The sequence below is a fragment of the Colius striatus genome, chromosome 30 (assembly GCF_028858725.1).
Source record: "Colius striatus isolate bColStr4 chromosome 30, bColStr4.1.hap1, whole genome shotgun sequence".
In the NCBI taxonomy this organism is placed as follows: Eukaryota; Metazoa; Chordata; class Aves; order Coliiformes; family Coliidae; genus Colius; species Colius striatus.
This window is the reverse complement of record NC_084788.1, coordinates 32,728-104,440: the sequence shown is the minus strand read 5'-3', so window position 1 is coordinate 104,440 and position 71,713 is coordinate 32,728. Positions and strand designations below refer to the sequence as shown.

The window sequence follows — 71,713 nt, the reverse complement described above, 5'->3', positions numbered from 1 at the left end:
AGTAGTGTCACATTCCTTTTATGGAGTATTTATAACTGCTGTCTTGCCAAAATACTTAGAACTGAGAGTAAGAGAATGCTGAGTACACTTTTGTGAAATTTCTTACAGAACCTATCTGACAGTATCTAGCACCACAAATCAACATCTCAGTATCTTTCTTCTGAAGGTTACAAGTTGAGCAAGTTCTTTGGCTTCTTCAATTTTTGATGCAGTTGCAGGTTTGTATGCACCAAATTTAGCCCAAGGAGTATAGAGCAGATAAATGCCTGAGTGCTACAGCTGCACAGCTTCAATAATCTTTGCACTTTTCATAATGACTGAATGAAAAGAAGAGGGTGTCAAGCTTTAATAATCTTTGCACTTTTCGTAATGACTGAATGAAAAGAAGAGGGTGTCAAGCAAGTAGGAAAACAGGGGGCCGTAGGATTCCCCATCCTGTGTAGTTGAGTCCTGCAGACTGAATAAAAAAATAAGTTACTTCCTTATTCCTTCTTTGTTGTTACTTTACACTATATTTCTCAAGAGTATCATTCTTAGATACTGGTATACAGAAGAGGAGGTGATATTTTGCGGTGGCCTATTAAGTGGGTATCAGAGGAAAGAAAAATAAGCTACATCCTGAAAAGGAAGGCAGAGGAGAAGGAAACAGATTTTGTTGCTTTAGCTCTCCAGCCCAGAACTTTGGAGATGATATCTTGCAGGTTCACTGTTGTCCAGTTGTATGCATATTTTCAGAACTAAGTCATCTCTGCAAGATGTTGAAGCAATTTTTGGCACAAGGCCTGAAAGAATTATTCAGATGTATTTGATCTTTTTGAACCAACTGAACAACTATCTGAGCCTCCATGAAGGCTGGAAAGTTGAACAGATTCTTAGAGTTTGTAAATGTAGTTCTAGGAAGGCATAGGAGTTTTCTTTTGCAGCCAGCACATCAATATCTTAGTGTCGTGGTTTAGGTCCATCAGGGAACAAAGGCCACGATTAGCCTCGAGTACCGAAGAGGCTGAGGATTGCTCGAGGGCAGGGAGGGCTTAAGGCTCAGGACAAAACAGACCAGGCCACTCGGTTTGGGGAAGAAAACAGAAAATAATTTAATGCAAAATCAACTAAAACATAACCCCAAAAACCCAAAACATAACCAAAATGAAACAACCCAGAGTAATACGTCAATGAAGAGTCCAACCAGCCTTTTTAAGAACACCTTCTTGCCACACCTCCCCTCTTCCCGGGTTCAGAGCCCTGATCCCGGTGTTTTTACCTTGCCCCCACCCGAACGGTTCAGGGGGGCAGGCAGTTGGGGTTTCAGTTAGTCGGCTTCCGAGAGCTTCTGCCGTTTGTCCCTCCTCAGGACGGGTGAACTCCACACCAGTCCTCCCTGCAAGTCCGTGGGGTAACTCACACGCATGGCAGCCCTGCCCGGGCTGCTCCGACGCGCACTTATTCCAAAGGCTGCAGCTCCTCTCTGCCTCTCGTGTGAGGCTGCTCTGCGACGTGCAGGCTCTCCAACACGGCCTGCGCCATGGCCGTCTCCCCACACAGTCCCTCGCCCGTCCGGGCTCACCCACACGGAGCTGTTGGTGGCTCTCGGTCTTGCCACGGATCTCCATAGGTTTCAGGGGCACAGCTTGCATTCTCACCACAGCTTGCAGAAGGGTCTCCGGTCTACTGCTTCTCTTTCCTTCCTCCTTCTCTGGCTGAAGGGTCCGCGTGGTCGCCTCCACCTTGTATCACTCTCACACCTCCCGACTCACATTTCAAATTCTCGTCCCCTAAATAGTGATCGCAGAGGCGCCAGATTGGCCCAGCCGGGCCAGAGGTGGGCTGAACCTAGGAGCTGGGGGAGGGTCTTCACTGTAACCTGCTCCCCCTGTTACTAAGCCAAAAGCTGCTCCTTGCTAAACCAGAACACTTAGCAATTACTTTATTCCCATTACACTACTTTCTGAATAAGAACTTATAGGAAGTATAGGCTCTTTATCAAAACTTGTTTTTCCAACTCAGAGGAAAAGCACAGCACCTTTTATCCCCACTGTAAGAACTCTGTCTATGAATTTTCAGTTTTATTTTAATCAGTAAGAATATTAACTCATGTTCTTTCACAGTGCTCTTCTCCACTTTGGAATGCTTAACATTGTTTGCACATTCAATAACGCTTCAGGAGAAGTACCTAGTATCTACTTTTGCAGATGGATGCAGAAACAAATAAGAGCCTTTTAAAGAGTAGAGCAGACCCCATGAAAGTTGGTGTGGATGAGCAGTCATTTATCCCTTGGATGGAATTTGGCCCGTTGTGAGATGCCATTTAGAATTAACCAAATCTCTTGAACTCCAAAGATTCTTCATATGCAAAGCAGCCAATGATGAGTGTAAAACAGTTTTACAATGAGACAAATAAAAGTATTGCCCAGGAGAAAATTAACAGAGTATCTGAAACTTAGGAATCACAGAAAGGAAGTTGTGACTTTAAAAAAAAAAAAAAAGAAAAAAGGAAGCTGTGACTTAAAAACATCGATTACCTCCCTGTTCTGCTTAGAGAAATTTCTAAAGCTAATGTAATTCCAAGTGCAATTTCCAGTGATTAAGCATGAATCACAGTAGTGCTATATGTAGGGTTTTTACATGCTACTAAGATTCACATGTATACACAGTGTACTTTGTGCAAAAATGAAACCGATTTGGGGAAATTAGTACAAAGGTCGAAATTCTCAATGAGACAACCACATAAATTCAGAGTCTTATTTGACAAGTAACAAATACCAGAGCATACATGTGGGGAGTTTTGTGGAGACTTGGCTAGAGAAATGAGGACATGATAGAATACAGCTGGTTAGGCAGTGAGCACTAAGTGATAAGCTACTGGACTCCTGCTCAAGGCCGTGAGAGCAAGAGAGTGGTATGATAACAGGATGAGAAAATCAGGAGCCTGGTTTGGGCTGCGCAGCCACAAGCATCCGAAGTATGTTGAAATGGGGGGGGGGTCGTACGTAATTGGGAACCAATGATGAGCTTAGCTTTTGCAATATGTATGAGCCTGATTATTGTATCTATAAAAGAGCTGTGTCTTTGCAAATATAGTTGAGACTTGTTGCACTACAGGGTGGGCTTGTCTCCCGTCGTCTTCAGCAAATGGTGACCCCGACGTGATACACGAAGGACGTGATATACCGACTGGGCGCCACGGCGGAGCGACGAAGGGGTTCGGGTCCTATGCAGCAAGGACGGCAATAAGCGTGAAAATTGGGAACACGCCGTGCCCTGGGTGACCGTATAGACGAGCCTGGCCGATACGTGCCGCCGGACCTTGAAGGGCTGCAACAGCGCGCTGACAAATAGGTATGGAAAGGCAAGCGGCATATAATTTATTTACTGCATTCTTGCAGAAGCAGCAGATAAAGGGTATAGATCTGCAAAAAGACCTACCAGGGTTGTTATCTTATGGGTATGCTAAGGGAGTGTTTCTGAATCCACATACAGTGCATGAATTGAGCGAATGGCGTAAATTTGGGGATTTGCTGTGGGAAGCTACCCTGGAGGACGATGAGATAGCTAAAAAGTTAGGGAAGCTTTGGAAGATAGTGTATAATGATTTATTGCAACATCAGGCAGAAAAGAAGGCTGCTGAGCACGCATCAGCAGCACAGAGTAAGAATAAAAACTATGAGCATGACCGGTTCCAATCCACCTCGCTGGCTCCTACTGTTTCAAAAGTAGTTCTCCCCCGCCCGCGTGTAGAAAATGACCCTGAAGGCACGGATGGGGTACGGGAACCATATGAGCCATCAGCCCCTCCTGGGGAACGAGAGTGCCGGCCTAAAGAGCCCCCGCCTCTCCCCCCGCCACTTAGTGAGCCTGTCCCTGGGGCAGAGAGTGAACTGGCAGAGGCACCGAGAGTAGCGCCGGGAGAAGCGCCGGGAGAGGGGTTGAGAGCAGCGCCGGGAGCGGCGCTGAGGCGGATGATACCGAGAAAAAAGAAAAAGGTTCTTCTCTACACAAGAGTTTTTGCAAAGTCAGGGAGGCGAAGGGTCTTCGGAGCAGAGCCCCCGCGGGAGAGCTGCTTCCCATTCGAGCCCAACCCACCGAGTTACCCCTGGGACGACTCGCAGGGGAATGCCAAGTGGGCGGAGTCGGGTGGGGGTGCAGCGCAGGACGATCAGAGGAGTGGGGGGGCGCGACCCCGTGTTAGACTGGGCACCTTCGGGCACGCGGGGGAAGAAAAAGAAAACACGGGAGAGCGTAATACCGACTGCGCCGCCGGCGCCGGGGCCGGCACGGAGTGAGCCAGACCCGCCCCGCCCCTTCCATCCGCAGCCGCCGCCGCGCAGCCGCTTCCCGCGCCCGGTCAGTGACTCCGGAGCCCCCCCACACACCGCGCCGAGACCGTCGGCCCCAGCCCTCGCGGAACGCTGGGCTCATCCTTTCAATCCTCAATCCGTTGCCTCAAAGAGTGTGGAAACTGTTGGTCGTGATGTTATGCCTTTTGCTGTAAATGTGATGATGAATAGTGGTTTTCTTACAGTGGAGGCTTTCTAAGGCGTTTTGGGTGTCGGGAATGGAACTTGGAAGAACAGAACATTTTGGCATTGAGAAGCTAAAAGGTGGTTTATGTTGATGCTTCAAATGATTGTGGTAAATGGTTTTAGACAATTTCAACAACCCAAGCAAAACATGTGGCTTACACTGGCCAAAGCAATCAATCAGTCTACAATATGTTTATCAATGGCCACTCCAGATAATCCTTTTTCTACCTGTTTGGTGGGCACAATGGCCTGTACCAAATGCAATAAAAACAAATCCCTTAGTTAAGGGTAATGGCAAAGTTGACAGCTGGGATTTGATCATTTCATGGTTGCCAATAATGACAACAGAGCCACAGGAGTTAGAATTATTGGGATCTATAAAGATGGATTTTTGTGTTATGTTTAATTTTACCAGCAATACTAAAACATTTGGGACAGAATGTGGATCCCATCCTGGGCGTGTATAAGAACACAACATCTTGGTGCAATTATACTTCACCAAAAAGATCCAGGTCTTCTGCCTGTACAGTTACCAAAGGGAATTTTTCTGATCTGTGGGGACCAGGCATGGCCTGGGATAACCCTCGAGATTACAAAGGGGACCGTGCAGTTTGGGACAACTGACGATCTTGATGCCTAATCACACAATGATTTAGAAACATCATTGTCCAAAACAATTTGTGCATGCATTTACTGGCGAATGTGATGACCATGTTACCTTTGGTCTCCCTCAGCAATAATAGCAACTAGTATATTTGCTCCAGGTGTAAGAGTATCTGCTTTATTAACTCAGCTATGCAAATTAGGATACTGGCCTAGCAAACAAAGTAACCAAACCTCAATGACATTAGAAGACTTGATTAGTAATGTAAGTAGTATTAGCCATACAACTTTGCAACATAGACCTGCTAGAGATTTTACCTTTAGCACAAGTATAATAACTTTCTTTGTCAGCTGTGGTTTTTTTTATAGTGTATGAGAAGAAGCTTACCAGGCATGAGTTGCTAAAACTAATGTGCAGATTGTCCTTGAGCTGCTCTCTACTGTGAGAAACGAAGAAGCAAAAATACCTACGAGATAACAACTTGGAGCAAGGAGGAGGCTGAGGCAGCGTGTGAAACTGCAAGGCTTCTCGCAGAAAACTACAGCTGGTTTTTAGAGAAAGGACCAATTAGAAGTACTATAAACACGCTGGCTTTGCTGCTGATTATGGAGGTCTGATGCTTGTTAGTAAAATTTGAGTTATAGGCTGCCTGCAGGGGTCATGGACATACCAGTTATCCCCATGCATTGAGCCACGGTATCCCTCACACTAGTCTTAGGGAGGGGGAGAGCATGGGGTGTAGAAGATATGAGTATAATGGTCTACTGAGTCTCTCTTGCAGATTGATGTGTTTCTCGGAGTGCTTGCCGTGATGCAGATCAAGATGGAGTCGCTCAACTATTGGCAAGATTGAATAGTGAAGTGGAACACGACCAGCACCTGATCATATCTTCCTGCAATTGGCTCAGCTAAGCATATGTGCTGGGCAGACACGTTATATATCAGCCCGTGCCACAGGATACTGGAGTCATCGAGCATAGGGAACGGGAGATGTGGTAGGCGTCCGGAAGATCTCGGGTTGTAACGTGAGAGGTGAAAGGTACAGAAGAGGTGGGCACGGGGTGGAGTGAGAGGAGGTGCTGGTGGTGGCAGGTGTGAGCACATGGTGTAAACAAGGGGTTGAAGTTTGGCAGATGGATGTCACTCGTGGCAGAGTTTGGAAGACTAAAATATGTGCATGTAACCATAGACACATGGAGCAAATTCATTTGGGCAACAGCACAGACAGGGGAGAGGGCCATACATGTGGAACGTCATTTATATAGTTGTTTTGCAACAATGGGAATTCCTCAGAAAATAAAGACAGACAATGGACCGGCCTATATAAGCAGAAGCATAGAACAGTTTATGGGGCAATGGGGAGTTAAACATGTAGCAGGGATTCCCCATTCCCCCACAGGACAGGCCATAATAGAAAGAGCTAATGGGACTCTAAAAAGATATCTTGGTAAATATGGGGATGTTAAAGACCCACATATGAAATTGTTAAAGGCCTTATTTGTTATGAACCACCTGTGTGTGTTTGGGGAACAGAAGCTACCACCTGCAATAATACATCATAATCCAAAGGCACAAAAGGAGAGAAAGAAAGAAATACGGGTTAAATATCGTGACCCTAAAACAGGGATATAGCAGCCTCTGGCCAAAGTATTATACTGGGGACGTGGGTATTTGTGTGTTGATTCTCATACAGGATCCATTTGGGTGCCAGCCAAGTGGACAAGAGCTGTCCTTGAAGCTGCAAAGATCAAATCATCTGATGAAAAAGGACAAGAAGAGATTGAAGAATAAATACACCCTCGTCTTGTGGTCATTGGAGGACTGGCTAACAATCAAAAGACTGAAGGTTATATAACAAAAATATAGTGATTTTTAATGAATAATAATGTAATGTTTTGTTATAACCATAGCTTTTAGTGTAACTATCATTGCTAACAGCTTGATGCATTTTAATCAGCCTAGAGATAATATTTGGATAACCTTTGCTAATCGAACTGGTCAATCATCTCTTTGTCTTAGTTTGGGAGGGGTTACTAATCCTTTTAAAACATATTTGATAGAATTGCCCGTGTGGAATTTGGAGGAACTTTGTGGATTAATAGATAATAACACCTTGTGTAATAGAATGGGACTAAGCACAATTAGGATGAGATACATCAATGTAAGATAATTAAGTCCTTTAATACCACATTAGCCTCACCCCCTGAGGAAATAGACCTGTTTGGAAGTGCCAATGCAAGCTTTGGTATTAATGGAACCGGGGGAAAATTGGGTGAGTTTTATGTCATGGGATATCCACAATTTTAATAGAAATTGAAAATATTGGGCCACCTTAGACTCTTCTTTGAAGCCAGAAATGGTATTTAAGCAATTGTATTCCAGCTGTAATGGCTCTAGTATCACATCACTGAAGAAATTACCCACGGTTATATTTTTAACCTGTGGAGAAAGGGCCTGGAATGGAATACCAGTAAATCCCCCAGGTGGACCCTGTTATTTGGGGAAACTCTCTTTATTCCACCCTTACTTAACCGCGCTAATGCAGCTTGCTAACCATAATAACAGCTCTCGCAAAAAACATAGTTAAACTGAGTTTGATTGTGCTGATATTGGTCCCCCACGATTTTGGAGTGAACTGAAGCAAGTTATAGTTGCCACCCTTTTTGCCAGAAGCAGCAGCCAATAAGGCCATGAATTTGGCTAAACAGTTAGGATGTTGGATTAAGGACGAGGTCAATTAAACTTCAGAAATTATTGGTATGTTAACAGCTGATGTTCGAAGTGTAAATCATGCGGTGTTAAAAAATAGAGCTGCCATAGACTTTTATTAGCCCACAGACAATAGAAAGAACATTTGAGAGGATGTGGCAGGCTAATACCATTTTCCAAAAAGAAAATGGGGGAAATGTGGGGAGTTTTGTGGAGACTTGGCTAGAGAAATGAGGACATGATAGAATACAGCTGGTTAGGCAGTGAGCACTAAGCGATAAGCTACTGGACTCCTGCTCAAGGCCGTGAGAGCAAGAGAGTGGTATGATAACAGGATGAGAAAATCAGGAGCCTGGTTTGGGCTGCGCAGCCACAAGCATCCGAAGTATGTTGAAATGGGGGGGGGGGGTCGTACGTAATTGGGAACGAATGATGAGCTTAGCTTTTGCAATATGTATGAGCCTGATTATTGTATCTATAAAAGAGCTGTGTCTTTGCAAATATAGTTGAGACTTGTTGCACTACAGGGTGGGCTTGTCTCCCGTCGTCTTCAGCACATACATCTACAAGCATACATATAGAGCACCTTGGAAACGCTTGCTGGTTAAAGAAATTGTTTCCCATGATAGAAAAATAACTTCATCTTAGCTAATCCTTTGTTAATTTAGCACCTGAAGAGACTGGTAGATGGCGGGTTCTCCTGGAAAAAAAAAAATGAAAGTTCCACAGAGGCATTACCTTGGAAGTCCCATGTGGAGAAAAAATGAGGGACCATGGACATGGATCCAGGGGTATAATGTTAGGCCCGTTGGGGCAAGGCAGCCTGGGCTCTAGTTATATGGATTTGATGCACAATCAAGACCAGAGTCAGAGCCATGGTTAAAGCAGTTGCTGTCACATAGACAGCAGGCCGCTTTCTGCTCCCTCAAGGTTGGACTGTTTTCAGCTAAAAGTGGTAAACAACTCAGGGAAAAACAAGATGGGAAAATGTGAGGGAGCTTGCTTATCGCAGAAACCGCAAGTAGGATGAGCAAGAAAATGTAATCTATTAGCTGCTGTTGCTGAGCTAGCTTTGAAGCTGCTGTGTATATAAGTTAGAGCCTGCTTTCAATAAAGAAGAAGATTTCTGCGGTCACTCACACTGAGTAGGACTGATTTCTTCCCACCCAGCTGAGAATCGGACCCTGGGTTGATTGCCGCATGAAGTAGGCTTAGAGCTGGTTTTTCAGGCTTCGAGCCTGGGTTTTCAGACTTTGAGTCTGGTTTTTAGGCCAAGAGCCGAAAACTTTGTGGCAGTCCTACCCAGAGTACAATTATCAAGAGCTAACACTTTCAAGAGACAACATCTCTTCCTAGTTCTCTATCTAGGTACTCTGACTTGTCCATAGAAGGGACTGACCAACTAGGAAGCAGAACTGCATGCTCAGAAAATATGGAAGAGACGCTTTGCTGAGCAGGTGACTCATGGTGCCAGATACAGTTAGATATTTCTCCCATGACTTTTCCAGGTGTTTATTCTCTCAAAGAAAAGAGCTCTGACAGGTGAGAGAACAGCATATGTGAGAAACAGGGTGTTAAATCGAGTTTTCTGAAATTCTGTGCTAAACTTGCTTAGGGACATGGAGCACACCAACTCCACAAGCACTCACTTTAATGCAGAGCGACCAGGAAACTCACTTTGCCAAGTATTACCTGCCAGATACTAGATTCAATTTAGAGCAGATGTTTAATTTTATTTAAGATGTTTAATTCTGCACTGATTCACACTTTCGGCAAACTTTTTTCTCCACCTCTAAAGGGGTAGGAATCTTTCAACTAAAAGATGTGATTAAAGAGAGGAATTAATATAATTAGTCATTGGGAAAACAAAAGAAAACACCCAAACCTGAACAACCACAGTTTTATAAAACTAATGACAAAGTCATAGAAGCTAGCAATGATTGATGTGGTCTCTAACCACAACCTTACAAAATGAATCAGAGTTGTTCTGCCAATAGTTACAGCAAAGCACTGTCATATACTAGTAGGATTAACACCTCTCTGTTTTCTTGGCAAAAAAGTGTTTCACAAAAACTAGTACATATGTACAAAAGTTTTTCGGAAAAACTAGTACTTCTGTATAAACACGAGGTGCTAACAATTGTATTCTTAGCCAGGAGATTCTGTATTCGTAATCTGGTTTATAGTCTGTTCTGTAGAAAGGCAAAGTTTCTAATTTTGCACAGTCCTTTTTGAAGTGAGCTTAATCAGATATTCATGGGGAGCCGTGTAATTATCAGCTCTTGCTTTTCTATTACCATCTGCAGTTTCTTTCTCCTTTGGGGTTTTGTAATCACTGTGGGAAGTGACTTCAAGTCCTATCAGTACATCTTCCCTCAGCAGTGAGAGTCAGGTCAACTCTCCCTAAAGTCATCCACTCACCCCCATGTCTGCATTCCTTTAAAAACCCATCCCTGCATAGTTTAGCATCTGCTTATGAAAGGCAAACTGCAGAGGGGTGGTTGATGAATACCAAGGAGCACTGCCATTGTTGTGGTTCTTCTTGCTTCTATCTTTCCTGTGCTGCTTGTCCAGCTTGCCTCTTCATTCCCCTTGCTTTCATCAACCTTGCAGCACGCGGATCACAGGCATGCACATACAGCACAACTACATGCCACATACGTTTATTCATTCTTCACCTGGAGGAAGAGATCCCACAGAGCACTGAATAATTTTTTCTAGGAAAATTTTCAGTGTGAAAGACTCAACAGAAGTGAAAAAGTAAGATTCTGTTGTACCTTAAGCAGTGAACAGATTAAACAGATTTTTTTTTAAATTGCAGAATTTTACTTGCATGTAGTCAATATGGATAGCTCTGTTTGAATCCCTGTGACATACAGTGTAACATTAGTATTGTTAAAATGTTTTTTTGGCAAGGCTTCAAGTTACACATGAGGGGAGCTATTAGCAGTAATGTAGTCATACAAGAGTTCTTATTATACAGCGCAGCAATCAGAAACAGACGGACCATGCAGCACTCAGCGATTTCTAACTGGCACGATTTTTTGCCTTACTGAAGCCAAAAAACAGGCATGAGTATCACTATTGTCCCATCTGCTCATATGAGGAGTCTACAGATTTTTGCACCTTTACAAGCAGCCGCAGGCACCCCCATGCTCCCTGCTGCTGCTGTGCAACATCTCAAGGGAAAAGTAAAATCAAATTCTGTTTCCTAGCCCCTTTGTCCCTAGGGTGGTCTGTAGTCAGCACTAGATACAGCAATGTCGTGGTTTAGGCCCATCAGGGAACAAAGACCACGATTAGCCTCGAGTACCGAAGTGGCTGAGAATTGCTCAAGGGCAGGGAGAGCTTAATTGCCGCTTAAGGTTCACGACAAAACAGACCAGGCCACTCGGGTTGGGGAAGAAAACAGAGAAACAATTTAATGTAACATCAACTAAAACACACCCCAAAAACCCAAAACATAACCAAAATGAAACAACACAGAGTAATACATCAATGAAGAGTCCAATCAGCCTTTTTAAGAACATCTTCTTGCCACACCTTCCCTCTTCCCGGGCTCAGAGCCCTGATCCCGGGGTTTTTTACCCTGTCCCCTCCCGAACGGTTCGGGGGGGCAGGCAGTGGGGGTTTCAGTTAGTCTGTTCCCGATAGCTTCTGCCGTTTGTCCCTCCTCAGGACGAGTGAATTCCACACCAGTCCTCCCTGCAAGTCCGTGGGGTAACTCACACGCATGGCAGCCCTGCACGGGCTGCTCCGACGCGCACTTATTCCAAAGGCTGCAGCTCCTCTCTGCCTCTCGTGTGGGGCTGCTCTGCGGCCCACAGGCGCTCCAGCACGGCCTGGGCCATGGCCGTCTCCCCACACAGTCCCTCGCCCGTCCGGGCTCACTCACACAGAGCTGCTGGTAACTCTCGGTCCTGCCACGGATCTCCACAGGTTGCAGGGGCACAGCTTGCATTCTTGCCACGGCTTGCAGAGGAGTCTCTGGTCTATTGCTTCTCCTTCCTTCCTCCTTCTCTGGCTGAAGGGTCCATGTGATCACCTCCGTCTTGTATCACTCATACACCTCCTGACTCCCATTCCAATTCCCGTCCCCTAAATAGTGATGGCAGAGGCGCCAGATTGGCCCAGCCGGGCTGGAGGTGGGTGTGAACCCAGGAGCCGGGGGAGGGTCCGCAAACTCTTTACCGGGTCTTCACTGCAACCTGCTCCCCCTGTTACTAAGCCAAAAGCTGCTCCTTGCTAAACCAGAACAAGCAAGACAATTAACATTTCGGTTTACTTGCCAGAATTACATACTGTAGAATTTACTATGTATATGTGATAACACAGGGCAGGGGGGAGAAGAGAATCTCCTGAAAGGAAGTTTTCTCAGCACTGAAGTGCAAACTTCATCAGACTTTGGGTCAGGCCATGGTACTGTGTCATGTGTGTACAATATTGTTTAGGGCTTTGACATTATGAAAATCCTGAGCCAAATTTCAGTTACGTAGTATCGAATGTAGCTGACAGGAACAACCACCCTGTTAGACTCCAACTATTTTCATAGAATCATAGAATTATCATTCTATGATTTTTCCTGTAATTCTTGTTGTTAAGGAAAAACATTCTTTCTTTTGTTGTTGTTGTTGCATTTTGTTGCATTCTTTTTTTGTTGTTTTGTTCTGCTTCTTGAAAGCACAGATGGCAGCATTTATTCCCTTTGACTCTGCTTTAGCAGACATTGCCCAAGTAGAAAGAAATAGACAGTATTTTCTGATAAATTCTCAGGCGAGGTAACATAAAGTATTTGCCTGTTTCTTCTTTAGAAGAGTCAATATTTAAATCCCTGATATAATCCTCAGAGTACTGACACATTTCCAGAATGTATTTCAGAATGAATTCTTATCCACTTTAAAAGTAAATATGGTATAAATACTAAAGATTGTATAAATATATTTTTAAAACTTAATTTAGCAACATGAAGTTGGTAACAGAAAAAACAGCTCATTTACTAGGAATTACAGAATGTATGCTGATTTCCCACAGACTTCCAGAAGTGTGTTTATTTAAATCAGTGTGCAAAGAAAACCTTTGCTATGAAATGATGTGCTTTGGAACACTTTTTTTAAAACATGTCTCAGTCAGTGAAATACCTTCCACGTTTAGGGGAGGCAAGTCTAAACTGTAGTGTAGCCTGCTGTGTCTGTGAGATGAGCGCGTGCCAGATGCACACAATTTCTGCAGACAGTAAAGGTGTCACATTGTAGCTGTGGTGGTGTTTTGAAGCAGTGTTGAGGTACCCAGGAAGTGTTTCAGAGGTGAGCTCTAAGAGTGCTTTTTCGGGTGTACCAGAGACACACGTAACAAGCTGAAAACGTTTCGAGTCAAGTTTTCAGCTGCACAGGTAAACATCACATTCTTTCGTTTTGTGGTAGGGAAAATAGAGACTGGTTCCCTTGGGAAGCAATCTGGAGGCATGGGAGTGTTAGCTCTCAGTCCTTTGGGGCTGCTTTGTGCCTCTGAGCAGTAGCTGCTCTGGCTGGTGTAATTATGGCACTTGGAGGCTTTGTTACACAAAGGAGGTACGTCACACATATGCACTGTACCAGGCCCGAGCTGCCAAGAGCAGAGGAACGACATTGATACTATTTCACAAGTAAAATATGTGAAATCAGCTGAGGCATGGTTTTGAGGCCAATTGTTTTCTCACTTTCTTTCTCAGTCTTGTAGAGCTAGACAAATTCAATCACATCAGTAGCAGTGAGAGCGCACAGGTATATGCAGGTGGCTGAGAAACTTGATGGCACAATTACTGAAGATCAGCTTGCTTCAATATGGAAGCTAATCTTGCCATTGAAACCACTCAAAAGATCGCACTTTTTAATAATGAGGGTTTAATAGATTCTTTTTTTTTTATGTATACAGGAAATGCTATGTAAATATTTAATTTTTAATTAGATGAAAGCAACAACCTAAAAACACAGACTGGTGGAAAGCAAACATGGAATTGGGAAGATAAAAATTTTCTTCTTCACTGGGTAATTACAATAATAAGAAAACTGACCTGGCCAGCCCCCACTACTGCAATATTTGCTTCCATCTGACTTTTACAGAATTAGCCAATCAAGTATTCTAAGTAAAACTGATCTAATTTCACCTCATGTCGTAGGCTGTAGAGCTACAATGCAATAGTTTCAGCAGCAAAAAGTTAAAACTTGAGGCTTCTGGAGAGAAAGAAAGGTCTCCTTACAGTTTTGATTTTACATACATCCTCTAATTTGGAAGGTGAAATGAAACACATCCCACCCATAAGTCTTTTCAAGAAGAAAGAAAAAAATCTTTGCTTTGGGCACATTTACTGTAAAACAAATACTTGATGGTAGAGAGAATAATAATATATATATATGTATTTATTATTAAACAAAAACTCTGTGGTTTAAAACCCAGCACTAAATTAAATTCTGGAACCAGACAGAACCAAAGTCAGCACTAAACATTTACAGAAGGCTCAGTTTGTACAAAAGTAAAATTTTCCAAACTTCATTTGTCTCTTATATTGCCCGTGAATGCAAATTCTTTCACTCTAGTGCCAGCTGCAGTGTAAAACTACCTTGGGCTATAATCCTACTTTGTTGACAATTTTATGTTGCAGCAGGTGCTATGGAGATTCCTCTCCATACACCCACCCCCCACCCCCATCTGCTATCACTCTTCTTAGCCAGCTTTGCTATTTTCCCAAAGGGCTGGAAGAGAGCAAATTGTAACAACACGCAGAGAAGAAAAGGAAAAAGGGAGAAACAGATATCAGTGTGTGTCAACAAAGGCATCATGTGGGAAAAAGCAGGAGCTCCTCACTGAATTACCATGTTATATATACCACTTTGACTGGCACATTGTTTTGTTGGTTCAAGTTTTGTCCCTTCCAACCCCTACCATTCCATGATTCCTTTGAGGGGATGTTAGTGGAAATTAGCAAAAAAATGTTTTGCTGGGCTAGCTGAACCAAAAATTAATGTGTCAAGGAACTGAGAAGGGGGGAACCAGCTCCCACTGTGTTTCCAGAACCTTGTCATGGCTTGTTCTGAAGGGAACATTCCTAAAAGGTTTCAAGGAAATCTAAGTAGGGGAAAGTATTAGTGTTTTCCAGCTGACAAGACTTCTCTATAGGAATTTCTGTGAGAAGGACAGTTGGGTTTACAAACAAGACTTCGAACTGTTTACTATGTTCTTTCCAGTTTCTGCTTTCTGTCATCCATTTGACACTTAGGACTGTGATCCAGAAGATGCAGCCTACTTAACGGGACTTGTAAAGGGATCATGTTGGTTTAAAAGTCACAAACTTCAGTTCCACAACGAATGTGGCTTTTTCATCAATTGCATTCACAGCACTGAAGGATTCATGCTTTTTCTGAAGAGTTCATCTTCAACTTTTAATTACAGACGCTACATCGGATATGGGACATTCAAATGCTAACACCAAACCCTGCGTTGGGCTGAATCTGAATAATTGCACTGTGAATATTGCAATGACGGCACTCTCCTGAGCCGACTGAAAGCCACCCACTCAGTCACCCACTTGCAGGATCAGGAGTCGAGCAGTATTCTCGTGCAGCGGTGTGCAGCCTTCACCCGAGGGATGTGTAAATCTGGGATGAGGAATGTCAGGCACAGCAGAATCATTTCTTTTGTCATGGGCAGAAGCTCTACTGCCAAACGAGACCCCCTCCCCCGGCCGAGCTGCCCTGCCGACGGCGAGGCGGCAAAGCAAGGGGCGCAGGCCGTGGGAGTCGTCTCGTACTGTGAAGGCTGTGGAGGGGCCTCCGAAGGGGCAGGGCGACGGCTGTCACACCCCCACCCTGCGGCGCGGCAGGGAGGGCCGAAGACGCCCGCCGCCAGCCCGCGTTCAGCTCTTTTGTCCAGAGACGGAGGCGGCAACAAAAGAGCGGGCGGCCGCGGCCGTGCCGCCTCAGCTGCGCGGCGGCGGCGCGGGGGCGGCGCGGGGCGGGCCGGGGGGCTCCCTACCTCGCGCCCGTCGACAGCTGCGGGCGCCGGCGGCGTTTGAATTTAGTCTAGGGCCAGCGACGGAGCGCGGTGCTCGGCCCGCCGGGCGTCGCGATTGGCCGGCGGCCGCTCACGTGGGCCCACCCCGGCCATATTGGGTCACGGCGCGGAGCCCGGCGGTGCAGTGGTGTCCGTGGCTCGGCTTCCCTCCACCGCAGCTCGACGCATACTCGTTCCTCCGGAGTCCCGCCAAGTGTAAGGCGCGGTTCTCCCATTACTGCCCTCCTGTCGATCCCACCATGGCGAGTCGTTCGCGTATCTCCCGGCTGCAGGAGAAGGAAATGCTGCGGGAGCTGAACGACCGCCTCGCTGTTTACATCGACAAGGTGCGGAGCCTGGAGAAGGAGAACAGTGCCCTGCAGTTGCAGGTCACCGAGCGGGAGGAGGTGCGCGGCCGCGAGGTCACTGGCCTGAAGGCGGTCTACGAGTCCGAGCTGGCTGACGCCCGGCAGGCGCTGAACAACACGGCGCGGGAGCGGGCTAGGCTGCAGCTGGAACTGAGCGAGGTTCGCGCGGAACACGAGAAGCTGCAGAACAAGTGAGCGGGGATGCGTCTGGGAGTGGGCGGGAAACGCGCGCAAGGCCCCCGGGAGGCGCGGATGGGCCGGGGCCGGCGGCCGGGCTGAGCGATGCCCGCTGCCTCGGTCACTCCTGCCTGTCGGCGGCCGCCTCGGCTTTGAATGAATGAGCGAGCGAGGCAGCGATGTCCGCTCCGCTCTGGAGCGCCGCCGCCGCGCCTCCTTGGCCGCCCCCTGGGGAAGGCGGCGGCTGGTGCCCGGCTGCCGGAGAGCCTCCGCCGTGTGCCCATCTCCCTGGGGGGGATGCCCTTTTTTCTGAGCCTCGAAACTGAGCCCTCAGATAACTGAGATCAAAGGGCTCCGCGATTTGAGCCAGGGTGATCCTTCGCATCACTGCTGCCCCCTTCCCCGAGACAAGTGAGTCCGTAAGACTTAAGGTGCTTCAGGGTGAAAAATAAAGCGTGATGAGAGTCCATCTAGTGTCTATTGCCCTTTCCGGAAGATGTTAAGTTAGTAATACAAGAATATACGAGTGGATAGTAAGTAGGGTAAAAACTGTCTGTAACTTCTGATCATTTTGCTGCATACTCAGATGTCACAAAATAATAGAATCATAGAATGGTAGGGTCGGAAGGGACCCCTAGAGATCATCTAGTCCAACCCTGGTGCAGAAGCAGGTTCACCGAGATCGGGTCGCGTAGGAACATGTCCAGGCAGGTAACTCTCAGTAAATTTTTTTTTTCTTATATTTAAGTGGAACTTAAGGCAGACTTGTGACCAGATGTCCTCCAGATTGCAAACTCTAAAGCACAGTACCAAGATCTCCACTTTTGCAATGATCTGATTTTTGCCACTAAATTTTGCTTTTTACACATTTAATTCAGTTGTTTATTTGGTTATTTGTTTTTGCTTACCTTAAATTTGATTTCTATTGATGAGCAAAAGCAGACATACAGAAGGGAAAGGCCTGAGAAAGTTAGAAAGTACAGTGAAAGTTAGAAAGATTTACTGTAAACTAACACCAAAATGACTTGGTTTGAAAGTCACGATATGAATTTCCATCTCTTTGACTTCATGGAGGAAGCCACACTTTTCTGTCAGCTTCCCAAAAGACTGTATGTGAAGGATTGTGCTCAAGATACCATCTATAGTAGACTCCCTTTCTGTGTCTGTAATTGGGGTACTTAATGTGAACATGGAAGTTCTTTGTATTATTAACATTTTCCTATGATGTGATACTTATCAAAAACCTGGTTATTTGTGCTGGAGTGTGTAGGCAGGGAACTGCTTTTGTGCTGCAACTATGCCTCTCATAAAGGGTAAAATCTTATTACTTGACAGTCTGGAAATGCCCATCTCAAGAAATGCCCACAGAATACAGATTATAGCTCAGGATAAGAGCTTCTGAATAGCTTATTAAAGCAAACACTTAATGATATTCAGGGATACTAGATTCTACATAAACTTGTTGTCCTGATTTTGGCTGGGGTAGTTAATTTTATTCCTGATAGACAGATGTGTTTTGGGTTTAGTGTTAGAATTATGTTGATGGCACTGTCTTGGTTGTCGCCAAGTAGCACTTAGCCTAAGTTGAGGATTTTTCAGTTTGTCATACTCTGCCAGTGAGGAGGCTGGGGATGCACAAGAAGCTGGGAGGGAGCATGACCTGGACAGCTGACCCAAACTAGCCCATAAGAAGAGCTTCAAGCCCAGTGTATAATGGGAGGGAATTCTCTAGAGTGGGCGATGGGGGAGTGGCAGACTATTGCATGGCATTGCGTTGCCCATCACTGCCTTTTCGTGAGTGAAGTTAAACCATGACAGAAGTACTTTATCCATTTATTCTATTCCAGTGATAGATCACCTTTCAGTCACTTGGCTAATTAGTGCATGAAATTCAAGCTGTGGGACTTCTCTTATTCTTCCTTCAGCAAAACTAGTTTTAAGACACAGGTCATCTACTTGTTGAACTCTATTTTTTCTGACTTGAGTTTCATATATATATTTAGGTGCCAGAAGCTTATTCTGTTTACTTTTTTTAATCTCTTGAGAATAACTGCATATTTCTATAGTTGATACCGCTATATGTAGTGTCTTTGTAGCATATTCCACTTCTAGAGTGCCTGCCATGCAGTGGGAACTGCTGTAGCTAAATAAATATGAAGTCTTCTCTTGAAATTTTGAAACTTAGAACTAGGGAAAAAAAGTGATGTGGAAAAAAACCCCCTATCTCCCCATTTCTATTCTGAGGAAGGAATGAGGAAAATATATGTATGACTTAAAGTAAAAGGAGGCTTGTGACAGGGAGAATGAGGACAAGCCAAAATAAATCTCTTATCTCAGGACTGTATTGTGGAAAAAAAATCCGTATGTGTTTGACTTTAGCTGTGTAGAACTCTTGGCTAGCTACTAGGAAGTGAAGGTCTCCTTTCTTCCCTGATTTACGAAAGAATTGGGAGAACTTAGTGAATTTAATGGTATTTCCAGTTCATCTTATTTTTGTGATTATGCAAGACTTCACTGTATGTGTTTTGGAGAGGTACCTCTGCTTTCTTAAATAATATACTCAATTGTGAGTACTGTGTTTCTGCATTCAGGGGCTGTGGAGGACATGACAATGTAAGGTCAAACTGCTGATTGAAACTGATGTGCAGAGTCCTTGCTCTTGCTGCCATAACCACCCATTTTCTGTGTTGTGTGACTGCACAGTGAACTGATAACAGAAATTGATCTGTCTGGAAAACCAGCAGTGATCCTGTTCCCTGTGCACTACAGGCACAGATCCCGTCCCTACAGGCACAGTTGGCCTGAGAAGTGTGTAATAACAGCCAAGATTCACAGGAGTATAGCGTGCCTTCATCCTTTTTTGTAGCAGGGTAGCCATGGCCAGTAGCTGCTCTACTGTGGAGATGATCCTTTCAAAAATGGGTATCAGGTTATCATTAGAGTCAAACTGATGATGGCAAGGAGAGGAATTGGAGCTCCAATGAAGATCTGTGTGAATGGAAGACTAAAGGCATGCAAGGCTTTAATGTTACATAGAAAAAAATGCAAATGCATTTTCCAAATGGATTTACAACTACTGGGCTTGCTCATGAGGGTGAAATCAGTGAGCCTAAGTCTCAAAGTATGTAATGATGCAATTAGTACCGAACTCATAGCTGTTAATTTTAAGTAGGGTGCCCTTGCTAGAGTAGAACAGTGTGGTCTTGGCTGGGAGTTGGGATGACTGCAGATTTCATGTGCCTTAAGAGCTAAATAGACAATACAAAGTAATGAAAGACTTAATCCTTGGACACTTCATAATGTCATTTAAGTAGCAGATGCAAGAGCAGACCTTTGAATTGCTCCATCACTAGCATCCTACAGACAGGAATAAGTTTCTGCTTCTGGATGTCAGTGGTTTGAAGCTACTGCAAATGATGAAAGTGTGATACAGAGAATTGTAGGCTCAAGATGGTGGAGGAACAATTGTGATGTGTAACTTGAGCAATCAGTGCAACAAGGGTTTACATTGTGGAGTTTGGCACAGCTGTATTACCTAGCAAAGTTGAACAGGGGCAGTTTTGTGAGTCAGCTCTGCTTCTGGGTCAAGTTTCAGGGTAGAGTTCCAGTGGTGAAATGAATTTTCATTATGGGGACTTTTTAAAGTGTATGGTATGTCAGAATCTATACGCCTGGACTTGTGTATATTCAGGTTTGTCATGTAAGGTAATCTTGCTGTTTAGGAGGCATGAGCTTGTGTTAATGCTAATTCATTTAGGAAACTCCTTGTCAACATTTGTCTTTGGCAGACAGATTTCACTGTCAGTTTTCCAGTGGCGAAATATGTCTGCTCTCCTGTAAGAGGAGACAATGTAATTAACGTAGTTTTGAAGGAAATTATGTAGTTTGCTGAAGATATTGATGAAGGATCTGATAGTCATGGATTATATTAAGTGTATTATAGAATGCAGGCACTTAATTCCTTAGGAGCCACAATTACATTTACCATAGTTTTATACATTTAAGAATACTTAAGAGATTATTTCTGTCTCTCTTGCTTTGTACCCTCAGTTGATCTTCCTTCTGTATTGACATGAATTTCTGCAGTGAGATTATGCTGTAAAAGAAATGTCAGTAATATCTTAGTGTCAGGCTGTGGCTTAAATCACTGTGCGAGTGTGTGACTTTGCACATGATACCCTGAGCAACAAACTATTCATAAGGACCATGCTGTGTTAATGCAAGCAAACTCGTAACAGCTGTTTCAGGGTTTCCTGTGGTGCATATGTTCTGTGCTATAATGGGTTAGAGGAACTGTTTTTGAGGGAGCTGACTTGAAACTTTTCAGAGCATATTTTCATTATTATACGTGATCTGAGGAAGTGAGGTAAAGATTGGTGCTGGGGAACTGCTGAAATATGTCACTGCTCTGCTGTGTATTGTAGAGAGCACCTGGGGAAGTAAGGGAGTGTTTAACTTGATGCACAATAACTTAAGCAATTGAAATGTGAGAACGTAACTTATGTTTTCCATGCAGTGTAGGACATAATGTAAGGAATGATTTACTGTAGGTTTCGAGGTGGTCTCAAATATATGGATGTGTAATGGGCAGTCACTTGATATTTGTGCACTGCTTGTGTAAACATTCTGCCTAGACTGATGGCTAGAGTGGTGGGATCACATAGTTGACTGGGCCCTTCAAGAAAGGTCACTGACCAGTGAATGGCTAGAGATGATGTATGTTTAATGTTGACTTCAAGCACTTAATAACTTGATCTCCAGTTAAATAATGTGTGATAGGACATGTTGAAACCAAGTTATGTATTTTTATTTACAAGAAAGATGATCATCTTGTTACTTTTACTGTAATGTTGATCTGTGTACAAAAACTTCAATGCTTTTAGACAGAGATTATTGTTATGTTGTTGTAAATGTTCCTTGAAGACAAGTAGTCTTACTGTTTTGTTTACTGTAGGGGAAGAAAACATGGGAAACTGACTGCAAGCTAAACAAAACATAAAGCATTAATGACTATTTTGGGTTTTGATTTTCATATTTCCCTACAGCTGTAGTGGAAGACCAGCTCAATATGCAGGGCCATGTAATTTCACATGGATTTAAGTATAGGCTGCATGGTCATGAATTGCAACACTTGTGTACCTGTGTCATGAATTGTCTGAAAACCAATGTTTTTCCAGGAGGGTTTGGTTGATGTTGGTAATGCTTTTTAGCTTTGTGATCTGACTCTCCAAGTACTGACAGAAATGAGTGGGTGAGTGTGTGAGGTGAGAATTTTTAGGTAGGGTGATGGTATCTTGCACTTGGTCAGTTTCAAAGGAACTCTGAATTACATGCCAGTTCTAGCTGCTGACTTAAAGGAGCAATATTCATGCTTACCTTGCATTGAGTGTGTGGTTTGTCTGGCTTTAGAAGGCCAGTTCAACTTAAATTGGCAGAAAATTGTTTCTTTTTTCCTGTGTAGCCCAAAATGTAAGGAGATAACAGGAAATTCTAGGTTATTTCATGAACTTTGTTGAGGGAATAAGGATGATTGTGCAAGGCTGAAAAGGAAGTCTGCCTGGACAGTGTACTGAACTGCCAACCAGGCTCGTCTAGGTAATTGCATCTCTATATCTGTATTTTGAATTAGCTCTAAATGAGCTAGTGCCTGTAACCAGACACAATGTAACCATAGTACCTAATAGTTGTGAGCTGATTTGCTCTGCATTACAGGCTAAGTTTTGGGATTGGTGAGCAAACTAACCTGATTAGCAATCTACCTCAGCTGTGCTGATGTACTGCAGCTGTCAGGGTTGAACTCCCGAGAGTGTGGCAGTGTGGAATGCTTACTGACCTCAGGTTGCATGAGTGGCAGGAGTGTATAGGGGAAAACAGATTGTTCAGCACACACCACAAAACAATACAGTTTCTAAAGTATGTGTGACTGCAACTCCATGCATGAGAACGGTGATGGTAGTGGTAGGTAGAAGTAAGACTGAGTTCTTTACCTCTGTAGTGTTTGAGTTAAATGTGCGTTACATTTCTAAAGTGCAAGTTTTCTCTGAAGTACAGTGAAAATAACTGGGAACTTGCCTCTTTCTTGGCCACATCTGGGTTCTACACTACTTAAAAATCAATTACAATTCTATGGAAATGAAAATCCATAGACTTTGAAGGCAAAGGAGAAAAACAAGGTACTGCTTTGAAGAAGTTGCAAGTTAGCAATTATTTCTTTGCTTTTATTTTTCTTTCATGAGCTGAACTACTTGAAGGAGCACAGCTCTGGCTGGTTTTTTGAACACTACAAGTGTTGGAGGGTTTTTTTGATTTTGTTTTTGAGATGTAGATTTGGCTTTCTGTGGAGGCAAAACCTAGCAATTGTATAGAGTCTGAAGTTCTTCCTGGTAAAAATTACTAGGCGTAAAGGTGAAGTGTATGTTGTACATATTTGGGAATTCATTTTGGCTTTTCAGAGGCTTTTGAGATCACGTTTCACTTTCTCATATTTTTTTAGGGCTGGGATGACACTGAATTTGTGGTTTCATCTGGCTTTTGGTGTTTGAAGTGTTGAGCTTAGATTTGTTTTCTTTCTGTGTGTGTGTTTAGATGAGCTGTCTCACAGTCAACTCAACACTAACAACTAACAGTACTTAATTTGAATTAATTTTTTCTCTGATGTAAGTTATGTTAAACTAAAAGATCTTCATAGCCAATCTTAGTGCAAAGAAGGTGGCTGAGGTAGTTGCTAATAACTAGTTTGGTCATACAGCTAGTGTGTTTTAATTATGTTGTTGCTAGTCCATATTACACTTTTTTCTATGCTGCCCTGATGACAAGAGCTCTCTTCTCACCTGCCTACTGTCCTGTAGGTGGTGGAGGTATTTGTGATTAAAAAAAAAAAATGACCAAAACCATTAAACCAAAGTAACTTTTAAGGAAAATGGAGAGTCTTGCTCTTTCAGAGTCTAGAATAAATTGGGGCAGAGATGAGGGAATGGCACTTTGTCCCCATTTAGATAAGACTTTCTAGTTTCAGGATCCAACTTGAGAGGCATGGTTTCCAGCATGAAGTCTTGTAAGAGCCTATGTAAAACAGTTTCTCGGTGTTCTGAATAAAGCTTTCTTCATCAGTGATCAAACAACAAAGGTCTGATGTGGGCCCTCACATTTACCAATTGATGAAGATTCTTTTTCAAATGTACTGCAGCAAGACACCTCTCCTTTCACCTTTTTCTGCCTCTGCTGTACAGCTTCCTTGTGTGCTGAAGTTCCTACAGGCCTGAGTTAGCAGGGAGGGACAGGACAGTGGCCTCCAGGGAATAATGCAGAGATCTGGAAGTGTAAGCTCACATGGCCAATACTTAAATTCTCTTTCTGTCTAAGCTGTGGACCCAAATGCTCTGAACTCTTTGCTCTAAGAAATGTTAAGTAAAATGCCATGGAGGGACTTGGATAGTGTTGAGCAGCAGAAATGGGAAAAGTAGTTGTGCAGAGGAGTCTGTGCGTACCTGGTGCTGGTATGAGTGGGTTGTTACTCAATGGGAGCAGGATTAGCTGTTGTGAGGTCTGTTGTATAAATCCTGCCATCCTGTGACTTCAGTGTTGATGTCTTTGTCCCCACGGCTCTCAAGCATGATGTTACTTGCATGTGCTTGCATCTTGGGAAAATAACCTTTTAAATTTGAGAGTCTCTTCATAAAATTGTGTGTTGATTTTTACTTTCATCTCATTTTTCTGAGAAGCTTTGCTATTGTTCCTTCTGAGCAGTACAGTCATTGAAAAAGTAGTGACTGAATACTTTAATAGTTTTGAATCTTAAGAATCTCTTATCAAATTTTCTGTCTCAGTTTAGCACTGTGAATTCTGATTTATTTTCACTTATGCAGGGAGCAGTGGAAGACTGAAGAAGGTGCTAGCTTTTGTTGTACTTAGTCTGAATCTACCCATTCATAGAAATGTTTGTACTTTGATTAAAAGTACATGGAACTTCTATTGATAATGCTCTTACTAGAGAAATGTGTATATCCCAAAGAGGAAAAGAATCAACTTCAAGGTGTAGGAAATTGTGCTACATTTAAACACAGCTGCTTGTGTGACTCAAAGGTCAATGGTCATTTTGATTCCTGAGTATGATTTTCCTTTCCCCTATCATCGTAGAATCATAGAATGGTAGGGATTGGAAGGGACCTTAGAGATAATCCAGTCCAACCCCCCTGCAGAAGCAGGTTCACCTAGATCAGGTTGCATAGGAACGTGTCCAGGCGGGTCTTGAAGACCTCCAAGGAAGGAGACTCCACAATCCCTCTGGGCAGCCTGTGCCAGGGCTCCATCACCTGAACAGTAACATAATTTTTTCATATGTTTAAGTGGAACTTTTTGTGTTCCAGCTTCATCCCATTACCCCTTGTCCTGTTGCTATCTACTATAGAAGAGGGATGTCCCAACCTCCTGACACTCAACCTTTAAATGTTAATAAGATCACCCCTCAATCTCCTCTTCTCCAAACTAAACAGCCCAAGTTTCCACAGTCTTTCCTCATATGAAAGATGTTCTATACCCTTGATCATCTTGGTGGCCCTGTGCTGGACTCTGTCCAGCACTTCCCTGTCCCTCTTGAGCTGAGGAGCCCAGAACTGGACACAGGACTCCAGAGGATGCCTCACTGGGGCAGAGTAGAGAGGGAGAAGAACCTCCCTTGACCTGCTGGCCACATTCTTCTTGATGCATCCCAGGATGCCATTGGCCCTATTTTTGATAGTAGCTCATTGCAGCATTATTTGTGAATAATTACACTAAGGACCATTGTCACGGTTTAGCAAGGAGCTGTTTCCCCTTGGTAACAGGGGGAGGGGGTTGCAGTGAAGACCTGGTAAATACTTCTTGGACTCTCCCCCGGCTCCTGGGTTCACACCCACCTCTGGCCTGGCTGGGCCAGTCTGGCATCTTGGCCATCAGAATTTAGGGATGGGAATTTGAAGTGCTTGAGAGGAGGTGTAGGAGTGGTACAAGATGGAGGTGACCATGCGGACCCCACAGTCAGAGATGGAGGAAGGCTGAGGAGAGCACCCAACATATGGATGGAACCAGATGTCCAGATCCAGACCTGTTTGGGCATCCCTCCTTTTCTGGCATCCCTCCTTTTCTGCCATCCCTCACCCACCTATAGACTGGTCATGATGTTAGGATGGTATTAAATACCTGCTGGCCAGCCTGGGTCAGCTGCTCAAAGCTGTACTCCATCCTGGTTTCTCATGGAAGTTAACTCTATCCTAGCTCAAACCAGGACAAGCATGGATTTGTATTTCTGTGGTATTACTTTTATCATTTGACTTTTTTGCATATGGAGTCATAAGAAATAAACCTCTAGAAACTGTTTGATTGCTTGTGTAGATGTGAAACCTATTTTGAATGGTAATTTGGAATTTGCTTTTGTAAAGAAAGACAACTGAACCTCTGCACCAGTGATGGATTTGGATATCTTTCCTCAGATCTGTGGAATGTTGCCATTATGTATGGTTGGAAAGGTACTTCAAAGCAGTTCAATGTGCTACAGTTTCTGCTTATGGACAACTGGTGTATAGACAGGAAACATCAATTTTTGTTGAAGTTGGTCTTTTAATTGGAATTGTTATTTACAGCCCAGGCAGTGGATTTGCCCAAGTTCCTGTGTGCATATAAGACAATGAAAGTAACTTGTTTCCATCTTATGGAATCAGCCTTATGATATGAGAACTTATTTTTTTCTGTTGAGATTCTGGTCAAGGTGGGACAGTTTTACAGTGGCTAGCTAGAGAGGAAACAAGAAATGCCTTTAATGAACACACTTTCCCTTTTAGGAGTGTGTATCTGTCAGACTTGTTTGACACACTGAATTTCTCCTTTATTTAGGTTTATATAGCTGAATCAAATAGAGCTAATGTTATATGGGATGAGAAAACAGACTTAAGTAGTTTATTTAAATTACAGTAAATTAACCCAAGACAAAATGTATTTTGGTGTCTCAAGTTTAAGATTCGGACAACACCTTGTTTTATTAGTCAGTAGTCTACTTTGAGGGCATTTCTAGACTTTCTTACCACTTTGATTTATTCCAGCTATGCGAAAAAAGATTTGGATTTTAGTGGAACCCAAATCAAACTTCGAGAACTTGAAGCAGCCCTCAGTTCCAAAGAAGCTGCACTGGCAATAGCCATTAGTGATAAGGAAGGCCTGGAGGGAGGACTTGAGAACTTAAAATATCAAATTCGACAGGTAAGAAGAAATATTTAACCATCAAGTAGCTGTCAACAAACAATGTTTTTTTTATGCATAATGCATTCATAACAAGTGCTGTAATTCTGGTAAAATCAAACTTTGTACCAAAAAAAATTAGATGCAAGCCTGTCATCTAGTCACAACTGGAACAAACTCTTTCACTGTCAGCATTGGAAGCAGTATTGACTTTTGTGTCTGTGTCCAGTACTAGTCAGTTTATTAATAAAAGGAGTGGTGGAATAGAGTACTTGTCAAACTGCAGACTGAAATTGCAGTGGATGGTACTTCAGCTGAAGAGAACGGCTCAGAAGTCAGAATGAGCTTGTACAATTGGTCAGCGATTTTTGGGTGAGAGACTGACTTCATGTAACTGTGATTCACTCTGCCCTCATTTTGGTGTTTTGCCTGTGGTTCTCCATTCTGTAGAAATCTGATAGAACAAAGATAACAACAAAGCCTTGTGCTAATTTTGTTATCCCCTTGAAACACATGCTTTGTGACCTTAAGCAGCACCACCTCAAGAATGAGTGCTGAGATGGGGAAACTAGTATTTTTTTTGTGTGGAAAAATTGAACTTTTGTAAGGAAAATGCTAAGTAGCACTTTAATACTAGTTACCAATGTGAAATATATATCACTCACTTGTGCAAGTAATTGCAAAAGGCAGGGAAAAGACATTATTGGTGTAAATATGTGATTTGACTGTTAAGTTCAACCATAATATGTAGTTAGCTGTAATTCAAGGTAGCTGAAATCATTGTGTTATGTGAGTTCTGCTGTCTAATTATTTATTTTATTTCTTCTTTAAAGCTTGAAACTGCTTTAGCTGCTGCCAATGAACAGCTTACAATTGAGACTCTGAGGAAGGTAGATCTAGAAAACCGATGTCAGACTCTCATCGAGGATCTCGAATTCCGCAAAAATGTACATGAGAAGGTAAATGCTTTAGTCTCAAGAATTCAGTTTTTTAAAGGGAAGACAATAAGGACGTCATTCCAGAATATGAAAATAATTTAGGTTAGGAAGTGATCTGGTTTGAACTACTACTCAGTGGGAAGACTTCCTTATATTCCATCTGGAAGACTTCCAGCTCTTTCTCTTGGAAAAATTGTTAGCTCTGTAGCTCACTTTAAGCAACACAATACATGAAGGAATTTAATATTAAAATCTACCCCTAGTATTGCCATGGATATGTGTTTTCATAGTAATGAGAAAGTAGGTTGCTTCTTGCATAATCCCTTTGAGAAACAGAAGGACACAAACAGATACTATGGAGTTGTACTGGTTCTTTTAATTTCAGAACTTTCTAATGAGGTGCTTTTGAATAATAGAAACAGAAGTTGATGAATATTTGTCTTTAAGAGCTTTTTCTTGATATCTTTGACCCCCCAGTACAGGCTAGGGGTTGAAATGCTGAAGAGCAGTTCTGCAGAGAGAGAGACCTAGGAGTCCTGATTGATAATAAGCTAAACATGAGCCAGCAATGTGCCCTCGTGGCCAAGAAGGGCAATGGCATCCTGGGATGCATCAAGAAGAGTGTGGGCAGCAGGTCAAGGGAGGTTCTACTCTCCCTCTACTCTGCCCTGGTGAGGCCTCCTCTGGAGTCCTGTGTCCAGTTCTGGGCTCCTCAGCTCAAGAGGGACAGGGAAGTGCTGGAGGGAGTCCAGCACAGGGCCACCAAGATGATCAGGGGAATGGAATGTCTTTCATATGAGGAAAGGCTGTGGGAACTGGGGCTGTTTAGTTTGGAGAAGAGGAGATTGAGGGATGATCTTATTAACATTTACAAATATCTGAGGGGTGGATGTCAGGAGGTTGGGACATCCCTTTTTTCTATAATAGCTAGCAACAGGACAAGGGGTAATGGGATGATGCTGGAACACATCATCTAATGGGATGATGTGGAACAGGCTGCCCAGAGGGGTTGTGGAGTCTCCTTCCTTGGAGGTCTTCAAGACCCACCTGAACATGTTCCTATGTGACCTGTTCTCAGTGAACCTGCTTCTACAGGGGAGTTGGTCTAGATGATCTGTAAAGGTCCCTTCCAACCCCTACCATTCTATGATTCCTTTTTAACTTGTAGTAGTTGGCTTTCCAGGAGGAACCTAACAGCAGTAACAAATGTAACTAGCCGTATTGTCTTTTCCTCGTTAGTTGTATTTTCAGCTTTGTTCATGTTGTTGGCATCCTTTTTTTCCCAGAGGCTAGGCAAGAACACAAATAAATGGTGAAAATGCTGATTAGTGAAAGTGCCTGATTAATTTCACAGTACTTTAATTTAGTGCAAGCATAGAAGATACCTAAAGAAAAGAGGAATGTGTATCTCTAATCTTTTTATATTGAAGTGTATTTGTTGAAATTGCAGACAGAAGGAAATGTGACTGTAGATGCTAATGGTATCCTTTCTCTTATTCCAGTGCCTGCCTGGCTATTGCAAAATAAGGTATTACACAGATCAGACTGGGGAAATTGCCCTGTGTTTCTACTGAAAGTTTCAATGTCAAAATAGTGCTTATCCGCAAGGAGGACCAAAACCTGTATTGCTATCTACTTAGTAGATAGTCTTCCAGAACTTGTTTTATCTCACTTACTGAATGTTATTTTACTTTTGTCTGTTGTAGGAAATCAATCAAGTAAGAAAGAGACATGAAACTCACTTAGTTGAGGCTACTTCTGGGCATAAAATTGCATATGAACATAAACTGGCCCAAGCTCTTTGTGACTTAAGAGAGCAGCATGAAGCACAAGTGAATCTGTACAAAGCAGAGCTTGAACAGACTTACCATGACAGGGTGAGAACATATTTTCATACAGTTGTCTGTTGTACTTTATTTGTATTTTACTTAAAGATACCTTAACTTGCTTACATTTCAGAGGATTTTATTGTGGGGTTTGTTTAAAATAACCATGCTTTTGATTGTGAATTTGCTTTTTTCAGGTGTCACTTTGGGAGCAAGTTTAAACCTCAGGAAGTACAATAATATATGAAGGTGAACTACAGAGAAAAAAGTGATTAGTACTGAGGTTACTCTGAAAAGTTCATGTGTTTTCACATATCAACTGTAACAGTCTTGATAAGATTTACCATATTTTGTGTAAAACTTGCTTCATAATGGGTTTTGCTGAGAACACAGCATCCTGAGTCCTCAGACTCTCTACAAAACACATGGAAGTTTTACCACACCCAACAATTTCTACTTGTCATACCCAAGCTGAAATCGGTTCTGCTTCACAATTTCCTCCCTTAGCTATGGTTCAGCACTTCTATTAGGAGAGTTCCTGATATCTCAACAGAATCTGGTTATTGTGGCTATCCTTGTTGCAGTTAATATTTTTAAAATACAATCTTTAACAGTGTGCAGTTGTTTATCTTCAGGACTCCAATCTGACTTGGAAAAACTTACTTAAAAGTTAAGACCAAGCAAAACTATTTTAGTCTAAATCTTTTTAGAACAGGATTTCTTGTTACCTCTGTTCAGGTACACAGTTTCTGATGGCTTGGACTCTTCATTTAAGTTTTTTTACATTCTGTTTGCAACTACAAATCCAATAATAAGTCTGATGCTGCTGAAGTGGGTGGGTAATGATGTAGCAGTGGCACAGGCTGCCCAGAGGGGTTGTGGAGTCCCCTTCTTTGGAGGTCTTCAAGACCCGCCTGGACGTGTTCCTATGTGACCTGATCTAGGTGAACCTGCTTCTGCAGAGGAGTTGGACTAACTGATCTCAAAAGGTCCCTTCCAATCCCTACCATTCTGTGATTGTGGCTTCAGACAGCATGATCCAGCGTGGTAGTTAAACAATAATATTTAACCCCTAAAAAGAGATGTTTTGTTGTGTTAGCTTGAGAGAGGAGCTTTGTGATTCAGTATGGTGTGCAGTTTTTAGTTACTCAACTTTTATTAAAAGTTACTTTGAAACTGATGTCGTATCTTTATTTACTGCAGCTTGAGCATGCTAGGCTGTCATCTGAGATGAGCAATTCTACAGTCAACTCAGTAAAAGAAGAACTGCGTCAAAGTCACATGCGAATTGATAATTTGTCTTCCCATCTCAACAGCCTTCTGAATGAGGTAACAAAAGATGTTTGATTCTTTAGTCTTGCTAATTACAGATGTTGATTTTTATATTGAAGGTCTTTCCCTTAACTTGTATGTTCAACATCATGATTTGAATTTGTCTTCTGTTCTACTGTTTGTACTCTTTTCAAATTTCTTAATGTCACCTTTTGACAAAGCTGAATTTTTCATGCAGTATCCTGCTACAGAGTGAGTATTTGAAAGGTGGTACAGGTAACTGGCCTTTGCAGAAACTTGTGTGATTAAATGGGATAATTTTAGACAAAGGCTCTGCAGGAAAAGTTCTTGACATTCTAAGTAATTTAGTTCTGTGGTATTTGGATAGCGTAGCATAAGATTCCATAAAGCAACATTCAAAGCTAGAGTTGGAATGGGCAGTCTATTTTCATCCTAGATCCAGTCTGCATCTAGAATCCAAAAAAGTGGTATTACCAGGAATAGAGTAAAACATGAGACTTAGAAAACAGATCAAATAACTCTACTTGAGCATTTGTAGAGCAAAGTCTTGGACAGAAACTTAGAGCACATTGTGTCATCTTCTTCAGATATGATTTGTCTGTGACCAGTGATATGTTCAGTACAGACTTATTGATGGGAGTAATGTAATACACTGCAGTGGAAAATGTAGAGGGGGGAAAAATGAGAAGTGTTGAGTGAGTTCTGAAGTGGGCTTTTGTAACTAATCAGTCAAAAATGCAACAGAATGTCTTTGAAAAATATTTTATATTTGTAATATTTGTCTTTGATTCTTTCTGTGATATATTTTTATTGTGTTTCTCCTGTATAATGGGCTCTTGTAGGACTCATTCTATGTATTTCCAGTGAAGAATATAAATTCAGGGAACATTATTTCACAATTTTACAAATAATCTGGCAGATACCAGTATGAGTCTTCTCAGTTTTTACTGTTCTAGGTAAATTTGTGTCTGGATCAGGTCAGATGATGTAATGTACATGAAGTTACAAAATAAGTAACTCGAGAGTGTTGTATTGGATCTTAGTTCTGCCTTTAGATTGCCATCTTTCTCTTGGTGGTTCAGTCAACAAGTATTTCTGAGGTTGTTTTCCTTTAATTACCCATGTTCTGTTGCATATTTAGGAGTGATAGGCAGGTACAGGGAACTGTCTTCTGGATTTGCAGAGGTGTTGGCTAACTTCATGGCTATCCAAATCAACTTCTGGCAGTTTGACTGTAGTTGGCCACTAAAACCCCCATTTTGCAGTTCCAGATTTTTTTTTTTTTTAGTGCTAATGATGTCAACCGGTAGTTTTATTTTCCATTTATTAGCACTAACTCACTAACTTTCTGCCTTCTCTTGGAAGAAGACGATTCTGTTACCGCTGCTGATCTGACTTAACAACACTCAACTCTGTAGTAGCTGCCATGTGACACTAAAATTTTCTTAAATGCCTTGTCTAACTCTTAACATTGACAGCCAGTTACACTGGTCTTCTGTATCAGCCTCTTAGGCTACCTGTTTTCGTTTTATTTGGACTATGATGAGTGCACAGCAAACTTGATGACTTGAGCTAGGAAATGTGATAGTGAGGAATTGATTCCCATGTCTGTCCTTTAAATTAAAAAAATTATAAGAGACTGTCAAACAGAAGAAAGCATGCTCAGGGAAAGAAACTTAAAAGCTGTCATCATTTGGCCTTTCTTTGAGCATTCCGTTCTGTAGGTACAGTATTTGTAGCTCCAGTATTAAGTTCTACTGGCTTGTTCTTTTAAAGTACGTGACATATTAGCTTTTTCATGGAACGCTTACAACTGTACTTTCAGCAAGCCTTGAAGGCTTTGATAACAGGCAAAGCAGTGTTCAGTTCGGCATTCAGTTCAGAACACCTCTTCCTTCAGAGGATTTTCTTTCCAGAATTCAGAATTGTCAGCAGCAAGCTGAAGCAGGAAGTAGACATTCCAAAGCTAAAGGGCAATTACTGACCACAGGTCAGAGGCACACTGAGCTGCGCTTCGATTGTGTCCTGTCCAGCACATCTCAAATGCTTTGACTCTTAAAGCTTAATTTTTTTTTTTTTTTGACTGAGTAAATTCAGATGTAGTAAATATCCTCAGATCTCAGAAAAACAGAGCAAGTATTTATCTAAGTATGTTTTAAGTTTCATTGCAACTTAAGGTGTTGTATTTGTAGTAGAAGAGGTGGAGAACAAGAAGTTGAATATGGGCAAGTTTGGATTCAAAGATTGTAGGATGCTTCATGTTTTGAATTCCATATTGCCTGAATAGCAAAGTGCAAGAGGTTTTGATGAGCTTGTCTTTGCACTATTGATGTTTTCAATGCTTTCTAGTGTAGAGCCTGGCAAGATAGAGTGCAAGAACTTGAGGACAACTTGGGTGAGGAACGGGAAAGCTTTCGCAAAATACTTTCTGAGAAAGAGAAGGAGTTGTCAGAGACAAGGAATCAGATGCAGGAGCAGCTGAACAACTATGAACAACTTCTGGGTGTTAAATTGGCGCTTGATGTGGAAATCAATGCATACCGGAAATTGTTGGAGGGTGAAGAGGAGAGGTATGAAAATGTAGCAACAAGTGCTAGTGTCTATGTGCTGCCCTTGTCTCACTGTGTTAAAAAGCAGTTCGTACTGCAATGCTTTCATTAAACGCTTTACTACAGTTTCCAAGGTATTGTTTGTTTTTGTCCTCTCCTGCCTGATGTGTGCTTCTAAGTCTCTGTGAGACCAAGCTGCTTGCGTATCAGACCAATAGCTCTCAAGGTACTTTTCTTCTGTTAAGATTGAGAATGTAATTAATAAGGATATAATTAATTTGGTACTGTGGCTAATGTTTTTTCTGTGTTAATTAGTGTTATTTCATGTAGCCAAAATCCTTGAAGTATAATTTTCATAAATTTTAGCAATATTGCCAATTTTTACCTGGTCACAGCTGTCACTTGAAGTTGTTTGGTACTTCACTTGTATCAGAATGACATCCTACTGGTCCAGGCTTATTTCTCTCAAGTGTGGGGGTGAAACAGCAAAAGCTCTTGTGCTGTTGAGGTTTAAGACACATTTCCTACAGTGGCTTAAGCCCTCCTAGGATTTTTTTCTTTATTCTATGTAGCTGGCAATGCAGTCTCTAACAAATGCATAGAGATGGCTTTATGGTCTTAATGTAGTAGTCTTATGAGTATTGTATGTTCCAAAAGCATTAATGAGCTGTTTAACACTTCTTATTCGATCCTTCAAAAAGTACCTAAGGCGTCACTTTTCCATGTAGCGTGCTTTGTTTACTGTGCTCCTGTACCTTTTTGCTGTATAAATCTACAGGAAGAGGAGGAGAGGGAAAGAAAGATTACTAAATAAATCGTGAAAAAAGTAAAGTCAAAGTGTGATGTGTGCATATTTCTTCCTTTCTTCAATATAGGTTGAAAATTTCTTCAATCCCGTCCTCCCGAGTGACAGTTTCACGAGCTGCATCCAGCCGTAGCGTGCGTACAACCAAAGCAAAGAGGAGGAGAATTTGTGTGGAGGAGTCTGAGGCCAGCAGTAGTGTGAGCATTTCCCACTCAGCTTCTGCCACTGGAAATGTTTCTATTGAGGAGATAGACATAGATGGAAAATTCATCTGCTTGAAGAACAACTCTGAACAGGTTTGCAAATGCACAAATACTACAACTTCACAATGGGCCAGTTAGAGGCAGAGAAGACATCCTCAGCACCCTTTTATCCCTCCAGAGGCAGCTCATCTTTGTTTTAGATTACACAGATTGATCTGGTTCCAAGTGTCTGTCCCCTCTAATCAATGAAGAGACAGATGCCTCCAGATGGCAATAGACATGTATCTTAATTACCTGTGTCCCTCACATGGGATGCAGTCCTTGGTGGATTCTCAGGCATGGATTCTTTGCCATGGTTGCAGTTTCTTGCAGTTATAGGGTCCCTCTCTTGGGACAAGGCCTCTTCTGGGCATAAGTTTAATGAGCCTCTTTGGCTTAGGTTCTTCCCCACAGTTACAGCTTCTATGAGTATTGGGTCCTTCTCAGGGGACACAGCCTGCTCAGGTCATAGTGATGAAGGGTCCCTCCTTCAGGACACAGCCTGCCCCGACCTTAGTTTTAAAGAAGAAAATTACTGCCCCTGGCTCAGGATCTGCAGTGTAGTGATTGGGTCCCTCCCATGGGACATGGCCTCCTTCAGCCATAGCCACTGTCCCTGGCACGGGGCCTTTAATGAAGTGAATCGCTGCCCGTGGTCCGGGGCCAGCTTTAGCAACATGAGTCTCTGCCCCTGATACAGGGTCATTATCAAAATGAGTCTCTACCATTGTGGTAGTTTGAGCCTGGCTGGATGCCAGGTGCCCACCACACCGCTTTACCCCCCACCTCCTCAGCAAGCCAGGGAAGGGGAGAAAATAAGATGGGAATCTCGTGGGTTGAGATAAAAGCAGTTTAATAAATAAGCAGCAAAGCCGCATGCGCGGGAAGCAAAGCAGAAGCAGATAAGCTGTTACTCTCTACTTCCCATCAGCAGCGATGTCCGGCCACCTCCCGAGAAGCAGGGCTTCAGTACGCGTAGCGGTTGCTTTGGGAAGGCCAGAAATGAATCTCGCCTCCTCTTCCTGCTCCTTTCCCCCAGTTTATATTCCTGAGCTGACGTCATATGGTATGGAATATCTCCTTGGTCAGCCTGGGTCAGCTGTCCTGGTCATAGTCCCTCCCAAGATCATGCCCACTCACAGCTATTGGTGAAGGTGGGGGAAGGAATGCTGGAGGGACAGCCCCGATGTTGTGCAAGCGGTAGTCATAATATTGATATCAACAGTAAGCACAGCACTGCAGGAGCTGCTGTGGAAAATCACTACCGTCCCAGACCCACTACAGTCTCCACCCCTTATTCCATACCATTTATGTCATGCTCAGACAAACCATCTTAACAATCCATATACATTCTTATATACTCTCATTAACCAGTACCCCCACTCTTCAACAGACAAACATCATTCTTGTATTCGCTCTTGCATCTTGCATCAAACAAACAAACAACATTCTTATATCTTTCATCCTCTGTAGATGTTCACTGGAGCAGGTCATAACTTCTGTCTCATCCATCAAGATGAATATCCAGGCCAGGGGAAACAGTATGTTCAGTGTTGGGCACCAGCACCGGCTTGGTTTGTCCACTTGTTCGGTTTTTCTTGCAAAGTTCATCTACAACAGATAACTCACATAACAGGTTATTTTTCCCCCAAGGTTAAGTCTCCTTGAGGTACACATCGAGTTTCCCCATCCTTTCTCATCACCCACCAAGTACAGCCAGGCCCTTGAGCAAAGACAATCCCACGAATGGGTTTGCCTTTTCCCATGGCAGGTGCAACCCATACTGCCTTCCCCAGCCATTTCCCTGGGTGCACTACGGGGACCTTATCTCCTCCCACAGTATGTAGTGGTTTTGTTTGGGCAGGACCAGGACGGTTAGTTGAACCTCTGCTATTGACCAGCCAAGTGGCTTCTGCTAAATTTTTATCCCACTGCTTCCATGCCCCATTGCCCAGTGCTCTCAACATGGTCTTTAGTAACCCATTATATCTCTCAATCTTTCCAGAGGCTTGTGGGTGATAGGGGATGTGGTATATCCACTCAATGCCATGTTTCTTTGCCCAGGAGTTTATGAGATTATTTCGAAAATGAGTTCCATTATCTGATTCAATTCTTTCTGGAGTGCCGTGTCGCCACAAAACTTGCCTTTCAAGACCCAAGACAGTATTTCGGGCAGTGGCGTGGTTGACAGAGTATGTTTCCAACCAACCAGTAGTTGCTTCCACCATGGTGAGTATATACCGCTTGCCTTGATGTGTTCGTGGTAGTGGTCCAACATAGTCAATTTGCCAGGCCTCACCATACTGAAAACCCAGCCATCGGCCTCTGTTCCAGGGAGACTTGATTCGTGTGGCTCGCTTGATTGCGGCACACGTTTCACATTCATGGGTGACCTGTGTGATGGCTTCCATGGTCAAGTCCACCCCTCGATCACGAGCCCATCTATATGTTGCATCTCTTCCCAGATGTCCTGATGTTTCATGGGCCCATCGAGCTATAAATAGCTCACCTTTACGCTCCCAGTCTAGATCTACCTGAGCTAGTTCAATTTTAGCAGCTTTATCTACCTGTTGGTTATTCCATTGTTCTTCATTGGCACGGCTTTTTGGCACATGAGCATCTACATGACGTACCTTCAGAGTCATATTTTCCACCCGAGCAGCAATGTCTTGCCATAATGCAGCAGCCCAGATGGGTTTACCCTTGCGCTGCCAGTTGGTCTTCTTCCATTGCTGTAGCCATCCCCATAGAGCATTAGCCACCATCCAGGAGTCAGTGTAAAGATAGAGTACTGGCCACTTCTCTCGTTCTGCAATCTTTAGAGCTAGTTGGATAGCCTTCACTTCAGCAAACTGACTTGACTCACCTTCTCCTTCAGTGGCCTCAACAACTCGTCGTGTGGGACTCCACACAGCAGCTTTCCACTTACGATGATTTCCTACCACGCGGCAGGATCCATCAGTAAACAAAGCATAATGCCTCTCATCTTCTGACAGTTCATTATATGGTGGTGCCTCTTGGGCGCGAGCTACTTCCTCAGGCAATGCTCCAAAATCTCTGCCTTCTGGCCAGTCCATGATTTCTTCCAGGATTCCTGGGCGATTAGATTTCCCCAGCCGAGATCGTTGTGTAATCAACGCCATCCACTTACTCCATGTAGCGCTGGTTGCATGATGTATAGAAGGGGTTTTCCCTTTGAACATCCAGTGTAACACAGGCAGACGTGGTGCCAAGAGGAGATGAGCTTCTGTGCCAATGACTTCTGAAGCAGCTCGAAGTCCCTCATATGCTGCTAGTATTTCTTTTTCAGTTGGGGTGTAGTGGGCTTCCGATCCTCGATATCCTCGGCTCCAAAACCCTAATGGTCGACCTCGGGTTTCTCCAGATGTTTTCTGCCAGAGGCTCCAGGTGAGACCATGCTCTCCAGCGGCAGTGTAGAGGATATTCTGCACATCTGGTCCTGTACAGGTGGGCCCAAGGGCGACTGCACGAGCTATTTCCTGTTTAATTTGTTGAAAAGCTTGTTGTTGCTCAAGGCCCCACTCAAAACAGTTCTTCTTTCTGGTGACTCTAAAGAGAGGGCTCACAAGCTGACTATAACCTGGGATATGCATCCTCCAGAATCCCACAAGGCCCAGGAAAGCTTGTGTTTCTTTCTTATTAGTCGGTTGAGACATAGTAGCTATTTTATTCACAATATCCATAGGCACATGCCGACGCCCATCTTGCCATTTTATGCCCAAAAACTGTATCTCTTGTGCAGGTCCCTTTACTTTGTTTCTTTTTATAGCAAAACCAGCTTTCAGGAGAATCTGTATTATTCTTTTCCCTTTCTCAAACACTTCTGCCTTGTTGCCCCATACAATTATGTCATCAATGTACTGTAAATGTTCAGGGGCATCACCCGTTTCCAGCACAGTTTGGATTAGACCATGGCAAATAGTAGGACTATGTTTCCACCCCTGGGGCAATCGATTCCAGGTATATTGGACACCTCTCCATGTGAAGGCAAATTGTGGCCTGCACTCTGCTGCCAATGGAATTGAGAAGAATGCATTAGCGATGTCAATCGTAGCATACCACTTGGCTGCTTTTGACTCCAGTTCATACTGGAGCTCTAACATGTCTGGTACAGCAGCACTCAGTGGTGGTGTCACTTCGTTCAGGCCACGATAGTCTACTGTTAGCCTCCACCCTCCATCAGATTTTTTCACAGGCCATATGGGACTATTAAATGGAGAATGAGTTTTGCTAATTACTCCTTGAGCCTCCAGTTGATGAATCAACTCACGGATGGGAGCCAGGGAATCTCGGTTAGTGCGATATTGCCTCTGGTGCACTGTCCTGGTAGCAATTGGTACCTGTTGCTCTTGAACTTGCAGCAATCCCACAACAAAAGGGTCTTCTGAGAGGCCAGGTAAATTAGAGAGTTGTTTGATTTTCTCTGTATCTACAGTGGCTATACCAAAAGCCCATCGATACCCCTTGGGGTCTTTGAAGTACCCTCTCCTGAGGTAATCTATGCCAAGAATACAAGGGGCCTCTGGACCAGTCACAATGGGGTGTTTTTTCCATTTGTCCCCTGTTAAGCTCACTTCAGCCTCTAATACAGATAATTCTTCACATCCCCCTGTCACTCCAGAGATCCAGACAGAATCTGTGCCTCTATACCTTGATGGCATCAATGTACACTGTGCCCCTGTGTCTACTAAGGCTTTATACCTTTGTGGGTTTGATGTGCCAGGCCATCGAACCCACACAGTCCAGTAGATTCGGTCATCCCTTTCCTCCTCCTGGCTGGAGGCAGGGACCCTCTATTTCTGTTCTTCATCAGAGTATTCGCTATCTGATCCTTGCAATTGCAGACCTGAAGTCTCCTCATTGGCTTCGAAGGAAGTAGTTGCAGTTCTTCTATGTCTTGGAGATTGTTGATTGTCCTCTTTTGTTTTGGCAGCCACTCTGCTGACAGCCCTCTTGGGCGGTCCTTTTCTAACAGCTGCCTTCCCCCTTAGTTCACGTACACGCGCTTCTAGCTTAAAAGTGGGTTCACCATCCCACTTCCTCATATCCTCTCCTTGGCCACGCAAAAAGAGCCAGAGTTCATTTCGCGGTGTACTCCTGCGTCTGGGACTTCCCTTTCCCCTGGTCGGGACAGTGGATGACTGAATTCTTGAGGCAGATCTAACAATCAGGCCATCATCCCACACTGATGAGGAGGTGCAGAGGCTCTCTTCATAGTTCTGTAACCAAGAAGATACCCTCTCCACTGTTGGTATATCCATGTCTGGATGATACACCATTGCCAGGATATTAGAATATGTAGCTGGGGCACTCTGGATCACTTTTCTCAACATGGCCCGTGTACACTGGACATCGTCTGGATCTGTGGAGGCCTCGACATTATCCAGATCACCATAGATGACTTCCAACACAGCTAATTCCCTTAGATATTGGATCCCTTCATCAGCTCTAGTCCACTTTCCTCGGGCATTTACAAGGTCTTCCTTGAATGGGTATCTTGCCCGTACACTTGAGAGGAGTCGTTTCCAGAGACTACAAACTGAGGTTTTCTTTCCAATGCCTTTATCAATTCCCCGGTCCCTAGCAAGAGATCCTAGCTGTTGGGCTTCTCTGCCTTCCAATTGTTGACTGTCAGCCCCGTTATCCCAGCATCGGAGCAGCCAGGCACCAATCCGCTCACCTGGCTGGCGACTGTAATCTTTTCGCATATCTCTAAGTTCTGTTGAGGTGAGGGACCGAGTAGTTTCCATTTCCTTTTCGATTTCTCTCACTTCTCCTGATCTCCTTACCGAAGGACCAGTTTCTTCTTCTAGCCTTTCCTCTTCCTCCTCGTCTGCCCTTACTAATCGATGATATGGACTTGACCTCCTTATCCACTGCTTCTTTTTCACTACTAGGGCAACCACTGTGGTTGTTGTTTGGTTCCCTGACTCAACCATGGTAGTCTCAGGTATAGTTTGAATTTCCACCTCGGCCATAGTTCTCTGAGAGGGCTGGACTGCGACTGACTCAACTATGTTGGCCTCAGGTATAGTTTGAATTTCCACCTCGGCCATAGTTCTCTGAGAGGGCTGGACTGCGACTGACTCAACTATGTTGGTCTCAGGTACCGTTTGAGTTTCCATTTCAATCACAGTTCTCTGAGAGGACTGGAATGCAGCTCGGTAGGCAGAGGCTAGGCCCCAGTATAATGCCTGAACCTGATGGGCCTCATTAGGGTAGGTAAGACACCCTTCTATCAGGTAGCGTGCCAGTAAAGCAGGGTTTTTTATCTGTTCAGGTGTAAAATCCCAGGTTACAGGAGGTGATAACCGTCCTAGGAATTTGCCCAAACTCATCCACACACCCTGCCACCCAGGGACTGGCCGCTTCAGGGGGCATTTTAACATGTTTCCATCGCAAATTTGTACTCTCTGATACCCAGATGACTCCAGATTCCACAAGATATATAATATACCAACCATGTTAATTAGTAATATTAAAACTCTCGTATAAGGGTGACTAAGGACCTGGGAAGTCTGTGTAACAGAATTGTCTAGATCAGTCCGAGCTGAGGAGAAAGAGGTGCTTTGCCCCATGGCCTCCACAAGATAGCTCCCACAGCACACTAAATTCATCAGTAACAGAATGAGACTTGCTATTATTATTTGGGCCATCATGTTCCCAGGCCCTTTCATCCTCTTCACAAAATTATATAGCCAGCTTAGCAAAGCTATTAAGGTTAAAGCACAGCAGAGAGTCAATGTTAGGAGCATCATGTTCCCAAACATTAGAAAGTGTAAGATAAGCTGCATAACAGCAAGGCTCCGTGACCAGCACAGGAACTTTGCTCTCATTGGTTTACTGTAATTGCAATGCAGTTAATGTAAATCTGCTATTATCTCGCCCCACGTTGGGCGCCAAAAGGGCTGTGGTAGCTTGAGCCTGGCTGGACGCCAGGTGCCCACCACACCGCTTTATCCCCCACCTCCTCAGCAAGCCAGGGAAGGGGAGAAAATAAGATGGGAATCTCGTGGGTTGAGATAAAAGCAGTTTAATAAATAAGCAGCAAAGCCGCGCGCGCGGGAAGCAAAGCAGAAGCAGATAAGCTGTTACTCTCTACTTCCCATCAGCAGCGATGTCCGGCCACCTCCCGAGAAGCAGGGCTTCAGTACGCGTAGCGGTTGCTTTGGGAAGGCCAGAAATGAATCTCGCCTCCCCTTCCTGCTCCTCTCCCCCAGTTTATGTTACTGAGCTGACGTCATATGGTATGGAATATCTCCTTGGTCAGCCTGGGTCAGCTGTCCTGGTCATAGTCCCTCCCAAGATCATGCCCACCCACAGCTATTGGTGAAGGTGGGGGAAGGAATGCTGGAGGGACAGCCCCGATGTTGTGCAAGCGGTAGTCATAATATTGATATCAACAGTAAGCACAGCACTGCAGGAGCTGCTGTGGAAAATCACTACCGTCCCAGACCCACTACAACCATTGATGTAGGGGTCTTTAAAAAAATGAAAATAAATCTCAGCTTCCCCAGTTCTCTCCATAGAATGCAGGGGAGCCTCTGCTCCAGCACACCACCTCCTCTCCTTTCTCATGGACCTTGGAGTCCGCATGGTTGTTTCTCTCACCGTTCCTACTCCTTGCACCACCACCAGCCAGAAGAAAAAGGGACGGAAGAAGGAAGAAAGCTCATCTTCCAGCTTCTTCTTAAAAAGTGATTGTGGAGGTGTCTAACTGGCTCAGCCCCAGCAGTGGGTCTGGCTCAGAGCTGGGGAAAGTTGAGAGCAACTACTGCCAGGAGCCATCTTTACAGCCCCTTCCCCCTTACCAGAAAAGGCTGTCATGTCAAACTATGACAGCTGTGTACCACATGGATTCTCCCCTTTTTAATTTAACTACATATCTCTTGTTCCATGGAAGGACCATCAATTCTGTTACCATTAACTATGGATGGTTCAGAGTTACAGCACTTTACCAGAAGTCTAGATTTGTATAACTGTCTGTAGTGTGGTGTAATTATCTGTTTGACTGTGTGTATATATACATACATAAACAGATACAAAATACATAAAATCCTCTAAATGTATGTTTTGTTTTTATAACTGAGCGTCAGCAGATTAAGATCAATAAGATGGTTTCTTGTAGGTGATTTTAACTGTTTTCAGGCTCTAGTGACAACTGTTTAATAACTCTGTTTAGGGGAGTTTTAAACACCTGCTTTTGTTTTGAAGTAGTCATTCTGTAATGACCATAGAATCATAGAAGTTGGAAGGGACCTTTTAGAGATCATGTAGTCCAATCCTCTGCTGAAGCAGATCCACCTAGATCATGTCACACAGGAAAGTGTCCAGGTGAGTCTTGAAGACCTCCAGAGAACACCCTCCCTGGGCAGTCTGTTTCAGTGCTCAGTCACCTGCACAGTAAAATAATAGTTTTTTCTTATGTTTAAGTGGAACTTTTTTGTTCCAGTTTCATCACATTATCCCTTGTCCTGTTGCTAGAAACCATAGAAAAAAGGGATTGTCCCAACCTTCTGACACCCACCATTTATATACTTATAAATATTAAATTAATATTATTATAATATTAATATAATATAATATTATTAATATAATTAATATAAATATTAAAGATGTCCCCCCTTAGTCTCCTCCAGACTAAACAACTCCTGTTGCTGCCGCCTTTCCTCATAAGGAAGATGCTCCAGTCCCCTGATCATCTTGGTGAGTCTTGTGCTGGTCTCTCTCCAGCAGTTCCCTGTCTCTCTAGAACTGGGGAGCCCAGACCTAGACACAGTACTCCAGAGGAGGCCTCAATGGGGCAGAGGAGAGGGGGAGAAGAACCTCCCTCGACCTGCTGGCCACACTCTTCTTGATGCATCCCAGGATGCCATTGGCCTTCTTGGCCACGAGTGCAGGTTGCTGGCCTGTACTGGTGCATGGGGTTGTTCCTTCCCAGATGCAGGACTCTGCACTTGTCCTTGTTGAACCTCATGAGGTTCCTCTCTGCCCAACTCTCAAGCTGGTCAAGATCCCGCTGAATGGCAGCACAGCCTCTGGGGAATCAGCCAGTCCTCCCAGTTTGGTGTCATCAGCCAACTTGCTGAGGATACATTCTGTCCCCTCATCCAAGTCCTTGATGAAGATGTTGACCAAGACTGGCCCCAGAACCTATCCCTGTGCAACTCCACTGGCCACAGGCCTCCAACTCGACTCTGTGCCATTGATCACCACCCTCTGGGCTCTGTCATTCAGCCAGCTCTCCATCCACCTCTCTGTCCACTCATCCAAGCCACACTGCCTGAGCTTTCTGATGAGGATGTTATGGGAGACAGTGTCAAAAGCCTTGCTGAAGTCAAGGTAGATGACGTCAGCTGCTCTCCTCTCATCTAGCCAGTCGGTTATGCACTCATAGAAAGGTCTCAGGTTGGTCAGACAGGATTTCCCCTTGGTGAATCTATATTGACTCCCCCTGATAGCCATCTTTCCCTTCATATGTTCAGTGATACCATTCAGGATGAGTTGTTGCATCACTTTTACAGGGATGGAGGTGAAGCTGGCCAGCCTGTAGTTTCCCAGGTCGTCCTTCCTGCCCTTTTTGAAGACTGGTGTGACATGTGCCTCAGGACTGGAGAAAGGCCACTCACCTGTCCTCCATGATTGTTCAAAAATGATGGAGAGAGGCTTAGCAGTCACATCAGCAGCTCTTTCAGTATCCCATCAAATCCCACTTACTTAGAAGTATTAAGCTTGCCAACAAGTCTTTAACCTCTTTCTCATCCACCTAGGGCAAGTTGTCCAGGCCATCCTATTATCCTTGCTGGACTGGACTTCTCAAGGGCTGACCTTGACTGCAGAGACTGAAGCAAAGAAGGCATTCAGTGGTTTGGCTTTCTCTGCATCCTCAGTCACCAAGAAACTCTCTGTGTTCAGCAGTGGGCCCACATTCCCCCTCATCTTCCTTTTGCTGCTGATGTACCTGAGAAACACCTTATTTTCCTTAACTTTCTTGGCTAGGTTTAATTCTAGAAGGGCTTTAGCCTTCCTCTTTGCACCCCTGTATCCTCTGGCAATGTTCCTGTACCCTTCCCAAGAAGCCAGCCCCCATTTCCACCTCTCATAGATGACTGCTTTCTCCCTGAGTTGTCCTAGCAGATCTTTACTCATCCATGGAGGCCTCCTACCTCCTTTTCCTGCTTTCCTACACGCGGGGGCACACTGATCCTGGGCTTGGAGGAAGTGGCACTTGAAGATCAACCAGCTATCTTGGGCATTTCTGCCATCTAGAGTCATATCCCATGAGATCCATCCAAGTAGATCTTTGAAGAGGCCAAAGTCGTCTGGCCTGAAATCCAGGGTCACAGTTTTGCTTTGTGTTCTGCCTCTTCCACACAGGATCTTGAACTCTACCATCTCATGGTCACTGCAGCCGAAGTTGCCTCCAACCTTCCCATCCCCAACCAGGCCCTCCTTATTTGTCAGTACCAGGTCCAGCAGCACAACCCTCCTTGTTGGTTCATCAATCATCTGCGATAGGAAGTTGTCATCAACAATCTGTAGGAACCTCCTGGACTGTGTGTGCTTGGCTGTGTGGCTATCCCAGCAAATATCAGGATGGTTGAAGTGTCAAACCAGCATGTTTGAAGCTTTAACTTGAGATGAGAAGGCAAATATACTGAAGTTATTCTAATTGTGTGATGAAGATCAAGTAGCAAACTTATTTACAGAAAATTTCTGCCTTGTGGCCTTATTGTAAAATACCCTATGGAAAGCGAGTGCTGATGGAATTTTTTCTCACTTTTATTTTTTCTAGGATCAACCTATGGGAGGTTGGGAGATGATCCAAAATATAGGAGACACTACTGCTACTTACAAATACACCTCAAGATATATACTAAAGGCAGGCCAGGCTGTTACAGTAAGTTGTCAAGCTTCAGCTGTTCAGTTGAAATGGGCTTGAGACCAACTGTGAAAATAAGATGCAGGGATTTTAGCTTTGTCCTTTCTATGGTCATGTTCAGAAAATAATCATGTATATTTCTGTGGGACGTTAGTTATGTTGATTGTTGTGAAGAAATTGGACAGACACATTTTTCAGAAACATACTTTTTGTATAGAGCAAGAATTTTGACCATAAACAGATGCATTTACACATTCAACAGCCTCTGCATTAAAGAAATAGGATGTTTTGTTGTAAGAAACACTGGATGTAGGTAGGCAGAGCTGCATTTTCTTAACTGGAGGATATTAACCACCATCACTTAAATGGAGTATGTTAACTCAATAAGAAACATGCAGATGGGTAAAACTAGCAGATTATGCATGTATGTGACTTCTTACAACAGATCTGGGCTGCAAATGCTGGAATAACTGCTAGACCTCCAACTGACCTCATCTGGAAGAACCAGAATTCTTGGGACACTGGTAAAGATGTGAAAGTTGTACTGAAAAATTCACAAGGAGAGGTAAAGTAACTCAAATGTGCTTAAACTTGTCTGGTGGTGCCATCCCCTACAAAGATGCAGGTGGAACCATTGCTAGATCTTTCCAAAATGTTCATGTGCATTCACATGGTGAAGTTTTCTCCTTTTTTCTTTCTAGCCAAGCATACTGTACCCCTGTCTGTCTGTGGTGGTTTAGGCAGGTGTCCACCAAGTCATAATATCACTCCCCCTCCCCAACTGGACAGGACTCCCAGTTTGTGTGTTAAGGATGGAGAGATCACTCAGCAATTGGCATCACAGGCGAAACAGACTCAACTTGGGGAGAAAAAGGTTTGATTTATTAAAAGAACAATAAGAGCAGGGAGATAAGAAATAAAACTGAATCTTAAAATGCCTCCCCCCACCCCTCCCTCTTCCCAGGACTCACCTTCCTTCTCCCCAGCAGTACAGGGGATGGGGGTTGCGATCAGTTCATTACAGAAGGACTTTGCTGCTGCTGCTTCTCAGTGGGAGGCCTCCTCACACTTCCCACTGCTACACTGTGGGGTCTCTCCCACGGGAAACAGTCCCTCATGAACTTCAACAGTGTGAGTTCTTCTCATGGACTACAGTTCCTCATGAACTGCTCCAGCATGGGGCCTCCCATGAGGGCAGCTCTTCACACCCTGCCCCAACGTGGTTCACCCACTGCGAGAACAGTCCTTCAGGTACTGATTGCTCTAGCCTTGAGTCCCTCAAAGGATCACAAGTCCTGACAGCAAACCTCCTCTGGCACGGCCTACTCTCTTCCCAGAGAGCCCCCAGATCCTGCCAGAAACTTGCTCCAGGGTGAGCCTCCCATGGAGTTAGAGCCTCCTTCAGGCATCCACCTCCTCCAGCATGGGGTCCTCCATGGGTTGCAAGTGTATCTCTGCTCCCCGGTGGCCTCCACGGACTGCAGGGGCACAGCTTCCTCACCATGGGCTGCACCACAGGTCACAGGGGAGTCTTTCTTCCAGGGCCTAAGCACCCTCTTCCCCCTCCTTCTCCACTAACCTTGGTGTCTGCAGAGATGTTTTCATAGTCTCACTCCCTGTTGCTGCTGCAGTTCAGCAACTGCGCAGCAACTTCTTCCCCTTTTCCAATATGTTATTCTGAGAGGTATTGCCTCAGTCACTAATTGGCTAGGCCTGGATCAGGCATTAGCGCTGTTATCTACAAGGGAAGCTTCTGGCAGTGCTTTGTTTTAAAGAAGTCAGCCTTGTAGCCTCCCTACTGCCAAAAAAAACTGGCCCAGGCAAAACCACTACACTGTCTTAACAGTAATTTTGGAATGCAACCTATTGAAGTGTGTGGATTTTTTTTTCCCTGTGTTGAGTATAAGTAGTAGAATGATTTGTTCAGACATGCCCTTATGCCACAAAATGTGCAGTGCCTTGGAAAGAAGAGGTTTTAGTAAACTGGGTGATTTGTCTCAAATTCATTTTCTTTAACCTCTTTCTGGGGATGGGGAACATAATGAAACTTGCTTCAAACAATGAGGCATATATTCTGGTAAGGTGGGAGTTAAAATCTTGGGTAGAACAGTTGATGATGGAAGAAATTATTTAAGTATATAAAAAGGCAATTTTTGGAAGAACTTGATAAGCATCTTGTTAGACTTATTTTAGTCATTTAAAGGTTTTAAACTAAGGTGTTAGCAATGCTGTTTATGCACAGCAGTGCCTGGAAAGTATATGGACAAAATTAGTACCTTTCCCAAAATCTGGAACTCCTGTCTCTCAAAATGTGAGTAGATGAACATCAGATCTTTAGAGGAGTCAGATCTTGAAAATAAAACTCTGTTGCAGGAGGTTGCTCAGAGAAGCACTGCCTTTAAAACAACTGCTTGTGAATCAGAAGAGGAGGAAGTTGAAGAAGCAGCTGTAGAGGAAGAAGAACAACTTTACCACCAGCAGGTATCTTCTTTTAGGTTGGCAAAGTTTTTTTTAAGATGAAAAAATGGATATGCAAGTAATGAATTTTTAGAAGATAATACCCATTTGGAAGTTCTTTAATTTTGGTTTAATCAGTAACTTCATGGAAGTAGGAAGCTGTGTTATCAAAACCAAAAAAAGACTTAAGGTCTTCCCTTGATGGTGAGGAGTAGAGTTTTCTTAAGGTTGTGAAACTTAGATTTGGGGATTTTTTTTTTTTTTCTTAAACTCTGTTCCTGGTAATACTTCTTCCAGGCCAATTGTTTATGGTAAAGTTCGGCTTAAGCAGGTACTCTAGAGTTTTCAAAATCTTTCTCTCTGATGGAGGAAGTGAGAGATTTGAAGACACTCTCAGAGAAGTCTCCCTCATGCTGAAGAAACGCAACTCTGAAGGCAATGGAACAGTGTGAGCTTGCAGTGATGATGTAAAATGCTTTGAAATAGAGGGGAAAATAGAGATATATTTGATGGTTCACATTCTGAGCTTTATCCACAACCTTACTGTTTTGGCCAGTTTTACTGAAAGAAGGAAGAGTAACAAACAAGTTCCTGGAATGCCATGTCCAAGGTTGTTACTTTGCCATGTTTCATTTACTGTGTAGTCAACTAGAAAAGGTAATATAGAAGAGTAAGTGTGCATATGTAACCTGGCAATTGAATTTTTGACAGCCATGGTTTTTGCCCTGTAACTGAATCATAAGTTTGTGACATTTAATACAGAGTTGGGGTTTTTGCAGTTATGCAGAAGTTCTGAAATGCATCCACTGCTCTTGTAGTTTATGGGATTGTGTAGTTCAGCTAATGTACCTGTCTTAGTAGCTTTACTTACAAAAATGTTATAGGGAGATTATATTGCTTTAGGTAGAAACTCTTTACGGTACATGTATATGCTCCTTGCAGTATTTACCACCTGTCTAAACTTAATGGAACTTTTTGACTTGATACAAATAAGATAATTATTTAAGATACGAGGTGGGGTTTTGGTACCTGTCTTCCGTTTTACTTCTCATAGAAAAGGATATCTAACATAACTTGCAGGGGATAACAGGTTGTACAGCTTTGCATGCTGACTCTTGCTTAGACCATGCCAGGCTAATAATTTCATGTGTTAAAAATGTACAGCATTATTATTTTGAGCTGCTAAATCTTTTACCAATGGATTTGTTTTTCCAAAGATGACTCCTTTTCCCTTGATAACAGGAAAGCCCAAAGACATCAAACAGACGCTGCGTGATTATGTGAACTTTCAGTCAGCAAGGTTCCTCAGGTCATGGCCCTCCCTCTGCTTGTGGAACAGCTTGTTCAGAAGCAAAACATATTTTTGTATTCTCAACGTGAATTTTTAAGCTGCAAGTCTGATGGCCTTAATTTCCTTTCTCACTGGAAAGGAAGTTTTGTAAAAGAAATATTTAACTTTCTTGCAGGATGTGAATTGTTGACTCTGAACAAGGTACCGTTGGAAAAATGTCACCCAGACTGATATGCCAGTCTCCTCCTTTTTCTTGAAACCTTGCGGGAATAGAAATATTCTGCTGTTTTGGGGATCAATTTTTCTTAGATCTGTAGACTAGCCACTTGATGTTGACTTGACCTCTTTAAATTCAGGTGCTGTTAGGGAAGGGTAGGGCATTTTCAATACTATGAACTCCTTTGTACTGGAGATTTTTTTTCCTACAGCACAGTGAAGGCTATAAACCCTTTTTTCTAGAAAAGAATGTTGTTTTGGAAAAATCAAACCTCTAAAAAAACCATACAGAAAAGAATACCGAAGGGAAACAAAACTCACAACAATTGCATAGCCCAACTGATTTTCTAAGCACTCAGAGGATGAAGTAAAACACCTGAGTTGTACTCTTTCCTCTTACTTAGTTTTATCCTAGAGCAGGATTCATGTTAAATGTGCTAGTTGTTAAGATAGTATAACCAGCTTAAATTTTCACGTGTGCGTTTTCTTTGACAAATAGCTGTTTTGGTATGGATTTTATTGCTTGTTTACAATTTGTAGGAACAAAACCAGGTCTTCTAGGAGCCTAGTCTACATTTGTATGGAAAATAAGTGTAATTTTGTCAATGTGTGGAAAGTTTTTCTGTCCTTTCTGCATTAATCTAACCTTTCAAAAAAACTTCTAATAAAATTTGTTTAAAGTGTTGTGAAGTAAAGTTTTTTGAGTTAGTTTTGTTCTAGAATTGAGCTAAAGGTACAATGTTGAATGCTTGGAACTAACAGGCTTTGAAGCTGCTAAAACATCCATGTAAATGGAACAGTGGCAATTGACTTGTCAAGATTTCTTCTAAGTAAAAGGCAACAACTTCATGTTTGGAGATTTAATTCTTTAGAACTTTACTCAGAGTTCTAAGTATTGCATAACTGTTACTCCACTGCTTTGCTCATGTTAATTCTTAATGTACTGGCATTTACTACCTCATGCAATCACAATATCATTTTGATTGGAAAAGACCTCTAAGATCAAGTACAAACGCTAATCTCACACTACCAAGCCTGTCATTAAACTAAAGCATATCCCTCAGCATATCATCTATGCACTTGCTGAATATCTCCAGAGATGGTGACTGTACCACCTCCCTAGCCAGCCTGTTCCAATGCTTAATAACCCTCTTGGAGAAAAAGATCTTCCAAATGTCTAATCTGAACATGCTCCTGGTGCCTCGTGATCCAATTTCCTTGTCTTGTCATTCATCTACTATAGAGAAGAGATCCACCCCCACCTCCCTACACCCTCCCTTCCACATAGTTGTAGAGAGTGATCATGTCACTGATTCTTATGACAGTGATGCTGTTTTAAACACATGCATGAAACCACAATTTAATACTTGATTTGATTTCCTGTTTATATTTGAATGTTTACATAGTACAAACGTGTTCATGTCTTGAGCATCACTCTGCATCACATAACATACTGAATACTCCGTAGTCTGACCTGTAGGAATAATGGTTTTCTGTTTGCTGTATCCTCAGACATCTGTAGACATACACCATACAAATGAATGTATATGTTGTTGGAAATGGAAGTTCCATTCCTTGTTTATGTCTCAAAACAAACAGCACAGGCCGGCACTGTATTCCAGTACAGACTTGATTGGTTCGATCAATCATTGGCAAAGAACAGTACTTTGCATGTAGGCATTGCATTCTCAACTCACATTAGGAATCTGCGGGCACAGTCAGGCATTCCTGGTTCCAGCTTTTGAAGATCCTGGGTTTTGTCACCGGGACGAACAGGGTTGTGACCTGTACCTGAATATGTAGCTAGGAGCTGCTACTTAAAACTAATTTTCTCTATAAAGAGACCTTTTGCATGTGTCTTGTGAATATTCTGGCGAATCAGCACTTGTCTGACGGATAACTATGGGAGAAATGCCAATTTTAGGACATCACTTTGCTGTAACAAGTAGTTCTGTAAACTCACATAAAGAGTGTGTTGTGAAACACAAATGACCCTTCTGGGGAGTGTGTGTTTACATGGGTGCTCCCCCTAACCTTTCGAAGCAAGCATGCTGCCACCAGGTGGAGATCTTACTATTCGAATATTGGGAAAAAACAACCCCAAACTTCCTTTTGCTTCCCCGTGGCTTCTGTAGTAATAACTTTTGAAAAGTTTCCTCGTCATTGCATGGAACAGCATCTGTTCTCCTGTCTCTCTCAGTCTTCTCAAACTGATAGTGCATTTTGATTACTGCGAGATAGGGTGGACCTCTCACTGCTGTGTGAAAAAACAAGCAGCCTCAGGCTAGTGGAGCGTTAGGCATTGTGCCACGGTATGCAGCAAATGCAATTTCTTATGGCAATACCAACTTTTTTTCTCCTCTGTCACACAATGTCTGTAGCGCTCTTCTTCCTGCCTAGTTGGGAGCTATGTTCAAAATGTAACCACAGCCTGGCTGTTGTGGTTACTGCCATAACCTACAGCAGTCTGGGCGAGGGATGGATTTAGTAGAGGTGACTGACCACTGGAGAATGAGCTCATTGTCTGTACGCAGCTTGATGTGAAATGTGTTCATGTTCTGGAGGCTGTTAGGTAATGAGACAGAAGAAGCAAACAATAGCATAGTTGCCTCTGTAGATGTGTTCACCTTGTGATAAAAACTTTGGTAGGTCACTTTAATATTACAGTAACACATAAAGGTTAATTTTTTATACATTCAGTCCTTTCTAGAGTTGGCGACAGATGGACTATCGCTGTCTCTGCTGATCTGGTACACAGTTGATGAGATGTAAACTGTGTCATCCTGGCAGGGGAAAAGTCGTTAGTAACTTAGTAGTACTTGCAACTAGAAAGGCACTTTACTAGAAATGTATCTGCTCACATACATTCATACCTAAGAAAACAGGAATCCTCTCGGGAAATAAGTGATTTGACTGGTTCTGCACTAGCACTGTGTGGTGAGCACTCTTGAGGCAAGGTCTGCGTTCCTGTCAGCTGTTCCTGAAGTTTGGTTCTGGAGTCAGCTCATGGCAAAAGCAACAGGCCTGCAAAGCACATTCTTTGTTTACAATGGACAACATTAACAACACCCACGAGAATTGGTTTTTGCACTGTGACACAAGTTATTTCACAGAGTATAGTCAATTGTAACTGTGTGCCACCAGCCTGCACTGCCTGCTGCAACCCAAATTGCTTCCCCTGTGTGGAGCCATGACTTGGTGCTGCCCTGTGCATCACTCTGGGGCTGTGATGCTGAGCACAAGAGATGAGGGAATGGAGTGGGCAGTGGAACTGCACTCAGCCCCATACACACGTGCTGGGGCCACAGCACTGCCGGGATGATCACCAGGGGTGAGAGGGGCCCATTGTGATGTCCCCGAGCAACAGACTGTGACATCAGAAAACAACGGGTTCTGTTGTCACCGAGGGACAGAGTGAGGAGTGCCCAGCTGACAGAATTTGATGTCACTTGGCAATGGATTGTGACCTCACTTCCCCCACTGCTTAAATCCAGGCATCGAGTCTCACCCAGACAGTTTGTGCCCAGACTCCGGCTGAGCAGGTTGCGACGCTTGGGGTGCTGAGCAAGGCCTTGGTGCTGGTGTCGTGCTGGGGGAATTGTTCTGTGCAACTCCATGGCCGACCCCAGAGACGATGAAGCATCTTCCCCGGCCCTGCCGGGTTCAGGCAGCCAGGCCCCGCAGGAGACACGCTCGCAGCAGCAGAGGTGAGCTGGGAGAGGAGATCTCAGCCTGGGGAGCTGGATGGGTTTCCTTCTTGAGAGACCTGGGCAGTTCTGCCACCCCTCCCTGCACCAGCCAGTGACTCTGGCCTCTTTTCCCTTTCCAGCGTGACACCCGCTGCTGCAGCACCGGGAGAGACAGGGAGCAGCGCCACATCCCCAGCTCCCCACAGCCCACAACAGGAGGTGGGGAGCTTGGCCACGGGGCTGGACACCCGCTGCCCCATCTGCCTGGGCAGCTGGAATAATGCTGCCTATGTCATGGCATGCCTCCACCAGTTTTGTTATGAGTGTATCCTGCAGTGGGCTGAGATCAACCGCCGATGCCCCATCTGCAGGGGCAGGATCCGGTCCATCCTGCACTCGGTGCGGGCAGATGATGACTATGAGGAGCACGTCATCACAGGAGCTCTCAGCCACCGAGCTGACAGAAACAGCCGTCGCCGCAGGACACGCCAACAGGGCGCTGCACAACAGGCACTCAGGGATGGTTTTGGCATCCTCTATGACTTTTTCCATCCAACATTCATCCAGTCCCTGGAGCCCTTGCTCGACCAGATTAACACGGAATTAGGGGAAGACATTGTCACAGCCCTCCAGCAGATCTACAGGAGGGATACAGGTCATATGCCCGAGGACTCCCTCCAAAATGACACAGTGACATTGTCACAGCAGAGTGCACGTGCTGCTGAGCCACAGCACAGTGAGGAGGCCCTGGATCTGCTGGGCGGGTGGGAGGGCAGCCCTGTAGCTGCACCTAGCCCTGCTGCTGCCCCTGGCCCTGCTGCTTCCCAGGGACAGTCTCTTGCTGGTAGCCCAGAACCTGCTGGCAGCCCTGTGGGCGCCAGCGCAGATGAGCTGCCCAGCACCTCAAGCGCTGCCCTTGGAGGGGATCCTGGCAGCCATTCCTCTGCTCCAGTTGCCATCTCTGTGGAGCCACAGCTGCCCCAGGAGGAGCCAGGAGAGGCTGTGCCTGGCCCCTCCACTCCCAGCCGAGGCAGGGAACACTCGCCTGGACAGACCCGGCGAGCCCCAAAGAGGAGGGCTCGCAGCCCCGAGGCCTGTCCAGCCAGGAAGAGGACACCCTATTAGAAGCACTAGAAGAAAGCCCCTGGTTGCTGAAAGCCCTGCTGGGCCAGCAGCTGGGGCACTTGCGGTCCTCAAGTGTTCCCCACCCTCTTAGATCTAATTACCAAGCATAAAGGAAAATAAAGACATAAACACTGTGCTGTGACACCCCTGGACTATGCTCTCCAAAGGCGTCTCTTCCCCAGCACCCCAGTGCTGTGGGTGTTGGTCCTCTGCTGCCGCAGGGATCCTCACCCCAATTTGAGTCCCTATGGATGCAAAGGGTGTCTCTGCGCTGACCAGAGCACTGCTGAGTTGCAGCCTCTGATCCTGCTGGGCCCTCTTTCCTCTTACTCAAGTGTTATGGTGACATGAGCTGAGAAAGATGCTGCTGCCCTTGAGCACAGGCTTTCTTCTCGCTCCTCCAGAGTCAGCTTTGGCACTGGCATTTCTTACGCTCTGCTTAGAAAACATATCCCTTCATCAAAGGGGCACCGCCATGTGTCCTCACCCCCAGCACTGTAAGGTGTTGTCGTGGCTTGGCCCAGCTAGCACGGAAGCACCACGACAGTCTCTTGCTCACCCTCCACCCTCGTTAGGATGGCAGAGGCCCCAGCAAAATGAGAGGAAAACGATAAGCAAGGTTGTTGCGGATTAAGACAAGGGCAGGGAGGGCTCACTGCCAATTACGGTTCTGGACAAAACAGACTCCAGTACTCGGCAAAAAGGGAGTAGGATGATGAGAGAATTGCAACCAGCACTTTAAATCTCCCTCCCCCATTCCTCCTTTCTTCCCGGGCCCAGCTCACTGCTCCTGATAGCTCTACCTCCTCCCTCCTCAACGTCTTTGTGGGGGGGGCAGGGAATGGGGGATGTGGTCACTCTCTCACAGATGGGCTCTGCTGCTTCTCTCTTCCCCCGCTCCGATACGGGGTCCCTCCCCCGGGACACAGTCCTTAACAAACTTCTCTGCGCCTTTTATCAAAATGAGTCTCTTGCCCCTGATTCTGGTTCATTATCAAAATACGTCTCTGCCACTGATGTGAGGTCTTCGGCAAAATGCAAACAAATCCCAGCTTCACCAGTTCTCTCCGTAGAATGCAGGGGAGTCTCTGCTCCAGCACGCCGCCTCCTCTCTTTCATCACTGACCTTGGAGTCTGCATTGTTGTTTCTCTCACTGTTCCTACTCCTTGCACCACCACCACCTGGAAAAGAAGAAGGGACAGAATTAAAAAAAAAGAAACAAGAAGAAGCCTCCTCTTCCAGCTTCTTCTTAAAAAGTGCCTGTGGAAGCGTCTAATTGGCTCAGCCCCAGCAGTGGGTCTCGCTCAGAGCTGGGGAGAGTTACAAGCAACTTCTTACGGGAGCCATCTTTACAGCCCCTTCTCCCTTACCAGAAAAGGCTGTCGTGTCAAACCATGACAAAAAGTTAGCTATTTGATCTCAGGTTTTACTTCCTGTGCATTTATTGCTCAGAGTCCTTTCCTGTCCTCTGGGTTTTATTTATAGATTTGTGTAAGTCCAGGATTTGTTCTCTCCAACCCTGAAGGAAAAAAAGGTATATTTGGAGGCCTCACTAAAGGCACTTTTCAGCTCAAGATGATTGACTGATTGATAGGATTTTCCTGCTCTTATCAGTTGACCCTTGGGTGTGAATTTTCACAGCTGTTTTCACCTGTTGCATTTTACGAACAGAAAGGATTATTGGCAAGTGACCTTCTCTGTAACGGAAATCATGGAATGAAACTCACGTTGGTTTTCTCTGCAGCTGTAGCATTTTGGTTCTGAAGGTAGCTGTAGACAGTGATCATGTCTCCTCTCAGCCTCTTCTCCAGGCTAAACCATCCCCGGCTCCCTCAGCCACTCCTCATTAGACTTGTTCTCCAGACACTTTGCCAGCTTTGGTGCCCATCTCTGGACACACTCCAACACCTCCGTGTCCTTTGTGTGGTGAGCGGCCCAGAACTGAACACAGCGTTCAAGGTGTGGCCTCACCAGCTCTGAATACAAGAAGACAATCACCTCCTTGGCACTGCTGGTCACACTGTTTCTGATACAACCCAGGATCCCGTTGGCCACCTTGGCTGTCTGGGCACACTGCTGGCTCATGTTCAGATGGCTGTTGATTTACACTCCCACGTCCTTGTCTGCCAGACAGCTTTCGAGCTACTCTGCCCCAAGCCTGTAGTATTGCCTGGGGTCATTGTGGCCCAGGTGCAGGACCTGGCAGCTTGGGGGTTTTTTTAAACCTTATACAACTGGCCTCAGCTCGTTGCTTCAGCCTGTCCAGGCCCCTCTGAAAGGCCTTCCTGTCCTCAAGAAGAGCTCTGTTCCCACCCAGCTTGGTGTCATCTGCAAACTTACTGAGGGTGCATTTGATCTCCTCTTCCAAATCATCGATGAACATGTTAAACAAAACAGGCCCCACCACTGAGGCCTGGGGAACACCACAGCTGACAGTCTGCAAACTGGATTTAACTCCATTCACCATTGTTCTCTGGGCGCAGCCATCCAGCCAGTTTTTCACCCATCTCCAAGCAGGTCCATTGAAGTTTCTCCAGGAGGGTGCTGTGGGAGACTGTATCAAAGGCCTTATTGACGTCCAGGAAGACTGTTACATCCACAGCCTTTCCCTCATCCATGAAGCGGATCTTCTAGAAGGAGATGAGATCGGTCAAACAGGACCTGGCCTTCATAAAGCCACGTTGGCTGGGCCCGAACCCTTGGTTATCCTGTACGTCCCTCAGGATTGCACTCAGGATAAGGTGTTCCATAACCTTCTGTGGCACTGAGGTCAAGCTGATGGGCCTGTAGTTCCCAGGATCCTCCTTCTGGCCCTTCTTGTAGATGAGTGCCACGTTTGCCATCCTCCATTTCTCTAGGACCTCCCTGGTGAGCCAGGACTGCTGGTAGGTGATGGAGAGTGGCTCAGAGAGCACTTCTACCAGCTCCCGCAGCTTCCTCGGGTGTAAGAACGGAACAAAGGCAAAAAGGGAGTAGGACGAAGAGAAAATTGCAACCAGCACCAGGTGCCTCTGCCATCACCATTTAAGGATGGGAATTGAAATGTTTGGGAGCAGCTGTAGGAGCGGTACAAGATGGAGGCGACCATGCGGGCCCCACAGTCAGAGGAGGAGAGAGAAAGGAGGAGCGGCAGACCAGAGACTCCTCTGCAACTGTGTCAAGAATGCAGCTGTGCCTCTGCAACCCATGGAGGGCCATGGCAGGACTGAGAGCCACCAGCAGCTCCGGATGAGTGTGCCTGGACGGGCAGAGACTGTGTGAGGAGGCGGCCATGGCGCAGGCCGTGCTGGAGCGCCTGTGGGCCGCAGAGCAGCCCCACACGAGAGGCAGAGAGGAGCTGCAGCCTTTGGGATAAATGCACATCGGAGCAGCCCGTTCAGGGCTGCTGGGTGTGTGAGATACCCCACAGAGGTACAGGGAGGACTGGTGCGAAGCCCACCTGCCCTGAGGAGAGACAAACAGCAGAAGCTATCAGGAATAGACTGACTGAAATCCCTCCTCCCTGCCCCCTGAGCCCTTCAGTGGGGGAGGAGAAAAAGATCGGGAATCTAAGTCCAGGAAGAGGGGAGAGGTTGGGAGAAGGTGGTCTTAAAGGGTAGGTTGTGCTCTTCATCATTGTACCACTCTGTGTTGGACTGTGTTGGTTATGTTTTGGAGTTTTACGATATGTTTTAGTTGGTGGTGGATTAAATTATTTTCTGTTTTCTTCCCCAAGCTGAGTAGCCTGATCTGTTTTGCCCTGGACCATAAGCAGCAATTAAGCTGTCCCTGCCCTTTGGACTTGAGTCCAATTGTGGTCATTTGTCCCAGGATGAGCCTAAACCATGACGCCATATTTCACACAAGCATGAATTGGACTTTGAATGGAGTGATGAAAAAAGGAACACCTAGCCTTCTGCAGAGAGGAGTGGGATGTTAATGCTGAGGAGTCCTTCCACCTGTGCCAGGTGCCCTTCTGGTGTTCCCTGTGAGGGCAAGTGCTGCCCAGTTCCAGGCCTGCAGCTCTGTGCTGCTCCCAGGGCAGACGTTTCCAGCTGGAGGGTCTCCAGGGCCAGACTGTGCCCCATCACTCCTCATCGCAGACCTGGCCTCCTTCTCACTGCACCTTCTGCCCCCATATCCCAGGGCTCTGCTCTCCCACCAGCCTGCACTGCGCGCTGCAAGCCAAATTGCTTCCCCTGTGTGGAGCCATGACTTGGTGCTGCCCTGTGCATCACTCTGGGGCTGTGATGCTGAGCACAAGAGATGAGGGAATGGAGTGGGCAGTGGAGCTGCACTCAGCCCCATACACACGTGCTGGGGCCACAGCACTGCCGGGATGATCACCAGGGGTGAGAGGGGCCCATTGTGATGTCCCCGAGCAACAGACTGTGACATCAGAAAACAACGGGTTCTGTTGTCACCGAGGGACAGAGTGAGGAGTGCCCAGCTGACAGAATTTGATGTCACTTGGCAATGGATTGTGACCTCACTTCCCCCACTGCTTAAATCCAGGCATCGAGTCTCACCCAGACAGTTTGTGCCCAGACTCCGGCTGAGCAGGTTGCGACGCTTGGGGTGCTGAGCAAGGCCTTGGTGCTGGTGTCGTGCTGGGGGAATTGCTCTGTGCAACTCCATGGCCGACCCCAGAGACGATGAAGCATCTTCCCCGGCCCTGCCGGGTTCAGGCAGCCAGGCCCCGCAGGAGACACGCTCGCAGCAGCAGAGGTGAGCTGGGAGAGGAGATCTCAGCCTGGGGAGCTGGATGGGTTTCCTTCTTGAGAGACCTGGGCAGTTCTGCCACCCCTCCCTGCACCAGCCAGTGACTCTGGCCTCTTTTCCCTTTCCAGCGTGACACCCGCTGCTGCAGCACCGGGAGAGACAGGGAGCAGCGCCACATCCCCAGCTCCCCACAGCCCACAACAGGAGGTGGGGAGCTTGGCCACGGGGCTGGACACCCGCTGCCCCATCTGCCTGGGCAGCTGGAATAATGCTGCCTATGTCATGGCATGCCTCCACCAGTTTTGTTATGAGTGTATCCTGCAGTGGGCTGAGATCAACCGCCGATGCCCCATCTGCAGGGGCAGGATCCGGTCCATCCTGCACTCGGTGCGGGCAGATGATGACTATGAGGAGCACGTCATCACAGGAGCTCTCAGCCACCGAGCTGACAGAAACAGCCGTCGCCGCAGGACACGCCAACAGGGCGCTGCACAACAGGCACTCAGGGATGGTTTTGGCATCCTCTATGACTTTTTCCATCCAACATTCATCCAGTCCCTGGAGCCCTTGCTCGACCAGATTAACACGGAATTAGGGGAAGACATTGTCACAGCCCTCCAGCAGATCTACAGGAGGGATACAGGTCATATGCCCGAGGACTCCCTCCAAAATGACACAGTGACATTGTCACAGCAGAGTGCACGTGCTGCTGAGCCACAGCACAGTGAGGAGGCCCCGGATCTGCTGGGCGGGTGGGAGGGCAGCCCTGCAGCTGCTCCGGGCTCTGCTGCTGCCCCTGGCCCTGCTGCTTCCCAGGGACAGTCTCTTGCTGGTAGCCCAGAACCTGCTGGCAGCCCTGTGGGCGCCAGCGCAGATGAGCTGCCCAGCACCTCAAGCGCTGCCCTTGGAGGGGATCCTGGCAGCCATTCCTCTGCTCCAGTTGCCATCTCTGTGGAGCCACAACTGCCCCAGGAGGAGCCAGGAGAGGCTGTGCCTGGCCCCTCCACTCCCAGCCGAGGCAGGGAACACTCGCCTGGACAGACCCGGCGAGCCCCAAAGAGGAGGGCTCGCAGCCCCGAGGCCTGTCCAGCCAGGAAGAGGACACCCTATTAGAAGCACTAGAAGAAAGCCCCTGGTTGCTGAAAGCCCTGCTGGGCCAGCAGCTGGGGCACTTGCGATCCTCAAGTGTTCCCCACCCTCTTAGATCTAATTACCAAGCATAAAGGAAAATAAAGACATAAACACTGTGCTGTGACACCCCTGGACTATGCTCTCCAAAGGCGTCTCTTCCCCAGCACCCCAGTGCTGTGGGTGTTGGTCCTCTGCTGCCGCAGGGATCCTCACCCCAATTTGAGTCCCTATGGATGCAAAGGGTGTCTCTGCGCTGACCAGAGCACTGCTGAGTTGCAGCCTCTGATCCTGCTGGGCCCTCTTTCCTCTTACTCAAGTGTTATGGTGACATGAGCTGAGAAAGATGCTGCTGCCCTTGAGCACAGGCTTTCTTTTCGCTCCTCCAGAGTCAGCTTTGGCACTGGCATTTCTTACGCTCTGCTTAGAAAACATATCCCTTCATCAAAGGGGCACCGCCATGTGTCCTCACCCCCAGCACTGTAAGGTGTTGTCGTGGTTTGGTCCAGCTAGCACGGAAGCACCACGACAGTCTCTTGCTCACCCTTCACCCTCGTTAGGATGGCAGAGGCCCCAGCAAAATGAGAGGAAAACGATAAGCAAGGTTGTTGCGGATTAAGACAAGGGCAGGGAGGGCTCACTGCCAATTACGGTTCTGGACAAAACAGACTCCAGTACTCGGCAAAAAGGGAGTAGGATGATGAGAGAATTGCAACCAGCACTTTAAATCTCCCTCCCCCATTCCTCCTTTCTTCCCGGGCCCAGCTCACTGCTCCTGATAGCTCTACCTCCTCCCTCCTCAACGTCTTTGTGGGGGGGGCAGGGAATGGGGGATGTGGTCACTCTCTCACAGATGGGCTCTGCTGCTTCTCTCTTCCCCCGCTCCGATACGGGGTCCCTCCCCCGGGACACAGTCCTTAACAAACTTCTCTGCGCCTTTTATCAAAATGAGTCTCTTGCCCCTGATTCTGGTTCATTATCAAAATACGTCTCTGCCACTGATGTGAGGTCTTCGGCAAAATGCAAACAAATCCCAGCTTCACCAGTTCTCTCCGTAGAATGCAGGGGAGTCTCTGCTCCAGCACGCCGCCTCCTCTCTTTCATCACTGACCTTGGAGTCTGCATTGTTGTTTCTCTCACTGTTCCTACTCCTTGCACCACCACCACCTGGAAAAGAAGAAGGGACAGAATTAAAAAAAAAGAAACAAGAAGAAGCCTCCTCTTCCAGCTTCTTCTTAAAAAGTGCCTGTGGAAGCGTCTAATTGGCTCAGCCCCAGCAGTGGGTCTCGCTCAGAGCTGGGGAGAGTTACAAGCAACTTCTTACGGGAGCCATCTTTACAGCCCCTTCTCCCTTACCAGAAAAGGCTGTCGTGTCAAACCACGACAAAAAGTTAGCTATTTGATCTCAGGTTTTACTTCCTGTGCATTTATTGCTCAGAGTCCTTTCCTGTCCTCTGGGTTTTATTTATAGATTTGTGTAAGTCCAGGATTTGTTCTCTCCAACCCTGAAGGAAAAAAAGGTATATTTGGAGGCCTCACTAAAGGCACTTTTCAGCTCAAGATGATTGACTGATTGATAGGATTTTCCTGCTCTTATCAGTTGACCCTTGGGTGTGAATTTTCACAGCTGTTTTCACCTGTTGCATTTTACGAACAGAAAGGATTATTGGCAAGTGACCTTCTCTGTAACGGAAATCATGGAATGAAACTCACGTTGGTTTTCTCTGCAGCTGTAGCATTTTGGTTCTGAAGGTAGCTGTAGACAGTGATCATGTCTCCTCTCAGCCTCTTCTCCAGGCTAAACCATCCCCGGCTCCCTCAGCCACTCCTCATTAGACTTGTTCTCCAGACACTTTGCCAGCTTTGGTGCCCATCTCTGGACACACTCCAACACCTCCGTGTCCTTTGTGTGGTGAGCGGCCCAGAACTGAACACAGCGTTCAAGGTGTGGCCTCACCAGCTCTGAATACAAGAAGACAATCACCTCCTTGGCACTGCTGGTCACACTGTTTCTGATACAACCCAGGATCCCGTTGGCCACCTTGGCTGTCTGGGCACACTGCTGGCTCATGTTCAGATGGCTGTTGATTTACACTCCCACGTCCTTGTCTGCCAGACAGCTTTCGAGCTACTCTGCCCCAAGCCTGTAGTATTGCCTGGGGTCATTGTGGCCCAGGTGCAGGACCTGGCAGCTTGGGGGTTTTTTTAAACCTTATACAACTGGCCTCAGCTCGTTGCTTCAGCCTGTCCAGGCCCCTCTGAAAGGCCTTCCTGTCCTCAAGAAGAGCTCTGTTCCCACCCAGCTTGGTGTCATCTGCAAACTTACTGAGGGTGCATTTGATCTCCTCTTCCAAATCATCGATGAACATGTTAAACAAAACAGGCCCCACCACTGAGGCCTGGGGAACACCACAGCTGACAGTCTGCAAACTGGATTTAACTCCATTCACCATTGTTCTCTGGGCGCAGCCATCCAGCCAGTTTTTCACCCATCTCCAAGCAGGTCCATTGAAGTTTCTCCAGGAGGGTGCTGTGGGAGACTGTATCAAAGGCCTTATTGACGTCCAGGAAGACTGTTACATCCACAGCCTTTCCCTCATCCATGAAGCGGATCTTCTAGAAGGAGATGAGATCGGTCAAACAGGACCTGGCCTTCATAAAGCCACGTTGGCTGGGCCCGAACCCTTGGTTATCCTGTACGTCCCTCAGGATTGCACTCAGGATAAGGTGTTCCATAACCTTCTGTGGCACTGAGGTCAAGCTGATGGGCCTGTAGTTCCCAGGATCCTCCTTCTGGCCCTTCTTGTAGATGAGTGCCACGTTTGCCATCCTCCATTTCTCTAGGACCTCCCTGGTGAGCCAGGACTGCTGGTAGGTGATGGAGAGTGGCTCAGAGAGCACTTCTACCAGCTCCCGCAGCTTCCTCGGGTGTAAGAACGGAACAAAGGCAAAAAGGGAGTAGGACGAAGAGAAAATTGCAACCAGCACCAGGTGCCTCTGCCATCACCATTTAAGGATGGGAATTGAAATGTTTGGGAGCAGCTGTAGGAGCGGTACAAGATGGAGGCGACCATGCGGGCCCCACAGTCAGAGGAGGAGAGAGAAAGGAGGAGCGGCAGACCAGAGACTCCTCTGCAACTGTGTCAAGAATGCAGCTGTGCCTCTGCAACCCATGGAGGGCCATGGCAGGACTGAGAGCCACCAGCAGCTCCGGATGAGTGTGCCTGGACGGGCAGAGACTGTGTGAGGAGGCGGCCATGGCGCAGGCCGTGCTGGAGCGCCTGTGGGCCGCAGAGCAGCCCCACACGAGAGGCAGAGAGGAGCTGCAGCCTTTGGGATAAATGCACATCGGAGCAGCCCGTTCAGGGCTGCTGGGTGTGTGAGATACCCCACAGAGGTACAGGGAGGACTGGTGCGAAGCCCACCTGCCCTGAGGAGAGACAAACAGCAGAAGCTATCAGGAATAGACTGACTGAAATCCCTCCTCCCTGCCCCCTGAGCCCTTCAGTGGGGGAGGAGAAAAAGATCGGGAATCTAAGTCCAGGAAGAGGGGAGAGGTTGGGAGAAGGTGGTCTTAAAGGGTAGGTTGTGCTCTTCATCATTGTACCACTCTGTGTTGGACTGTGTTGGTTATGTTTTGGAGTTTTACGATATGTTTTAGTTGGTGGTGGATTAAATTATTTTCTGTTTTCTTCCCCAAGCTGAGTAGCCTGATCTGTTTTGCCCTGGACCATAAGCAGCAATTAAGCTGTCCCTGCCCTTTGGACTTGAGTCCAATTGTGGTCATTTGTCCCAGGATGAGCCTAAACCATGACGCCATATTTCACACAAGCATGAATTGGACTTTGAATGGAGTGATGAAAAAAGGAACACCTAGCCTTCTGCAGAGAGGAGTGGGATGTTAATGCTGAGGAGTCCTTCCACCTGTGCCAGGTGCCCTTCTGGTGTTCCCTGTGAGGGCAAGTGCTGCCCAGTTCCAGGCCTGCAGCTCTGTGCTGCTCCCAGGGCAGACGTTTCCAGCTGGAGGGTCTCCAGGGCCAGACTGTGCCCCATCACTCCTCATCGCAGACCTGGCCTCCTTCTCACTGCACCTTCTGCCCCCATATCCCAGGGCTCTGCTCTCCCACCAGCCTGCACTGCGCGCTGCAAGCCAAATTGCTTCCCCTGTGTGGAGCCATGACTTGGTGCTGCCCTGTGCATCACTCTGGGGCTGTGATGCTGAGCACAAGAGATGAGGGAATGGAGTGGGCAGTGGAGCTGCACTCAGCCCCATACACACGTGCTGGGGCCACAGCACTGCCGGGATGATCACCAGGGGTGAGAGGGGCCCATTGTGATGTCCCCGAGCAACAGACTGTGACATCAGAAAACAACGGGTTCTGTTGTCACCGAGGGACAGAGTGAGGAGTGCCCAGCTGACAGAATTTGATGTCACTTGGCAATGGATTGTGACCTCACTTCCCCCACTGCTTAAATCCAGGCATCGAGTCTCACCCAGACAGTTTGTGCCCAGACTCCGGCTGAGCAGGTTGCGACGCTTGGGGTGCTGAGCAAGGCCTTGGTGCTGGTGTCGTGCTGGGGGAATTGCTCTGTGCAACTCCATGGCCGACCCCAGAGACGATGAAGCATCTTCCCCGGCCCTGCCGGGTTCAGGCAGCCAGGCCCCGCAGGAGACACGCTCGCAGCAGCAGAGGTGAGCTGGGAGAGGAGATCTCAGCCTGGGGAGCTGGATGGGTTTCCTTCTTGAGAGACCTGGGCAGTTCTGCCACCCCTCCCTGCACCAGCCAGTGACTCTGGCCTCTTTTCCCTTTCCAGCGTGACACCCGCTGCTGCAGCACCGGGAGAGACAGGGAGCAGCGCCACATCCCCAGCTCCCCACAGCCCACAACAGGAGGTGGGGAGCTTGGCCACGGGGCTGGACACCCGCTGCCCCATCTGCCTGGGCAGCTGGAATAATGCTGCCTATGTCATGGCATGCCTCCACCAGTTTTGTTATGAGTGTATCCTGCAGTGGGCTGAGATCAACCGCCGATGCCCCATCTGCAGGGGCAGGATCCGGTCCATCCTGCACTCGGTGCGGGCAGATGATGACTATGAGGAGCACGTCATCACAGGAGCTCTCAGCCACCGAGCTGACAGAAACAGCCGTCGCCGCAGGACACGCCAACAGGGCGCTGCACAACAGGCACTCAGGGATGGTTTTGGCATCCTCTATGACTTTTTCCATCCAACATTCATCCAGTCCCTGGAGCCCTTGCTCGACCAGATTAACACGGAATTAGGGGAAGACATTGTCACAGCCCTCCAGCAGATCTACAGGAGGGATACAGGTCATATGCCCGAGGACTCCCTCCAAAATGACACAGTGACATTGTCACAGCAGAGTGCACGTGCTGCTGAGCCACAGCACAGTGAGGAGGCCCCGGATCTGCTGGGCGGGTGGGAGGGCAGCCCTGCAGCTGCTCCGGGCTCTGCTGCTGCCCCTGGCCCTGCTGCTTCCCAGGGACAGTCTCTTGCTGGTAGCCCAGAACCTGCTGGCAGCCCTGTGGGCGCCAGCGCAGATGAGCTGCCCAGCACCTCAAGCGCTGCCCTTGGAGGGGATCCTGGCAGCCATTCCTCTGCTCCAGTTGCCATCTCTGTGGAGCCACAACTGCCCCAGGAGGAGCCAGGAGAGGCTGTGCCTGGCCCCTCCACTCCCAGCCGAGGCAGGGAACACTCGCCTGGACAGACCCGGCGAGCCCCAAAGAGGAGGGCTCGCAGCCCCGAGGCCTGTCCAGCCAGGAAGAGGACACCCTATTAGAAGCACTAGAAGAAAGCCCCTGGTTGCTGAAAGCCCTGCTGGGCCAGCAGCTGGGGCACTTGCGATCCTCAAGTGTTCCCCACCCTCTTAGATCTAATTACCAAGCATAAAGGAAAATAAAGACATAAACACTGTGCTGTGACACCCCTGGACTATGCTCTCCAAAGGCGTCTCTTCCCCAGCACCCCAGTGCTGTGGGTGTTGGTCCTCTGCTGCCGCAGGGATCCTCACCCCAATTTGAGTCCCTATGGATGCAAAGGGTGTCTCTGCGCTGACCAGAGCACTGCTGAGTTGCAGCCTCTGATCCTGCTGGGCCCTCTTTCCTCTTACTCAAGTGTTATGGTGACATGAGCTGAGAAAGATGCTGCTGCCCTTGAGCACAGGCTTTCTTTTCGCTCCTCCAGAGTCAGCTTTGGCACTGGCATTTCTTACGCTCTGCTTAGAAAACATATCCCTTCATCAAAGGGGCACCGCCATGTGTCCTCACCCCCAGCACTGTAAGGTGTTGTCGTGGTTTGGTCCAGCTAGCACGGAAGCACCACGACAGTCTCTTGCTCACCCTTCACCCTCGTTAGGATGGCAGAGGCCCCAGCAAAATGAGAGGAAAACGATAAGCAAGGTTGTTGCGGATTAAGACAAGGGCAGGGAGGGCTCACTGCCAATTACGGTTCTGGACAAAACAGACTCCAGTACTCGGCAAAAAGGGAGTAGGATGATGAGAGAATTGCAACCAGCACTTTAAATCTCCCTCCCCCATTCCTCCTTTCTTCCCGGGCCCAGCTCACTGCTCCTGATAGCTCTACCTCCTCCCTCCTCAACGTCTTTGTGGGGGGGGCAGGGAATGGGGGATGTGGTCACTCTCTCACAGATGGGCTCTGCTGCTTCTCTCTTCCCCCGCTCCGATACGGGGTCCCTCCCCCGGGACACAGTCCTTAACAAACTTCTCTGCGCCTTTTATCAAAATGAGTCTCTTGCCCCTGATTCTGGTTCATTATCAAAATACGTCTCTGCCACTGATGTGAGGTCTTCGGCAAAATGCAAACAAATCCCAGCTTCACCAGTTCTCTCCGTAGAATGCAGGGGAGTCTCTGCTCCAGCACGCCGCCTCCTCTCTTTCATCACTGACCTTGGAGTCTGCATTGTTGTTTCTCTCACTGTTCCTACTCCTTGCACCACCACCACCTGGAAAAGAAGAAGGGACAGAATTAAAAAAAAAGAAACAAGAAGAAGCCTCCTCTTCCAGCTTCTTCTTAAAAAGTGCCTGTGGAAGCGTCTAATTGGCTCAGCCCCAGCAGTGGGTCTCGCTCAGAGCTGGGGAGAGTTACAAGCAACTTCTTACGGGAGCCATCTTTACAGCCCCTTCTCCCTTACCAGAAAAGGCTGTCGTGTCAAACCACGACAAAAAGTTAGCTATTTGATCTCAGGTTTTACTTCCTGTGCATTTATTGCTCAGAGTCCTTTCCTGTCCTCTGGGTTTTATTTATAGATTTGTGTAAGTCCAGGATTTGTTCTCTCCAACCCTGAAGGAAAAAAAGGTATATTTGGAGGCCTCACTAAAGGCACTTTTCAGCTCAAGATGATTGACTGATTGATAGGATTTTCCTGCTCTTATCAGTTGACCCTTGGGTGTGAATTTTCACAGCTGTTTTCACCTGTTGCATTTTACGAACAGAAAGGATTATTGGCAAGTGACCTTCTCTGTAACGGAAATCATGGAATGAAACTCACGTTGGTTTTCTCTGCAGCTGTAGCATTTTGGTTCTGAAGGTAGCTGTAGACAGTGATCATGTCTCCTCTCAGCCTCTTCTCCAGGCTAAACCATCCCCGGCTCCCTCAGCCACTCCTCATTAGACTTGTTCTCCAGACACTTTGCCAGCTTTGGTGCCCATCTCTGGACACACTCCAACACCTCCGTGTCCTTTGTGTGGTGAGCGGCCCAGAACTGAACACAGCGTTCAAGGTGTGGCCTCACCAGCTCTGAATACAAGAAGACAATCACCTCCTTGGCACTGCTGGTCACACTGTTTCTGATACAACCCAGGATCCCGTTGGCCACCTTGGCTGTCTGGGCACACTGCTGGCTCATGTTCAGATGGCTGTTGATTTACACTCCCACGTCCTTGTCTGCCAGACAGCTTTCGAGCTACTCTGCCCCAAGCCTGTAGTATTGCCTGGGGTCATTGTGGCCCAGGTGCAGGACCTGGCAGCTTGGGGGTTTTTTTAAACCTTATACAACTGGCCTCAGCTCGTTGCTTCAGCCTGTCCAGGCCCCTCTGAAAGGCCTTCCTGTCCTCAAGAAGAGCTCTGTTCCCACCCAGCTTGGTGTCATCTGCAAACTTACTGAGGGTGCATTTGATCTCCTCTTCCAAATCATCGATGAACATGTTAAACAAAACAGGCCCCACCACTGAGGCCTGGGGAACACCACAGCTGACAGTCTGCAAACTGGATTTAACTCCATTCACCATTGTTCTCTGGGCGCAGCCATCCAGCCAGTTTTTCACCCATCTCCAAGCAGGTCCATTGAAGTTTCTCCAGGAGGGTGCTGTGGGAGACTGTATCAAAGGCCTTATTGACGTCCAGGAAGACTGTTACATCCACAGCCTTTCCCTCATCCATGAAGCGGATCTTCTAGAAGGAGATGAGATCGGTCAAACAGGACCTGGCCTTCATAAAGCCACGTTGGCTGGGCCCGAACCCTTGGTTATCCTGTACGTCCCTCAGGATTGCACTCAGGATAAGGTGTTCCATAACCTTCTGTGGCACTGAGGTCAAGCTGATGGGCCTGTAGTTCCCAGGATCCTCCTTCTGGCCCTTCTTGTAGATGAGTGCCACGTTTGCCATCCTCCATTTCTCTAGGACCTCCCTGGTGAGCCAGGACTGCTGGTAGGTGATGGAGAGTGGCTCAGAGAGCACTTCTACCAGCTCCCGCAGCTTCCTCGGGTGTAAGAACGGAACAAAGGCAAAAAGGGAGTAGGACGAAGAGAAAATTGCAACCAGCACCAGGTGCCTCTGCCATCACCATTTAAGGATGGGAATTGAAATGTTTGGGAGCAGCTGTAGGAGCGGTACAAGATGGAGGCGACCATGCGGGCCCCACAGTCAGAGGAGGAGAGAGAAAGGAGGAGCGGCAGACCAGAGACTCCTCTGCAACTGTGTCAAGAATGCAGCTGTGCCTCTGCAACCCATGGAGGGCCATGGCAGGACTGAGAGCCACCAGCAGCTCCGGATGAGTGTGCCTGGACGGGCAGAGACTGTGTGAGGAGGCGGCCATGGCGCAGGCCGTGCTGGAGCGCCTGTGGGCCGCAGAGCAGCCCCACACGAGAGGCAGAGAGGAGCTGCAGCCTTTGGGATAAATGCACATCGGAGCAGCCCGTTCAGGGCTGCTGGGTGTGTGAGATACCCCACAGAGGTACAGGGAGGACTGGTGCGAAGCCCACCTGCCCTGAGGAGAGACAAACAGCAGAAGCTATCAGGAATAGACTGACTGAAATCCCTCCTCCCTGCCCCCTGAGCCCTTCAGTGGGGGAGGAGAAAAAGATCGGGAATCTAAGTCCAGGAAGAGGGGAGAGGTTGGGAGAAGGTGGTCTTAAAGGGTAGGTTGTGCTCTTCATCATTGTACCACTCTGTGTTGGACTGTGTTGGTTATGTTTTGGAGTTTTACGATATGTTTTAGTTGGTGGTGGATTAAATTATTTTCTGTTTTCTTCCCCAAGCTGAGTAGCCTGATCTGTTTTGCCCTGGACCATAAGCAGCAATTAAGCTGTCCCTGCCCTTTGGACTTGAGTCCAATTGTGGTCAGTTGTCCCAGGATGAGCCTAAACCATGACGCCATATTTCACACAAGCATGAATTGGACTTTGAATGGAGTGATGAAAAAAGGAACACCTAGCCTTCTGCAGAGAGGAGTGGGATGTTAATGCTGAGGAGTCCTTCCACCTGTGCCAGGTGCCCTTCTGGTGTTCCCTGTGAAGGCAAGTGCTGCCCAGTTCCAGGCCTGCAGCTCTGTGCTGCTCCCAGGGCAGACGTTTCCAGCTGGAGGGTCTCCAGGGCCAGACTGTGCCCCATCACTCCTCATCGCAGACCTGGCCTCCTTCTCACTGCACCTTCTGCCCCCATATCCCAGGGCTCTGCTCTCCCACCAGCCTGCACTGCGCGCTGCAAGCCAAATTGCTTCCCCTGTGTGGAGCCATGACTTGGTGCTGCCCTGTGCATCACTCTGGGGCTGTGATGCTGAGCACAAGAGATGAGGGAATGGAGTGGGCAGTGGAGCTGCACTCAGCCCCATACACACGTGCTGGGGCCACAGCACTGCCGGGATGATCACCAGGGGTGAGAGGGGCCCATTGTGATGTCCCCGAGCAACAGACTGTGACATCAGAAAACAACGGGTTCTGTTGTCACCGAGGGACAGAGTGAGGAGTGCCCAGCTGACAGAATTTGATGTCACTTGGCAATGGATTGTGACCTCACTTCCCCCACTGCTTAAATCCAGGCATCGAGTCTCACCCAGACAGTTTGTGCCCAGACTCCGGCTGAGCAGGTTGCGACGCTTGGGGTGCTGAGCAAGGCCTTGGTGCTGGTGTCGTGCTGGGGGAATTGCTCTGTGCAACTCCATGGCCGACCCCAGAGACGATGAAGCATCTTCCCCGGCCCTGCCGGGTTCAGGCAGCCAGGCCCCGCAGGAGACACGCTCGCAGCAGCAGAGGTGAGCTGGGAGAGGAGATCTCAGCCTGGGGAGCTGGATGGGTTTCCTTCTTGAGAGACCTGGGCAGTTCTGCCACCCCTCCCTGCACCAGCCAGTGACTCTGGCCTCTTTTCCCTTTCCAGCGTGACACCCGCTGCTGCAGCACCGGGAGAGACAGGGAGCAGCGCCACATCCCCAGCTCCCCACAGCCCACAACAGGAGGTGGGGAGCTTGGCCACGGGGCTGGACACCCGCTGCCCCATCTGCCTGGGCAGCTGGAATAATGCTGCCTATGTCATGGCATGCCTCCACCAGTTTTGTTATGAGTGTATCCTGCAGTGGGCTGAGATCAACCGCCGATGCCCCATCTGCAGGGGCAGGATCCGGTCCATCCTGCACTCGGTGCGGGCAGATGATGACTATGAGGAGCACGTCATCACAGGAGCTCTCAGCCACCGAGCTGACAGAAACAGCCGTCGCCGCAGGACACGCCAACAGGGCGCTGCACAACAGGCACTCAGGGATGGTTTTGGCATCCTCTATGACTTTTTCCATCCAACATTCATCCAGTCCCTGGAGCCCTTGCTCGACCAGATTAACACGGAATTAGGGGAAGACATTGTCACAGCCCTCCAGCAGATCTACAGGAGGGATACAGGTCATATGCCCGAGGACTCCCTCCAAAATGACACAGTGACATTGTCACAGCAGAGTGCACGTGCTGCTGAGCCACAGCACAGTGAGGAGGCCCCGGATCTGCTGGGCGGGTGGGAGGGCAGCCCTGTAGCTGCACCTAGCCCTGCTGCTGCCCCTGGCCCTGCTGCTTCCCAGGGACAGTCTCTTGCTGGTAGCCCAGAACCTGCTGGCAGCCCTGTGGGCGCCAGCGCAGATGAGCTGCCCAGCACCTCAAGCGCTGCCCTTGGAGGGGATCCTGGCAGCCATTCCTCTGCTCCAGTTGCCATCTCTGTGGAGCCACAACTGCCCCAGGAGGAGCCAGGAGAGGCTGTGCCTGGCCCCTCCACTCCCAGCCGAGGCAGGGAACACTCGCCTGGACAGACCCGGCGAGCCCCAAAGAGGAGGGCTCGCAGCCCCGAGGCCTGTCCAGCCAGGAAGAGGACACCCTATTAGAAGCACTAGAAGAAAGCCCCTGGTTGCTGAAAGCCCTGCTGGGCCAGCAGCTGGGGCACTTGCGATCCTCAAGTGTTCCCCACCCTCTTAGATCTAATTACCAAGCATAAAGGAAAATAAAGACATAAACACTGTGCTGTGACACCCCTGGACTATGCTCTCCAAAGGCGTCTCTTCCCCAGCACCCCAGTGCTGTGGGTGTTGGTCCTCTGCTGCCGCAGGGATCCTCACCCCAATTTGAGTCCCTATGGATGCAAAGGGTGTCTCTGCGCTGACCAGAGCACTGCTGAGTTGCAGCCTCTGATCCTGCTGGGCCCTCTTTCCT

The 71,713-nt window shown here is 46.6% G+C and overlaps 1 protein-coding gene across 1 annotated transcript; it reads left to right on the top strand.

Moving 5' to 3' along the window:
* Window positions 1–15,473: 15,473 nt before the first annotated feature.
* On the top strand, window positions 15,474–48,906 carry LMNB1 (lamin B1). Its single transcript, XM_062016449.1, has 11 exons — window positions 15,474–16,414; window positions 26,474–26,630; window positions 27,443–27,568; window positions 29,254–29,424; window positions 30,577–30,702; window positions 33,016–33,236; window positions 34,091–34,316; window positions 45,079–45,183; window positions 45,611–45,730; window positions 47,539–47,646; window positions 48,865–48,906. Exons 1-11 carry the CDS (start codon window positions 15,474–15,476, stop codon window positions 48,904–48,906), a joined length of 2,343 nt encoding a protein of 780 aa, XP_061872433.1.
* The last annotated feature ends 22,807 nt before the right edge of the window (window positions 48,907–71,713 follow it).

Coding starts and splice junctions, on each gene's coding strand:
- LMNB1 (XM_062016449.1), top strand. CDS start 15,474: ATGTCAGGCACAGCAGAATCATTTCTTTTGTCATGGGCAGAAGCTCTA. Junction 33,237..34,090: donor TTGGAGGGTGAAGAGGAGAG/GTATGAAAATGT, acceptor TCTTCAATATAG/GTTGAAAATTTCTTCAATCC. Junction 34,317..45,078: donor TGAAGAACAACTCTGAACAG/GTTTGCAAATGC, acceptor TATTTTTTCTAG/GATCAACCTATGGGAGGTTG.